The sequence below is a fragment of the Arachis stenosperma genome, chromosome 4, assembly GCF_014773155.1.
Source record: "Arachis stenosperma cultivar V10309 chromosome 4, arast.V10309.gnm1.PFL2, whole genome shotgun sequence".
Lineage (NCBI taxonomy): Eukaryota > Viridiplantae > Streptophyta > Magnoliopsida > Fabales > Fabaceae > Arachis > Arachis stenosperma.
This window is the reverse complement of record NC_080380.1, coordinates 95,163,829-95,235,917: the sequence shown is the minus strand read 5'-3', so window position 1 is coordinate 95,235,917 and position 72,089 is coordinate 95,163,829. Positions and strand designations below refer to the sequence as shown.

The 72,089-nt window shown below is 37.2% G+C and overlaps 2 protein-coding genes and 1 non-coding gene across 3 annotated transcripts; 1 reads left to right on the top strand and 2 right to left on the bottom strand.

Annotated features, from left to right (window-relative positions):
- Positions 1-160: 160 nt before the first annotated feature.
- LOC130976862 (phosphatidylinositol:ceramide inositolphosphotransferase 1-like) lies at positions 161-4,358 on the bottom strand. The gene is made up of 12 exons (XM_057901801.1): positions 3,817-4,358; positions 3,591-3,680; positions 2,978-3,064; positions 2,785-2,853; positions 2,390-2,470; positions 1,839-1,910; positions 1,670-1,730; positions 1,473-1,575; positions 1,291-1,386; positions 1,160-1,206; positions 560-681; positions 161-459 (listed from the first exon to the last, which is right to left on the bottom strand). The coding sequence occupies exons 1-12, from the start codon at positions 3,853-3,855 to the stop codon at positions 379-381; spliced, it is 948 nt and encodes a 315-aa protein (XP_057757784.1). The 5' UTR covers positions 3,856-4,358; the 3' UTR covers positions 161-378.
- Positions 4,359-31,922: 27,564 nt separating this feature from the next.
- Positions 31,923-33,107, top strand: LOC130975212 (uncharacterized). The gene is made up of 2 exons (XM_057900032.1): positions 31,923-32,468; positions 32,628-33,107. Exons 1-2 carry the CDS (start codon positions 31,923-31,925, stop codon positions 33,105-33,107), a joined length of 1,026 nt encoding a protein of 341 aa, XP_057756015.1.
- Positions 33,108-44,626: 11,519 nt separating this feature from the next.
- Positions 44,627-44,730, bottom strand: LOC130977823 (small nucleolar RNA R71). The gene has a single exon (XR_009085498.1). It is a non-coding gene; the product is annotated as a small nucleolar RNA R71 (small nucleolar RNA).
- Between the last annotated feature and the right edge of the window lie 27,359 nt (positions 44,731-72,089).

The window sequence follows — 72,089 nt, the reverse complement described above, 5'->3', positions numbered from 1 at the left end:
CAAATTCTCTCAATTGTCCTAGTCTTGAATTCAATTATTGCCGTTGCATGTGATTCTCGTTATTATTTCATCCCACAATCACCATCTAACACAATTATGGTTTAAGTAAAAAAGATTAGTGGGAACACATTATGCACATAATAAAATGGAGGCAAAAATATGGACAAGAAAAAATTTCTGTGGCCCCTGTTGAAGCTTTACAAATTTCATAAAAGAAATGAATGAATCGGGGGCTTCAACATGGCAACAAATTAAACGCATTCTAATTACAATGAAAAAGCTTACACAAAACCAAGGCTCTACTTAACAACTCCACAAATTTTAACCAAAAATCTAACCGAACGTTGTGGCTTTTCCAACAACGATCAACCTCTTTGGTCATTGAGAATCAGCAATGAGGAGTGCATTGCCGTCTTCCATGGTGGTCTTGCCGTTTGCCGGAGATCTAAGCCTCTGATTCTGAAGAAAGCCAAGAGAGAAAGAGAAACAAGCGCATTATGTCGCGATCATAAACAAGAAAGCAGATTGGTTAGTATTATTCTTTCATCTTAATTCTTACCCTATCTGATGAAGGGTCTACTAGAGCACTCATGCTCAACTTGTGGCTCTCTTCTTTTGACCAGCTATCTTTGTCTTTGGTGCTCAATGGTAGCATGGTCATGGCCATTCTATCTGGCAATTCTGCAACAATAATAATAATAACTTGGTCAGGACCAACACTAAATTCATTTTGTTTTGAGAGTAAGACATCTTGTAATTAGAACACAAATACGAAGATAATGAGACGCTGACAGTACAAAAATTTTCATCTATACTGTTCTCACTTTTTGCCAGGACAAAATTTTTTGTCTATGTACTTAATTCAACTACCTTATATATTTCTATCTCGCTATTTTTATATTTGTATCAAGAGACACCATAATTTTTTTTATCTCTCTATTTATTTTAGCTACCTTATAGATTTATATCTCGCCGTATCTATATTTGTGTCCAGAGACAGCACAATTTTTTTCTCTACTTATTCCAACTACTTTACAGATTTCACAATATTTTTTTTATTTATAATGTACAAACAAATGAATGAACATAGATTACCAAAATGTAAGTGTTCAAACAAACATGTACTATTTTAACAATTATTATGTACAAATGCACTAACCTGGCAATTTCTTCTCAACAAAAAATACAACCAAATTAACCGTGTACCTGCAAGGAATCAAGAAAGCATTAACTAACAAGAAGGACATGGATCAGAATCAGTTCAGGTAGAAGTCGAAAAAGGCTCCTCACCAGGCAACAACTACATCGACCGAGTAATGTTTGCGCGATGCAATGATCAAAAGACTCTGGATTACCGCAAGAACCCACGCTAGCTGCTTAATAAACCTGTGGAGGTTCCCAAAAATCACAATTAAGTCATCATTCAAAACTTATAACATAACACAACACAATCTGATAGAAATTTGTTGTACCTGTTTGTGCCATATCTGTAATATGTGATAACCGAGACAAGAGTGAAGATCATGTGTGATGAAAATATCAAGTCTCCACAGCCATGTACCAAACCATCAGGAACTGCGCGATGACAAAATCAAATCAGAACCAAATCAAAACAATCGCGAGATGGCATTAAAGCTAAACAAATTCAATGCAATAATACTATACTAACAATTAATTGTTATGATTTCTATTGCATCTTTTGGAGGAGGTAGCCTAGCAGAAGGAGATCCCTGTATCATAATAGAAAAACTCTTAAATTTAAAAGATTGTTTAAGAAAGAATGAACTCATACGCATAAAAAAAAAACTGACAAACTTTTAATAGTGATTTGGATATACCTCGCGGCAATGGTAATTTGGACCAGGAAGCTGTGTAGAGTAAAATGTCACTACGCGAAGAGCTTGACAAACCTGCAGTAAAGAATTACAGAGGAGCAAAACAAATTTACTCTCTTGCAAGTTCTTGAATACACTTCATTTTGATTTTGATTCTTAAAATACTCAAAATATTAAGCATTAAACTTAATTTTCGACCCCATCCAGTCGGATAAGGCTTAGTTGCACTATATTAAGCATTAAACATAACTTGCACAACTTAACAGGGAAAAGAACAAATCAAATAAAGGGACCACAGAAGTCTCTTCACATTTCTATTCTAAAGCTATTAGACAAATGCATGGAAGTATAACTTGTTTGTCAAATCATGGCATTGCTTTAATAATAGACGTTACAATTATTGTTGGTTAAGGACTGCATTTTTATGTTGAACACAATAATGAAATTATCTGTCATCATTGAATCTAAGCACTCATCTTTTTATCGTTGTAAAAATAAAAGTAATAATGTTAGGCAAAATGCTTCATTAAACAAATGAGAAGGAAAACACTTACAACTAAGTAAGCTAGAACCCTGCACCATAGTAGAACTGTGTAGATCTTTTTGTTCTTGAATATGAATGGGTGAAATGTCCACTGCAGAAGCATAAACCACATTTAAAAAAAAAAAATTGGAAGAAAAGAAAGAAAAAAAACTCATTTCTGTGTTTTAATTTTGACTGAGAAATTAAAATTGGACGAAATAAAATATATGAAAATTTAACTCAAACATTAGAGACTAAAATAATATTTTACTCTTACATTTAAATACCTTTATCTTTTAATATACCTAATAAAGAATAGTGAAAATGGCATTGAATTTGAAATAAAAGGAATGTTTTCTATTTTAAAAAACAAACACTAATTAGTTTTGAATGTAAACTATTTGTGTTGATAGAGAGAAGACTTACCAAGATAAAAGATACGAAGATAAAGGTAAACAACGTTTCACTAACATAAGCTCTCTCGAGGCCAAGTTCCTGTGACATCAGCAACACCAAATTAAAGTTCAAAAAGAATTCCAACTAGAATGGAATATTCAGTATGCATATATATATATATATATAGAGAGAGAGAGAGAGAGAGAGAGAGAGTACTACAAACCGGAAGAAGGAAGAATCCAGTATCCTGTAATGTAGGACCGGGTCTATGTAAATAATGAACTCCATGTGCAGCCAAACCATGAAGGTACTGTGTAAAATAAAAATAAAAAAGCTCAATACATATTTAGTTTTAGACATCAAGTATTAAAAGAAAGTAATTGCGCATTTAAATTAGATTCTTTCTTATTTTTATTAAAAGAGAAATTCAAAACAGCTTGACAGATTCTTAAAGCAACTTTAGCGAATGAATTCCATTAAATTTTAAGAAGAAAGTAATAATAAAATTATTGGAGTACATTAGTTGTGTGCCAATGATGAGCATTTCAAATGCGAGGGAACACAATTATGAAGAGAGGTTTCTGTTATTCAAATTTAAGGCAATTACGATTTCTACAATAACCGTAAATGACTTGGTTATTAAAGTAAGCACACCAATTGAAAAAGAAAAAAAAAAGTTCACTCACACAAACAAAAAAAAAAACACGTTTTTTAGCGTTCAAGGAACGTTGCCAGACTCTCCACAACCACATGCGATAACTACTCTCACAAATTAAATTTTATTTTTCTTTTTTCCTTAAAAAAGATGTATTTCATATTTTCATAATTCATGATACCTGACAGAAAATACCAGCGAGAAGGTACTTCCAATTATCGGCAAGGAGGATTCCCTCTGTAACTGCCTCCGCAGAAGCTCTCTTCCATAGCTACACATTATTCATACATTCAAAAACAACACTCATTACTTTCATTTTTTTATCCATAATCAATAATAAAACATGATAACATAACAATAAGAACATGCTACAATAAGCATTGAGAACACCAAACCAACCAACCTACCTTGGAAGCCTCGCGACCAATGTAAAGCGACATTTTCATCCTTGTACTTGCTATGTAGCTTTTTTGTTTCCTCTGGCGTTGTTAATGATGATTACGATGTTGTGAGCACCACTTCAATATTCTATTCTTTCTTTCTTTCTTTCCTTCTTTTGTTTATATTCCCACCACGAATAAATGAGTATTATTCAAAAGAACACAGAGAGAAGAGGATTTGATTAAGACAAAAAAGTGAAGCCCAGAAAGATAAAAATGATAGAGAGAAGCCAGAAGACGATTCACAAAAGAAACCAAGTTCCCCCTTTCTCCGAAACCGATCAAAGGGGTAGCTTGGGCTTTTTGCTTTCTCTGTATTCTCACTTTTCTCTTTATCTATCTCTCTGGGTATTTTTCTTTTCCTTTTTCTTTTTCTTCTTCTTCTTCTTCTTCAATGCGTGAAATTCTAATTCTATTCTCTAGTCTATTCTCTTCGAGTTTTCTCGCCTCGCCTTGACTATAATGCAACGCGAGATGAACACGGAGAGAGATAGTTTTGAGAAGACGAAGAGAAACGAAACTATATATAAAAGCAACTTCCTTTTTTTGTTTTTTTCTATTTTATTGTTTATTAGGGGAAAAAAACAAAATACTAAAATAGAGGACTTTTTAGTTTTGGAGTTTGAATTGAAAAACGAAAAAACAGGGAAGGTGAGATTGTGGAGTGAGAAAGTGGGTGGTTTCTAGATTAGACATATATACTTTTCCTCCTTTGACCCTCCAAGTCGCAACCCTTTCTCTCTCCTTCTTCTTCTTCTTACTAAGAAACTCTCATTTATGGATAAAGACAACAATAGCCTTAATTGTATCTTTGTTTTCTATATATACTATTTTATTAAATACATAGTGTATTTTTCTTATAAATGTATATAAATAATTAAATACAAAGAAACAGTGATTTTAGCATGTTAATATATATTTTATATATATAACTGATTTTTTAATTTTTATGTGTGTATAATATAATAAAAAAATAATTTTTTGAAAATTTATTAATTTTAAGGAAATGGCTTCAGTTTTAAAGAAAAATTTATGCATTAGCATTTGAACAATAATCACCGAAAGGTTTTGATTTTAAATTTTGAAAATAACAATTTTTGTTGAATTACATATACATATAATGTAGAATATTTAACTAACTTAATTTATACAATACTATTAAAGATTAGAGATTGCATTAATTTAACCAAACTATCTAAAAAATGAGTCATTAATTGGATAGTTTTGTCAAAATAACCGTATGAAAAATTTGACGCGATTGATTTAGTTCATATTTTTTAATTAAAATCTTATTTTTATCTTTTAAAGTCGTGAATAATAATAGTTTACTGAATAATTAACTCTTATCTTAACCTACTTTTCCATTTAATACTATCTATAATTGTACTAAAATCACATGCAACATCCCAAAAAAAAAAATATAAAGTAACGGACAAAAGAAATAAAACTAAATACACAAAATATTGAATTAGCTTAATAGAATGTCCAATGTGAATTTGCGATTGTTTCTATAGGGGTATTCCTCAAATATAATGCAAAGAGATGAGATGCAAAAACTTTGTTTTGGTGCTCTTCTTTAAATATTGGAAATACAAAAGCAAAATAAAGCATAAACTACGAAGAGTTATTGATTGTTCTCATATCAAAGGGAAAAAAAAAAGGAAGCATAAAAATTACTCGTGTTGCCACACACACACATATATATATGTATATATATATGGCGTGATCATTGTTGATTAAAAAATGTTCAATTAAAAATAGGTTCTGTTTGGTTAGATAATGTTCCTCGCTCAAAGGTTAAAACAGGGGAGAGACAGAAACACATACACAAAAATATAATAAAGAATCAAGGTGAAAATTTAAGTGGATTTAATTTTATGTAAAATTAATTGTTAATAATTTTTAATTATTAATTTTATATAAAATTAACTGTAGTTGAATTTTTTATCAAAAAGTAATTACATGCTTGATAATTACAATAAATAAAACAATATTTTAAAAAGTCTATTTTATCCTCAATATTAAAAAAAATAGTATTATTTTATCATCTTCATCATTTATCCTTTATCTTTTTTTTTCTATCTTATTACTTTTTTTAGAAAAAAAAACAAATTGCAGAACAAAAAACTAATTTATAATTCTATTTTTATAATCTAATAATAGATTCAAACAAAAAAAATCAATGCAAATATATAATTTTAGGGGAAAAATAAAAATAAAAAACTGATGATGAGTGGAGAAAAAAATAGATTTACAGGTCAAATGAAAAAAAAAAATTGAAAAAAGAATTTAAATCTGCAAATCAAATAAGAGAAGAATGAAAACATCATATTTGTAAAATAAAAAAAAAGAAAGTCATTATAACAATCCCACTAATAAAATATTACACTCATCAAGTCATGGTGCTATCGACAATAAACACATTACGTTGACTTATTTTGTATATCTCAAATATACAAAAGTCTTTATTATCTTAGTGACTTTTTGTAATATTCTAATTAATGGAATTTTTCATCCATTAATACTTTTAAGATTAATTGTGATGCTAGTTATTTTGGTTCGGATAATAGTATTAGTTTTGCTTGTATTATTAGAGATTGTAATGGGAGCTGGCAAAGAAGGTGTTTGAAAATGATTGAAAGTAATAGTATTCTTCAAGAAGAATTGTTTGCTATTTGGAGAGGATATCTCTTAGCTTGGAATGTGGGTCAACGAGATGTTATTTGTGAGACGGATTGTGTGGAAGCATTTAATCTTGTTACTCAAGATGGTTTTGAGTTTATTGATCCATTGGTGCTCAAAATAAGAGATATCATGCATTAGAATTGGCGTGTTGACTTTCGTTTGATTATGAGAGATGCAAACACGGTGGCAGATACTATGACAAAGATGGCGATGAAGTTACAACTTTCGCATGTGGACTTTCACCTTGGGAGAAGTTTAAGAGTAGTCTTAAACAGGACTGCCCCTCTATTTAAGCAGTTCCTTGTTTTATTTGTTTTATTTTTTTTGTTTAATTTATTTCAATCACCAAAAAAAAAACAAGTTATTAATGAGAGTATTACTATATATTCCTTAACTTGCAGCCCTACAATATAACTAATAATAATAATAATAACAACAATATGCGTCTATATAAAATTTCTCTTATCATCAACATATACATGTCATCGATTCAAAAGACGAATGACATTAATGAAAGAAAAACCAAAATCGACATGTTCACAAATAACATTTACACTTTGTTTTGATGCAAAATGGAAAATAGATAAAAAGAAAATGGGTGAAAAAAATGAGAGAAAAAAAATAGAAGAAAAAATTAATTTCTTTTTGTATTTGTTTGGATGAAGAGAAAATAAAAGAAAAAAAATAAAAAAATTTCTTTTGTTTGGATGGAAGAAAAAATAAGAAGAGAGAAAATCATATTTAAATAAAATTACATTAATATTCTTATTTATATTAAATAAAAATTATAATATATTAATATAACAAAGGATAAATTTATAATATTATACTTATAAATTTTCTTCAGTTTTTTTGGCATAGATGAAGTGAAAAATTAAACATAGATCCCACGTCAATTTTTTTCCTTTCCGTCCAATTTTCTTTCACATCCAATCAAAGAAAAACTAAGTTTTTCATTCATTTATTTTTATTCTCTCCATTTTCTTTCTTTTAATTTTCTTTTGTTCCAAACATAGTGTTAAGCAGCAAGAAAGAAAATCTTAAGTCTCGATATAAACAAATATTCTTCACATACAAGTCATTTACATAAATAAATTTATACAAATTTTTTTAATTTAATTCACCTCGCACGTCATTATCTAACTAACGTTTCTATTAAAGCGTGAGTATATATAACTGCCTTTTTTAAAAGGATTTTATTTTCATTTTCGAATTTTTCTTAGCGTTTTCGATATACGTTTTCTCTACGTTCTCTGCGTTTCTTTTTATTCGTTCTCTATGTTCTTTTTCTTTGTTTTTTATGATTTTCTTCGTTCTCTACATTTTTGAAATCAAACTCTGAAATCAGTTTTAAACAGTTATCTCATTGTTGAAGATAATAAATGATTTAAGTTCAGATGACCAATTGAACCAAAGCGAAGTGGATTATTGTTTTGAATCCAATCAAGTGGCTGAGTTGTGGTTCGATTCTAGTTAAGATTTTCGTTAGTAGTTTATAATTCTGTAGGTGAATAATATTGTTTTTATTTGTGAAAATTATTGTTTATCGTGAATTGAATGTAATGTAAGAGTTTTGCATTAAAGAAAATATTTTTGTGTATTTGTAGCAAATTTCGGTGTAAAATTAAGATATTTATGTGTATTGTTAAAAATTTTCGGTCTATTTGTACTGATAAGTTATACATAATTCAAAATTATTTTTCTTCCTCCTCCTTAACTTCTGCTACTTCTTCTTCCTTTTCATTATCATCATCGTCTTCTTTCTTTTTTCTTATTCATCTTTTTCTTTTTGTTTTACCTTCTAAATTTCTTTTTGTTTTACTCTCTTAACAAGAACAAAAACAAAAAAATCAAACAAAAAATAAGAAGAAACACATAATGCTATAAAATTACTTGGAGAGGATGAACCTCCATTCATTCAACTAAAAGAAAAAAAAAAGAAATAAGAAAAAAAAGAAGAAAAATGCAGCATTAAAGAAAATATTTTTGTATATTTGCAACAAATTTCGGTAAAAAACTAAGACATTTATGTGTATTGTTAAGAATTTTCGATGTATTTGTACTGATAAATTTTGTATAATTCAAAACTCTTCCTCTTCCTCATCTTCTGCTACTTCTTTTTCTTTATCATCATCACTATCTTCTTCTTCTTTTTCTTATTCATTTTTTCTTTCTTGTTTTACTCTCTCAAGTTTCTTTTTATTTTACTCTCTTAACAAGAATAAAAACAAAAAAATCAAACAAAGAAGAAGAAGAAGAAAGACATAATGCTGCAAAATTACTTAGAAGAAGATGAACTTATATTCATTCAACTAAAAGAAAGAAAGGAATAATAAAAAAACAGCATTATGTTAACAAGTTTTCTGTGTATTTGTACTGATAAATTCTGCATAATTTAAAACTCTTCATCTTTCTCCTTCTCATCTTCTGCTGCTGCTTCTTCTTCTTCATCTTCTTATTTCATTTTTTCATAATTCTTTTTTAGTTCAGCTTCGAAACTTCCTTCACTTTTCGCGAGGATTTTGAGAGATTTTTATTCTTGTTTGAATTTTGAGTGTTGCGGTTTTGATTGAGGGAGAAGAACCGTTTGTCATAATGATTTTTGCGCTATTCAAGAGTTGGGAAGTGCGTGTTTACACGCAATCTAAATTGAGAGTTGGTTTTGTTAGGTTTGGACCAACTTGTATGAATTTATATGCCAAAAAAACTTGTATGTATAACATATCTGGGACAGAACAATACACGGGTGAACATTCTTGAGGAATAATATAAATAAAATAAAATCATATTTCTCAAGTCAAATCCTCTAAGTGAATCACCTTTTACAGAGAAAGAAAACTAGCCTAATCTAAATAACTAGTGAAGAACATGAATTTTGCAAGCAGTGACTTCGTTTTTCAATGGAATTCGTTGTGATCTGAAAAATATATTAATAATCATGGGTGAGAATCTAACACTTTCTAGCAAGATAGAAAACACATTATATAAAACTACTTGAATTTGTAGAATTCTTAATTCCTGTCTAGGTTTCATTTTCTAGGGTCATCTAATATAGTTGATTGGAAAATATAGCATCTTAATTAAAGTGATTTGGACGTCACATGAGTAATATATGTTAACTCAACCACAAATCTAACAGCAAGCATTAAGAGTAATATACAGATTAGGTTAAGCACCCATCAAGTACAATGATAATGGAATGCAAGTTTGGTATAGAATGCACTTTCAATTTTTTTAATCACATGCATGTATATCAGTTTATAGCCTGTAGTACTGAATGAACAGCTTATCATTTAATACTAAATTTATCAGTTTATAACCCTCCCTCGTTTGTTAATTTGAATTTTGAAATTGAAATTGCGATTAGTGAGGGACATAAAAGTCCAGGGTAGCCCACAATCCATATGGCCAACTAACGCCTTCAGTTCAACTTTGCAGTGGCCATTCTTGTCCCTCCATTAAGCATGTCGTTTTTGCCAGCCCATAAGGGGAACCTACCACTTTAAGAAATTCAAAATCAAATAAACTTTCGATATTCAACACATTTCATTAAAAATGTATTTCAACAGGTTGTTTATTGATTCTTAATTAGCTGTGGAAGCTTGGATTTGAGGTTCTTTTTCATAGGTATGAGATTGCTTATATTTATTTTAAGATTTTTTCCCCCTTATACTATAGGCACTTTTAAAATCTAATGTTTTCTTGAATACCTGTAAAAAAAAATACATAAAAAAAAGTGAAATACAACATAAATATGAATAGAAATATGTCAAAGAGGATAATATCCTATCAAATTATATTATCAAGTACTCTCTTTGTCTTTACAGAATTTCAAAATCTGGCAAATTAAAAGAATGGATTCATCTAGAACAAACCTTAATCTTTATAGGATTTCAAAGTATTAAGAATGTGTTTGTTTTTTGCAGACATAAAGAAAATCACAGAATTGACCTGGACAAAGATTCAAACATTATAGGAAAATTGAATAGAAAAAATGAAATTAAAACAACACAGGCAAGAACATATTTGTAACAGGCAACTTGTAAATCGTTTGTGTCCCTAGAAGGAAATGGAAAGAATAGATTAATAAGGCCGTGTTTGTCTCTAAGACCAGGATAAGATAAGACACTGAGAATAAGACATAAAAAACAGAGACACAAAATTTTGTGTTTTTGTATCCTGTTTGGTGATAAATTAAAACAAATTATGAATGTCCAATTTATTCTTTTTTTTATTCAAAAAATTTAAAACGAAAAATATAATAATAAAAAATATAATTTTAAAAAATTAACAAGAATAACGATAGAAAAAATGAAAAATAAGTTATGTCCCTTGTTAGTATCTCTGTGTTCTTTCTGTCAGGATAGACACAAAATATACTAATTTAATGTCCCTGGACACATTGTCTCTATCCATATCTCCTCTAACAAACATAATTTTATATTTCTGTGTTTTTATCTCAGTGTCCTGTATCTAAAAATAAATGCAGCCTAAATGTATTTTATATATATGAGTAAAGTTTTAACCATTATATTTTACAATTGACACACTATCTATTTATAGGAAAACTTCATTTGTAACACTGTTGTTGGCATCTTTGTTATTGTTTTCCTATCAAAACATCTCTTTACAAGTTTTGTCAAGATCTACTTCAACCACCACATCTTCTGCTGACCCTACGTCGAAAAGCGCTTCTTTTCTAGCTTCCAGTCCAATTTCCCAACCTCTTTTGGTAACGTTAAAGTTATAATTTTTTGAATAGTTTGGAGCATTGTTCTACACCTGTTTATCGTTCAACACATTGGCTGGTGGAACTCTAGTTCGACATAACACCCCATAAAGTTTCTGATCGACCGTGACACTGTACGCATCTGCTGCCTTACAGGGATATTTGCAAGGTCTTGACCCTTACTTTTTTGTTTCAGTGGAGCTTGCCTTAGTTCCTCTTGAGAAACGCATTCTTGACTCTTTTAGTATGAGTCAATAGCCTTAGCAGTTGAGGTGTCGAATAAAGCACTGCATCAAGGACAAATAGCAATATTTCCTTTCTCTTCTCTTTGCCTTAGCAAAAAAAATCCAATACGTCATTTCTTGCCTTTGGATAAATGGGCCTTTCTGTTTTAAACATATCGAGCTGATCATTTTTTCTTGTAGGCTTGACAGAGGCTATGTTGATTGAGAAAGTCAATTCTTCTGTTTCTACAAAGTTCGACGTGACCTGAAAAGAATCAAAGTCCATTTTCATCTCAAGTTTCTCTACGAACTTTAGTCGACCATCTTCAATAGCCTTCTGTATTATGTCCCTGAAATGGATACAATTATTAGTATAATGACCAAATGCTTAAAGAAATTCACAAGACTTTTTATTCCTAATTTCAGAAACAGATAGCATTCTTTTTCTTTTAGAGAGTACAAGTTGTTTGTCTTTTAATAACATATCGAAGATTTGTTCAGCTTTTTGTCAAATTAAAAGAATAACTTCTTCCTCCTGACAAAGTAGTTTTGTCTTTTGCTGGATTAAGAGATCGACAAACATATAGGATCCATCTTTTATTTCTGCAGCATAGACAGACTTATTGTTCAACTCTTCTTCACTCAAACAGCCGACATAATTTAACTTTTTATTAAAGAAAGATTTCCTTTTTCTCGACTCAAGTTTTTCTTTTTCTATATTCAACTTTTCAATTTTTTTAACTTTATCAGCTAACTGAGTCAAGTCGAGGAATTGTTGGTTTACTAATTTCTTTCTAATATTAAAGTCAAGACCATTAATAGCCATTTTGCCTATTTCAGGTTCAGGAATAAGAGTAAAACATTTGTTTCTCATATTCTTGAATCATATCAAATAGTTATTGATCGACTCAAATTTTTTCCTTTTCACTGTGAATAAATCAGACAAAGTTACTTTCATTTCATCTTTAAAGAATTGATTATGAAAAAAATTTTCTAATTGAACCCAATTCTGGATTGAGTTAGGTTGTAGGTCTGAAAATCATGTGAATGCATTCTTTGTCAGAAAAGAGGAAAAATATCTTATTTTCAAATATTTATTGCCAGTTGATTCACGATTTTGACTATATATCGAGCTATATACTCGATTGTCGATTCTCCACTCTCTCCTGCAAACTTGGTAAGGAATTTAGGAGTTTTGACTCGCTTGGAAAGCTCAACTTACAAAACATAATCTAGAAAAGAGAATATAAAATAAGGTTGATTTGTCACCCATATATTTAACCCTGCTCGAATCAAAATCTGTTCGATAGCTTAGGTTATATTCTGACCATAAGTTTGAACAACATTGTTTGGTCTTGCCTCATTTAAAATTCTATTTGGATCATCTCCTTTGTTTAACATTAAGAGAGGATTATTAACCTGCACTCCACCTATCGGTGGTATAAACGATCGATTAACTACTTCTGCATTATCATCGATACGTTAAGCTATCTACTCTATCTTGGCATTATTGTTTTTTATTATAGGATTTAAAACTGTATCCATCTACTGTATAAGCATATTGACCAAATCATGATAGCTGTCCTCAATTTGTTGTCTAAACACAGCCAAAAATTTAACTGTATCAGGAGACGTTATTTTGATAGAAACTTGTCTTGACATCTCTGAAGACACAGCCTCCACTAACTGGCAACCTTACTAGGTTTTCCCTTGTGACTTATGTCGAAACAACATTTGGCACCATTACATTAGATTGTAAGGACATGGGTACTAACCCTAGATATGGGAGATTATTCATCAAGTACTGAAAAGTATTGTAATTTTTCATATTAGGGTTATAATCGGCTGGCATACCCATTGAAGGATATCCTAGAGGAGGTGTAGGATTATACAAAGGGTTGTTCTTTGTAGTGGTTGTACCTCCTATATATTTCATATTGGGATTCTTCAATGGTAGAGAGTAATTTGGAGACAGCCCATATAGGGGTAAGTAGCGGGCACAGTCGAGGAATTTTCTCTGTGATAATAGGGTTCGTCGTTCAACCTGATGGACCAGCTTCTATCTCTGGGCCTCTTGTATTTTCATTAATGTAATTATTCGACGTATCCGTCGAAGTAGAGGCTTTATGAGACATCATTAATTTGCCACTGCATAATCGCATGCAAATTTGACACGTTACTTAATGCAGTGTCCCATCGGGCGTGCCAATTTGTTTTACTTGATTTTTGGTAAATTTTGACAGGGTGTGGAATCAAGCTTGTATTAAGATCTCAGTTCGAGGAGAACATACAACTCCTCTAAAAAAGAGTGGGGTCGACCCAAAAATTACTTAGCATTTATATCGAAACAAAATGCATTGGAATACTGGTGATAAATTGTAGCAAATAAAAAGAAGTACACAAAATAAATAAAAGCTTTAAATAAATAAAAGAATAAAATTGAAATTGAAAGAAAGCAAAATAACAATGAAGTAGTTAAAGCAAAGAAATGAAATGAAATAAAAAAAAAGAAAAAGAAAATAAAATGAAGGTGGACTTCATACACTCACATACACATGCATTCCATGATCTTCCGTTGCATCATTTGGACAGAGAATTTTTTTAGAGTTTTGTGTGATGTAGTATTTTTTATTGAAGTTCCAGAACTCTTCTGAGTTTTTCCTATTTATAGACTATGAAGATAGACTTACATAGATCATGTTGTCCATGATCTTACTCCCTCCTTTTTCTCAGGCCATAATCTTGCCTTGACCATAAAGAACATTAATTCTCAAGTTTTTACACCCAATCTTCTTTGGTCTTCAAGTCCCATGTTTTCTTTAGTTTGATTCTCAAATTTTGGACTAATGTTATCCACTCAACTTGAAGGTCGAATAACAAGTCTTGATGTTCAAGGAAAGACAATAACTACTTTTCGAATTCAACGTCTTTTACCCTTTCTTTCTTCGATTGACTTTGGCTTACCCATCTCTACTTCTGTAGTCAAAACAATTTGGCAGTCGAAATATCCTTTAATCGAAAAATTTTATTTTTAGTACTAACACTTTCAAAAGTCAAAATCTAAATCAACTTTAAAAACAAAATTACATCAGTACTTTTAAATTTTACTAAACAAGAAATATATGCTGATAATATTTTGAAAGCAGGAATATCCCTTTTATTTTTAGCAATACCATATCCGATTCCTTTCAGTCATGCATTGACCGATGATTTTCTTTGATTCAGGAGCAACTCTCCCCCCTCTATTCCAAATAGTGTGCATCTTTTTCAATGCATCCCAAATATTTGGCCAAATTGGAGTTACAATTCGAGTGAACTATCAATCCAGTCCCTGTCCATTTTTCAAAATGACAACGCGACCCCTCACCATAAAAACGACCCACTTCGGTCCCTGTCCTTTACTTTCGTGACCCAACGCGGTCCTTGTGGGTGTTTTTTCGTCAATTCTGAACGGAAAATGCTGACGTATCAGGTTCAAAAATAGACAGGAGCCTAATTGTCTTTAAATTTAATTTGGTTATGAGTTTATTTATCCCTATTCTTTAAATAATATTTTTTAAATTTTTTATTCATTATATTAATATTCTTTTTTTAATAAATTATTGAATATATGATATAATAAGTACAAATTAATTAATAAATTATTCAAATTTAAAAATATCATTTATTATGAATAATTCTCAAATATAATGTTTAAATATATATAAATAATAAATATTAAAATTCGGTTTAATAATCCTATGATATACTATTAGTATGATGATCTAAATAATTTTCACAATAAAATAAAAACTAATGAACACATTATTTGATATATAGTAAAATTTTTAAGTAATAACAAATTTAATTTTTTTATCTCTTTAAACTAAATTAATAATTCTATTTGATATATTGGCACTAAAATACACTATGGTAGGCTACTAATAGTCTAATACTAAATGAAATAAAACATATATATATATATATATATATATATATATATATATATATATATATATATTATGGAGACCATTTATAAACTCAGCAAACTCAAAACATCAATAATATTATTAATCTATGAATAATATTTTGAGTAAAATAAATGTAACATTTAATTAAATTTTAATATGCATAAAATTTTAGTTAATCCACATTATTCTTATATTTATAAATCTTCATAGATCTGTACCTTATGAGAATATGTATTATTAATAGATTAATAATATTATATATTGATGCTTTGAATTTGTTGAGTTTATAAATGGTTTTCATAATATAAATGGTCTTCAATATATATATATATATATATATATATATATATATATATATATTATTTTATTTAGTATTAGTAGCCTACTCATGGTGTATTTTAGTGTAAAGATATCAAATAGAATTTGTTACGACAGGTAACCAGAGATTAGTGGGTTGGACTTGTAAGGTTGGCCCGATCGTTTGAAGAGGGAGGCCCTTTGTCCTGGTTCCCGTCTAGGGGCCTCTGTCCGACTTGTGTGTGTGAAGGAACGGGGGGTGGTACCTGCAAAGACACTCCGATACCTAAGTAAGCAAGGGTCTGAGCAAGTTTTGAGAGTATGGAAACTTAGAGATACCTGAGGAGTGTCAGTGTATTTATAGTGGTGAACCCATAACCACTGTTGGAGTGGTTCCACCTTTCAAGGTGGATAACCGTCCCTTTATCTTAGGGGAGTTGAAATTTGACTCATAGAAGTGGGTTAAGAGATTTTAGGGGAAGTTACCTTTCAAATAGGTATTATCTGCCAGCCAATCTATGTTCCCAACTTCCTTGTGGTGGAGCTTTTGTCGAGTCTGACCTCTTGAATGCAGGTTGGATGCGAGGGGAGGCCAGTCTATGGATTAGGCTTCTTTATCTTATTTGGTCCTGGGCCTTAGTGTTGGGCCAGGGTATGAACAGTGTCCCTACTCGAGTCCAAACTTTTTCGTGAGTTGGGCTCGAGTATTCAGCTCGGGGTTGTAGCCGACGTGGTAAGGAATCGACGTGATTTTTCAGGAACCGACGTGATTTGAAGTCCTCAACTGTCGTGTCTAATCAAACGTCGCGTCTTTTCAGGGATTTTAGCATTTACACGCGGGGAGCAGTTACATTGGTAACGGTGCATCTCTTAAATGACTGTCATTTTACCATCGTGCCCCTAACGTGCTTATAAATACTATTCCTCTCTTTCTTTGTTTCGTTTTTGAAAAATTTCTTACTTGCACCCTTTACTGAAAGAAGAAAACTCCTTTTATTTTGAGTGCTGTTGCATCTGCCTTCTGCATGACAAAAAGGCCAGTTTATTTTCCTTGCTCTTCCTTTACAGAGTGCTTTTTACTTGCATGTCTTTGTTTGAAGGAGTGTTGGCTATAGTTCTAGCGATTTCTGCTGGTTTGAAAAACTTGCCTCAGACCCTTAGAGACCCTATTTTGACTCTTTTTCTTTTGCTTTGTAGGATTCGTCACTCCCTTTTTTAAAAAGATGTCTACCCTAAAGTCTCTTTCACCATGGGTTGATAGCATTGTTCTAGGGGAGAGCCCTCTGGTAGATACCGATTATCTTACTGATTTTCGTACTCATCACAGAATCTGTGTTCTTGATGAGGATGAGCCAAACTACGAACTGGTTATCCCGGGTCCAAAAGACCGGGTTTATTTTGGGAGAGCATCTGACGCAGATCCTCATTTTTTTCTTTATGTATGAAATCCTGTTCACCCGTTTGGGTGCTTTTCTTTCTTTTTTCGACTTCGAGATAGCCGTTTTATCTCATTGTCGTGTCGTCCCTACCCAGCTTCACCCCAACTCTTAGAGTTTTCTGAAAATTTATCAATTTATCAGTCATGCACTAGATTTTTTGACTTCCTTGAAGATTTTATTTTTCCTCTTTCATATGACTAAGCCCTTCAGTGGGAAAAATAACAAGCAGCAGTAGGTGTCTTTCCGGGCTATACAAGGCCGGAGAGTTTTTACTCTCTTTGATGAATCCTTTCATGATTTCAAAAAATTCTTTTTTAAAGTTCGAGCTGTAGAGGGTCACCACCCCTTTTTCCTGGATCAAACTTTATCTCCTCGCTTTCCCCTGTACTGGTTGGAGGCCTCTCCGGTGGAAAAATATAGTTTGGATACCCTGGATGAGGTGGAGGCGGCCATTGTGAGGGTTTTCCGAGAAGTGTGGGGGAGAGCCCCATATCTTGATACGAAAAAGTTCCTCCAGGGGTCTCCGACCTTTGTGCAGGCCCAAATAGGTAGCTTTATATTTTTTGTTCGTTTTATTACTGTTTTCTGACCTGATTAACGTCCGAGTTGTTTGTTCCGACTTGTATGCTGATTCTTTTATTGCATGCTGGTTTTTTGTAGAAATGGCAAATAAGAATTCCAGCTCTTCCTATCAGAAGGTTCAGGACGCTAAGTCGAGGTCTTGTGCCAGGGTTGGTGCCGCCAGGGCTTCTGGCCCTCTTCCTCCTCCTCCCTCTCCCCCTCTTCTTCCTCCTTTCGACTTGGGGACCTCTTTCTGACCTATTACCGTATCCTCCTCAGCTTCTCCTCCGCCCCGTCCTTCCCCTGAGCTAGAGAAGAAGAAGCGTAAGACTTCTGAGTCTGGCTCTTCGTTTGAGGGTGAGGCCAAGTTCAACGGGCCTCAGTTCATTCGGAATCATATCTACCCCTATACTCGTATAAGTATGGATGATGCTTCCGTTCGAAACCACCTCAATGTTCTGGTCCAGGGGAGTGTCCGGGCGGCTGGAGTGTGCACCAAACTTCTAGATATTTTTGAAAAGACTCCCCTCAGCTCTTTGGGTTCATTCCTAAATGTTGAGAAGTTATAGGGGAGAATTTTCTTATATCAGGAAGAGGAAAAGCGGTTGAAGGTGGAGGTCGCTGAGTTAAAGGAGGAGTGGAATCGTCTCCGGGAGAGGGAGAAGAAGTTGCTGGGCCAGCGTGTCACGACGGAGGGCCTGAAGGAGAAGGCGGAGCAGAGTTATATAAGTCTATTTGGGGATAACGTGGACGTGAAGAAGGAGTTAGCGGGATGTCGGGAGGCCTATTTGGATCTGGAGGACTCCATTGCTGAAGGAGCCGAGGAGGCATGGAGGATCTTCAAGGAACAGGTCGGGGTTATTGCTCCAGACCTGGATCTTTCTCCTCTGGATCCTGACAATATCGTGGTGGATCGGGCCATTGTTTCTCCTCCCCAACCTGTTTCCGAATCCGAGCTAAAGACTCGTGGACAGAGGATAGTGGAATCCCCCCGATCAGAAGATGCCCCGAGTTCTTCAAAGGGTCCTGAGAAGGGTCCCGATCAACTTGTTCTGTCTTCCCTTGGTGCTGCTCTGACTTCTCTCCCTAGTCCCGATGGTGCTCCGACTACTCTTCCTAGCTTTGGTGGTGATGGTCCTTCTCTTGGTGGTGGTGACCTTCCTTCTTCCAGCTAAATTATGATGGCTATATGAGGGCCCGGCCTGTGGGTCCCCTATTTTTTAAACAATTTTTCTTTTATGTTCTTGTGGTGGTATTTGCTGACAATTTTTTGGCCTTTTATGGCCATAAACAAAATATTAGAAATATCCTTTTTTTGGATAAGGGTTTAGGATATCTTTCTTGTGTGTTGTGCGCATGCTTTTTCTGTTTAGTTTCCGAAAAAACCTTTTTGATCTTTTTGCTTTTTTGAAAACCTTTTTCCTTGGCTAGCTGTCCTTTGTCTAAGTTACTTTTAAATTTTTCTCCAAGACTTGGGACAGCCTCTGCCTTTGCATTTTTGATAGGTTTTCTTATCTCTTTTTTGGTATTTTTGGTACTCAATTTTTTTCTATTGAGTTTCTATAACTTAGGTTATTTTTGCGATGCATTTCGTTCCTCCTCGGGATCTCCGACTTGTCAGTCAATTAATCTCCAAGTTATTTTATGACCTACTTTTATAACCTCTTTACACTGACTTGTACCTCGTCGTTTTATCCTGACGACCCTCTAGGTCGGTTCATGGGATTTTTACGTTTTGTCGAGTTTAAGTCAGCGCGTTTCATAGAAAGATAATGTTAGAAGGAATTTTATAAAGAGATATTTGAAAGGAAAAGATCTTTATTTATTTGTAAAAGTACTTTTTTTTGCTACTAAGGGTTTTTGACAGTTTGTTGCCCCTTAGTCCCCACTTTGATGCCTTGTTAAAAACCCCTCTTCAGGAAAACCCTTTCTTTGGAAAAAAATCACAAAGTTAGGGAAAAAAGTACACTAGGGAGTGGAGTTCGCTTTTAACTATAGTACCTTTTCATATTACAAGCATGCCACGACCTAGGTAGCTCGGTGCCGTTTAAGTCGGTCACCTTATAGTAGCCTTTTTCTAAGACCTCTCTGATTTTGTATGGTCCTTTCCAATTTGCTGCGAGCTTGCCATCCCCAGATTTTTTGACTCCTATGTCGTTTCTAATAAAAACCAAGTCATCTGAGGTGAAGCTTCTTCGAATGACCCTTTTATTATACTTAATTGCCATTCTTTATTTCAACGCCGCTTCTCTTATCTAGGCTTGCTCTCGGACTTCGGGAAGGAGCTCAAGTTCTTCTTTGTGCCCCCATACATTTCCGACCTCGTCATAGAAGTTCACTCTTGGGCTGTGCTTGCTTATTTCCACTGGTATCATGGCTTCTATGCCATAAGTAAGTCGAAAGAGTGTTTCTCCTGTGGCAGACTGAGGTGTAGTTCGATAAGCCCAAAGTACTTGTGGCAGCTCTTCAACCCAGGCTCTTTTTACGTCTTGTAACCTTTTCTTCAACCTTGCTAGTATGACTTAATTAGTTTCCTCAGCTTGTCCATTTGCTTGTGGATGTTCTATTGATGTAAACTGATGCTTGATTTTCATACTGGCTACTAGGTTTCTGAAGGTTGAGTCGGTGAACTGGGTGCCATTGTCAGTGGTGATGGTGTGAAGTACCCCATATCTTGTGATAATATTTTTGTAGAGAAATTTCTAACTTTTCTGAGCGGTGATGGTGGCTAATGGCTCTGCTTCTATCCACTTTGTGAAGTAGTCTACCCCCACTATTAGGTATTTTACTTATCCAGGTGCTTGGGAAAATGGTCCTAAGAAGTCCAATTCCCATTTTGCGAAAGGCCATGGAAAAGTTATACTAATAAGCTCTTCGGGGGGAGCGACGTGGAAGTTTGCATGCATTTGACATGGTTGGCACTTCTTCACAAATTCTGTAGCATCTTTCTGCAAGGTCGGCCAGTAGAATCCAGCTTGGATAACTTTCCTGGCTAGCGACCTAGCTCCGAGATGGTTTTCGTAGATGCCATTGTGGACCTCTTCTAAGACTTCAGTTGTCCTTGAGGTCAGGACGCACTTTAATAATAGTGCTGATATTCCTCTTTTGTAAAGAATATTTTTTACCAGGGTGTAGTTTTGTGCGTCCCTCCGGATCTTTTTAGCTTCTTTTTCCTCTTTGGGTAGGATGTCGAATTTCAGGTATTCGACTAAGGGATTCATCCATCCGAAGTCTAATCCAAAAATTTCGAGGACGTCCTAATGGGACTCTGTTTTAACCATAGAGGGTTCTGGGAGAGTTTCTTGGATCAAGCTTCTATTGTTTCCTCCTGGTTTGGTACTGGCAAGCTTGGAGAGGGCGTCTGCTCTGCTGTCGAGTTCCCGAGTTATATGCTTAATCTCGGTTTCTGCAAAGCGCCTAAGATACTCCAAGGTCTTTTCCAAATACCTCCTCATATTAGGGTCTTTGTCCTGATACTCTCCATTTATTTGGGAGGTCACCACTTGAGAGTTGCTGAATATTGTTACTTTTGTTGCACCGACTTCTTCTGCCAGCTTTAATCCTGCGATCAAGGCTTCATATTCTGCCTGATTATTGGAAGCTAGGAATTCAAATTTGAAGGAAACTTCTACTTGCATTACCCCTTTACTGGCCAGTATTATGCCTGTACCGCTTCTCATCTTGTTTGAGGATCCATCTACGTATAGTTCCCATGTAGTGGATTCTTCCTCTTACTCTCCTGCATATTCTGCTATGAAGTTGGTGAGGCATTGGGCTTTAATTGTCGTCTGAGTTTCGTACTTTAAGTCGAACTCGGAGAGCTCTATTGCCCATTGAACCATTCTGCTCGCGATATCCGTCTTTTGAAGGATTTGCTTCATGGGTTGGTTCATTCGAACTTTTATTGTGTGAGCTTGGAAATAAGGTCGTAGCCTTTGTGAGGCTACTACTAAGGAGTACGCAAACTTCTCTAGTTTTTGATACCTTAGTTCAGGGCCTTGTAGAACTTTGCTGGTGAAGTATACAGGATGCTGCCCGATTGCATCTTCCCGTATTAGAGTTGATGCTACAGCTTTGTCTGCTATAGAAAAATACAGGACGAGCTCTTCCCCAACTATAGGTCGGGTCAGAATTAGAGGGTAACTCAAAAACCTTTTGAACTCTTGGAATGCTTCTTCGCACTCTGAAGTCCATTGGAACTGGCATCCTTTTCTTAGTAAAGAGAATAGTGAAAGGGATCTTAATGCTGATCCTGCCAAGAACCTGGAGAGGGCAGCAAGTCTGCCGTTCAATTGTTGGACCTTTCTTAGGCAAGTTGGGCTTTTCATTTCTAGGATGACTTTGCACTTGTCGGGATTTGCTTTGATCCCCCTTTGTGTCAGCATAAATCCCAGAAATTTTCTAGCCTCCACCGTGAAGGTGCATTTTGCAGGATTTAGCCTCATCCCATATAATCTTATGGTGTTGAAGACTTGCGAGAGGTCTGTCAAGAGGTCGGTCTCCTCCTTGATTTTTACCAGCATGTCGTCCACGTAGACTTCTATTAAGTTCCCAAGGTGGGGAGCGAACACCTTATTCATTAGCCTTTAGTATGTAGCCCCAGGATTTTTTAATCCAAAAGGCATGACCACATAGCAGCAGTTCGCTCTAGGCGTGATGAATGATGTTTTTTCTTCATTCGGCTTGTACATCGGGATTTCGTTGTATCCCGAGTAGGCATCCATAAACGACAAGTATTGGTACCCCGAGCTAGAATCTACTAGAGTATCAATACTGGGAAGTGGATATGGGTCTTTGGGGCACACCTTGTTCAGGTCAGTGTACTCGACGCACATCCTCCACTTGCCATTTTGCTTTTTGACCAGCATTACATTTGCCAGCCATGCCGGATACTTGACCTCCCTAATGAAGCCGGCCTTTAAGAGGGCTTGTATTTGCTCTTCCACCACTTGAGCCCGTTCTGGCCCGAGCTTGCGCCTACGCTGCTGTACGGGTCGCGATCCGGGGTATACTGAAAGCCTGTGGGATATGAGTTCAGGGTCTATCCCTAGCATGTCGGAAGCTTTCCAGGCAAAGAGGTCGAAATTATCTTGTAGGAGCTTTACCAGCCTCTATTTTAGGTTTCCACCTAGGCTGGCTCCTATATTGGTATTTTTCCCTTCCTCTTCTCCAACTTGTACTTCTTCAGTTTTTCCCCCCAGTTGCGGCCGCAGCTCTTCTTTGGCTCTTACCTCGTCGAGCTCTAAGGTGTGAACTTCCTTGCCCTTTCCTCTCAGGTTCAGGCATTCATTGTAGCATTTCCTTTCCAATTTCTGGTCTCCCCATACCGTTGCTATTTCCCCAGGTGTTGGAAATTTCATGCAAAGGCGAGGGGTGGACACCACCGCTCCGAGCCGATTTAGGGTAGTCCTGCCGATCAAGGCATTATATGCTGACCTAACGTCAACGACTATAAAGTCTATGCTAAGAGTTTTGGATTTTTCCCCCTTTCCAAAAGTCGTGTGGAGGGGTATGAACCCTATTGGTTTTATTGGCGTGTCGCCTAACCCATACAGGGTGTCAGGGTAAGTTTTTAACTCCTTTTCATCCAACCCTAGCTTATCGAATGCTAGCTTGAAAAGGATGTCAGCTGAACTCTCCTGATCTACCAAAGTTCTGTGGAGAAGGGCATTTTCCAGGATCATGGTTATCACCACTGGATCATCGTGTCCAAGAATTACCCCTTGCCCATCTTCTTTGGTGAATGAGATAGTTGGAAGGTCGGGTGCCTTGCTCCCGACCTGGTAGACTCGCTTTAGGTGTCTCTTGCGAGATGACTTGGTGAGTCCCCCTCCCGCAAATCCCCTTAAGATCATATGTATATGTCTCTCTGGGGTTTGTGGTGGTGGATCTCTTTGGTCTCCGTCATCTCGCTTTCTTTTCCCATGATTGTCCGACCTTTCCATGAGATATCTGTCAAGTCGACCCTCCCTGACTAACTTTTCTATCACATTTTAAGGTCGTAACAGTCGTTTGTCGAGTGACCATACATCTTATGGTATTCATAGTAGGAGCCGCGGCTCCCCCTTTTTTGTTTTTGATGGGCCTAGGGGTGGTAGTCTTTCAGTATGGCAGATTTTCTTGTATACGTCAACTAGGGAAGCTTTTAGAGGAGTATAAGAGTGATATCTCCTCGACCTTTCCAGGCCGACCTCCTCTTTTATCTTGGGCTCTCTTTCTTTCTCTTTCAAAGAGTGAGAGTGTCCTGGTCGCCAGTTTGGCTCTCGCAATCTAGCATTTTTCTCCATGTTGATGTACTTCTCAACTCTTTCCTGTACATCGCTCAAGGAGGTCGGGTGCTTTTTAGATATGGACTGAGAGAAAGAGCCTTCCCTGAGTCCATTTACTAGGCCCATTATTATTGTTTCTGTGGGCAGGTCCTGAATCTCTAGGAATGCTTTGTTGAACCTTTCCATGTAGTCTCTTAAAGGTTCTCCTGCCTCCTGCTTTATGCCCAGGAGGCTCGGTGCATGTTTTACTTTGTCCTTCTGGATGGAGAACCGCATCAGGAATTTGCGCGAGAGGTCGTCGAAGCTAGTCACCGACCTTGGAGGAAGACCGTCGAACCACTTCATCGCTACTTTCGTCAAAATAGTTGGGAAAGCTTTGCAGCAAGTAGCATCAAAAGCGTCGGCCAAATACATCCGACTTTTAAAGTTGCTCAGATGATGTTTTGGATCCATGGTCCCATCGTAGAGGTCCATGTCAGGACTTTTGAAATTCCTTGGAACCTTTGGTCTCATTATGTCCTCACTGAACTGATCATCTCCTCCCAAGGGCGAATCTTCTCGGTCATTGTGATAGCTCCGACTTTTGAGGGAAGATTCTAACTTCATGAGTTTTTCTTCTAACTCTTTTCTCGCTCTATCTCATTCCTTAAGTTCCTCTCCGCCTCTCGCTATCGTTCTAACTCTTGTTCCAGCTGCTCTAAACGCCCTTGGTGGCCGTGGACCAATCCCATTAGCTCGGCTGCATGGATTGGTCCTTCTTTTCCTGATTTGCGCCCCTCAGAAGAGTTTACCTTTGATTTTTTTAACCCAGAGGTACCTTCTCTGTGCTGGTCATTTGCTTCCTTGTGAAGGGTCATGTCCGCGTCGTTATTTCTGGTGTTCAGATTTTCTTGTTCTGAATCGGTCGTTTTGTGGCCATCTTCAGGCGAATTATCTGCCATCGAAGGTCGATCTCTTGGGTCCCCGGCAACAGCGCCAATGTTACAACAGGTAACCAGAGATTAGTGGGTTGGACTTATAAGGTTGGCCCGATCGTTTGAAGACGGAGGCCCTTTGTCCTGGTTCCCGTCTAGGGGCCTCCGTCCAACTTGTGTGTGTGAAGGAATGGGGGTGGTACCTGCAAAGACACTCCGATGCCTAAGTAAGCAAGGGTCTGAGCAAGTTTTGAGAGTATGGAAACTTAGAGATACCTGAGGGGTGTCAGTGTACTTATAGTGGTGAACCCATAACCACTGTTGAAATGGTTTCACCTTTCAAGGTGGATAACCGTCCTTTTATCTTAGGGGAGTTGAGATTTGACTCCTAGAAGTGGGTTGAGAGATTTTAGGGGCAGTTACCTTTCAAATAGGTATTATCTGCTAGCCAATCTCTGTTCCCGACTTTCTTGTGGTGGAGCTTTCGTCGAGTCCGACCTCTTGAATGGAGGTCGATTGCGAGGGAAGGCCAGTCTATGGATTGGTCTCTTTATCTTATTTGGTCCTGGGCCTTAGTGTTGGGGCATGGTATGAATAGAATTATTAAATTAGTTTAAAGAGAGAAAAACTCAAAAAAAATTATATATCAAATAATGTGTTTATTATTTTTTATTTTATTGTGAAAATTATCTAGATTATAATACTAATATTATATCATAGGATTATTATTATTAATATATTAACCGTATTTTAATATTTATTATTTATATATTTAAAAATTATATTTAAAAATTATTTATTTAGTTTCATAATAAATAATATTTTTAAATTTAAATAATTTATTAATTAGTTTGTACTTATTATACCATATATTCAATGATTTATTAAAAAAATATTAATATAATAAATAAATTTTTTATAAAAATATCATTTAAAGAATAGGGACAAATATAACCCTAACTAATTTAAATTTAGAGACAATTAGGACCCTGTCCATTTTTGAACTTAACACGTTAGTATTTTTCGTTCAAAGTTGACGGAAAAACACCAACAGAAACCGAAAAAATGGACAGGAGTCGAATTGGTAGTTCACTCTTACAATTCTTTTAGCCAACTGGTCACTCGATTTCTTTATGAAATTTTGTAAATGATTTAGTATGTTAAGATTATCTATTAATTTTTTTATAAAAAGTATAAAAAAATAAATTTTTAATATATTTATTAAAATAAAAAGTTTAAAATTGTTTACTAATAAAAAATACACAAAAAAACAGTTATCTTCAAAAACAGTTATCTTATCTCTCGAGGAGATAGTTGTTTGAATTTTCTTTCCATTATCTCATCAACGTCTCCTAACAATGACAAATGGTTATTTTTATTTTTTAAATTTAAATCAATCTAATTGGATCATAATTTAATCTAAAATCTTTTTTGTACTCTTTTTTAGCACTAATTGATCAAATATATTTATTTTAATCCTTTTTATCAATCTTTTTATGCACCATTTGCATGCTTAAAAGTTTGGATTATTGATATTATTAATATTTTTTATTATTTTTAATTTTAAAAAAAAAGATACATGTATCTCGTTTACAGTGTAAACAAGATACATGCAAAATTATCTCGACGAGATAAGAGAGTGGTATTTATTTCGGTAATTATTTTTTAAATTATTTATTTCGATAATTATTATATTTATTTAATTTATAAAAATAAGAAATTCATAAATCCAAGTAGGTTAATTCAATTTAATCTTGTGTTGTCTATTTAGTACTTATTTGGATGTTACTAAATTAATAAAAAAATATTTTATTTTTTATTATTTAAAGTATTTGATAAATTTTTAGTAGTAAAAATAAAAATATTAAAAAATAAAAGATTATATATTTACAATTTTTTTTAAAAAAATTCTTTTTAAAAATTATTTTTCACATAAAAATTATTTTTATATGAAATTAAATATTTAAATATAAAATTATTTTTATTTTTTTAAAAAGTCGTTTAAAAAAATAACTAATTTTTTTTTAAAAGTTCCTAAATAAGCCCTTAAGCTTCGACTTTTCAGCACGCGATTTATTTTATATCAATTTAACCGGCAACAACGAGTATATTCGTATATAGTTATATATTGGTTTAGCGGTTTGGATTTTCTAAAGTTTGAATTTCACTTTAGATAATAAAGTGTGATTTCTCAACATTTATTTTATAAGTGAAACTAAAAATAAATATAAAAAAAATCATTTAAAAATAAAAAATTATACTTTACCTTTTAAAATAAAAATTTAAAATTTAAAAAATCCAAATTTCTAGTTTAAATATGAACATATTAATATATACTAATTTGGATCGATTAAACAATAAAATTTTAAAATTTTATTTCTTAAAATTAAATAAACCGATCTAATTTAAACTACGCTAATTTATAGTTAGAATAGATTGAAAATAAAACCAAAATAACCCAATTTAAACAACAATAAATTATATATCTTGAATTGAAGCGATTTTCTCTTCAAAATAAACGCACGCGTGTCCCAAAGCTCCCGAGTCAGACAAGTGACACAACGAAGACACGCTTCTCTTCCTCCTCCACTCTCCGCTTCTATATCTTCCCCTTCCCTCTTCTTTGGCGGCGACCGCTTCGTCTTCTCCGTCTTCTCTTGCTTTTGGGTCTCACCAAAGTCGCCATAAAATAGGTATGAATTCGACTCCATACCTCATGTGCAAAGTGGCATCTGATGACTCTGTGTTCGAAGAAGGCATGAATAGATGCAAATAACCAAGATGTGACATTGTAATCATCGACACGCCGCTGGTTATATTTCTTTGTCTCTTTTTGGATGTTTTCATTATCTTCAGGGGTTGCAAATCGTTGGGGAATCTCCTGTTTATCTAACTGGTCTTGTAATTCTTGTCCGCTGATCGAAAGTGTAGCAAAATGGCTTTCATGAAGATTTTCTGCCAATGGGATATTCAACAGTTTGGTGTTGGAGGTGTTTGCAACATGCATAACGAGCGTTGCATTATTGGTCTCTACCATGTCATTGGTTTCAACACTTTTAGCATTATCTGCCATGGATCTTGATTCCATATAATTAAGAGTATCTAGTACCGAGAGAAGGAGATTTCTAATATATATGCTAAACTGACAGGTGTCCACTCTATCTTATCTTTACAGTAATAAATACTGGATAATGGAATCGGATATTTGTTTTTATTTAAAAATGAACAATAAATAAAAAAATAATTATATAGATAAATACCAATATATTATATAATATGGTTGCCGCCTTCGAAGAATTAAAAAATGTAAAACATATATATATATATATATATATATATATATACACGGGTAGATAATTAAAATATTAAATAATAAAGATAATAGATATGTTAAATGTTTAATTTATTAGGTGTAAGAATAATTATTTTAATATTAATATTTAAGTAAATAATTTAATAATATAATATATTTTTATTTTATTAGACTAATTTTAAAATTTATTATTTATATCGTTCACAAAAATTATTTACCTAACAAAGTCCATATAAAAATATCATTTGTTTTGTAAACAAAGTATTACACATTTTAAAAAATTTAATCAATTAGGAAGTTAAAATTTTCGTTAATATCAATAAAAAATTTTGAAATAACATTTTTTATTTTAAATTTTAAATTTTAAATTCTTTTATTCATCAAACTTTAAAGTAAAAAAAGCAGCTATAAACGGAGTCTACGTGGACCGCGGTAGAAAGATTTTGCGACTTTTAAACTGCAACTCAACCCAAGTCGAGTCTTCTTGACTCAGATGCGTCTGTACGCAATACGTGGCGCCAAACCCTAGCAATCTTCGCGGGTTTTTTTTTTTTTTTAAGAAACATTATTATATTTATTTTTTTAGACATAAAAAAAAAACGCATCCAGGCAGGATTCCATATGGACCATTTATCTTATTAATTATTTAGTGGACAAAGATATTCTTTATTAATTAATATAAAATAACAAAGATCGATGTTAATAAGAAAATATATATCATTAAAGACTTGTAGTGTCACTATGTGGTGCCTTTGTGGTCAGAGCCACCACCTTTAGGAAAAATTGACGAGGTCAAATTAAAGGGCCGTTGGTCGAGCCCCCACACTTGGCTTTTATATTTTGATTCTTGTGGGTCATGGATTCCATGTGTTACAATATATCTTTTTCATAAGAGAAGCCACCAAGTCAACAGGGACAATTGGATGTTCACAAACAACCATATCCAATGTACTGGAGATTATTGTAGTTGTTTGGCCGGTAACGTCTTGCCATGCACAAGGTCGTTCTAGAAAACATGCACAAACTATTGTTAATTATAATTTAATGTTTTAAATTATTTTAATTTTGAATTTAACCTCTTTGCACTCAATATTAAATTCATTGGTTTCCAGAAAACTGATTGGATTGATTTAAAACAGTTGACCAAATAGCTTTTATTATAAATCAATCAATTTGGTTTATCAATTGCTTTCTAGACCTCAATAATTCTGTATGACTACATCAAAAAGCGATACGTAAGTATATATTTATGTTTCGGAAGTTCCTCTTGAATCCAATAAAATCGACGGCTAGAATCTGAGTCTTTCTCTATTTTTTATGGATAATTTATCGGAAGATATATCAAAAAAAGAGTTATTTCAGTTGTTCAACTGGATTGGACGCATCAATGATATTTACCTGTCTTGAAAATGAACAAACGGAGATATTTACATGTTTGCTTTCATCCGATACATGACGAAAGGAGGGGCGTTGAAAGCTATAGCGGAAATGAATTGCTTGAGACTGAGAAGTAAGACCATCTATGTAAGCGAGGCAAAGTACAGAAGAAAGTCGGAACCAACGAATGGTGACAAGGGACGACGGGAAGATCGTACGCCAGACCCATCGCCACAGCAACCACATCGGATCATATGTGACGAAGACTCCTTGCTGAATGAGGAAGAGGGACGGACCAAGGAAATCGCAAAATCCCGCCATGGGACTGGCGAGCCTAAGATGCTGGAAGCTGCCGTGGTGCCAGAAAATATTGGATGGTTACAGAGAAGCCTTATAGGGATTACAACGAAGCCGATCAGTTTTAACTCCTTGAGGGATATGATAGCTAAGGATATGCCTTCTATAGTCCAAATCCAGAAAATGGGAGCTTTTAAAGTCCTCTTGACCTTTGATAGTGTTCTGAGTGCAGACGAAGTTTACACCTTTAAGTTGAATTATCTCCTGCAAATCTTTCACAAGGTGAGAAGGTGGAACGAGTCGGAGCGTAGTGAGACTGGCTCGAGCGTTACGGAGTCCCGTTGCATGCATGGTCAGTCGAGACGTTTAATTTGGTAGAGGGTCAATGGGGAGCAGTAGTAGGCTGTGCAAAAGAGACAGAATTGTGCACTTCCTTCTCTGTAGGCTATGTATTGGTTGATACGAGTGTTATGGAAGTGATTCAGGAGAGGATCTATGTCTTTGTTGGATCCAGGGGATTTGACGTTTTGGTGAAAGAATATGGACATGGAATGGGGGGCATGCAGGACAGTAAGTGTTTTTTGGAGAGTGGGTTCAACCTCGGTGGGATCTTGAATCGTAGCATAGCAAGTACGAGTACTGAGGGAGAAAAGGGGCAGAAAAGGCGGTTGATTTCATCAAAGGGAGTCGAGCAAGAAGAAGCTTCATTAATGGCGGTGAACCGTGGAGGGGAAGACGAGGAGGGCTGATTAGTAATTTCTGCTAATATTTTAAATGAGTGGATTAAGGGTAGTGAAAATCAGAATTGCGGAAAATTAGTAACGTCTCCAAATAACGGCGGCATTCAAGGGCTTACTAATTTTGAGTGTGAAAACCGTATCATCTATAAAGCAGATTCAGATAGAACCGTGACTGGTGACTTGTGTACGTTGCATTATGGGCTGAAACAGATTTCATCTAATCACAAGAAAAAAATAAAAAAGGGGGTCTCACTAGGCATTGGGCCAGGCATAGCTCTATGGGAAAGGAGAAAACAAAAAAGGGGGCTGCACTAAGCATTGGGCCACGGACAGCTATGCGGGTATGGAAGGAGGCACTACCGGTTTAGGCCTCAACCCTTCACCCATTGGGCTCGAACCGGGTCAGGGGAAGCGCGGTAGGCAACCCTCCAAGGAGCTCCTGAACGCGCAGCAGGGTTCCCTCGGGGACTCCTTGCTCTGCCTTGAGGGGGAGCGTGACACCAGATTCGAGCTTGCGAACGGAGAGCGACGGCTGGCCTCGAATCCAGGGAGAAGGCTGGGCAGCAATGACAATGACTGGGCATGTTTTTGATGTAGACTCGGACGGTGCATTTGGGAGGCTTTTGATGATTTGGGATGGCACGTTTTTTAATATGAATAAGTGCTATAAGGGAGAACGATGGTTATGTGTTGAAGGTTTTTTTGCTAAAGAATAGCTTCAACTATGCTTTTGTCTTGATTTATGGTGCACATAGTAGAAATGAGAAGAGACAGGTGTGGGTGGAGTTGAGTTACATTGGTGGGTTATGTCAGGTTCCTTGTTGCTTTATGGGGGATTTTAATGAGATAGTGAATGTCGAGGAACAGAGAGGGACTGTTAGCTTACCTGTGTCAGCAGAGGACTTCAAGAAGTGGATTCAAGATATGCACCTAGTGGACTTGCCGCTTACAGATTGCAAGTTCACGTGGTTTCGAGGTCGTTCTTGCAGTCGACTAGATAGAGCTTTGGTGAGTGTGGAATGGTTAGAAGAGTTCCCTGAGACTCGGTTAAGAGGGGGTCCTACAGGTTTATCGGATCACTACCCTATTATTGTGGAAGAGCAGCAAATGCAGGGAGGTCCTCGGCCTTTTCGAAGCCTTGACGCATGGTTCACCCATGACGGCTTTCTCCGGATGGTCCAGGAGGAACGGAGGGGTCTAGGGGAGATGCAATTCACAGATAAATTAAAGGCGTTAGCGGGTCCTTTGAGAAGTTAGCACAAGAACAACTTTAGTGAGATGGACAAGAAGATCTTGAAGTTTGAGGAAGAGATAAAAAAGATTGATGACTTGGTAAGTACTGGAGTGTATGATGCAACTATAGAGGCTAGAAGGAAGGCGTTAGTCACCTGTTGTGAGAGATGGTATGTGAGGAAAGAAATTTACTGGAAGCAAATGTCTCAATCTCGGCAAGCAAAGGAAATTGATAGAAACACAAGATACTTCCACAATATAGCATTGGCAAGAAGGCGGAATAATCAGATTGATGCTTTGGTAGTCAACGGAAGACTGGTTAGGAACCAAGCTAGAATTAAAATAGCTATAAGAGAGTTTTATAAAGATCTATATTATCAGGAGAGTTCTCCTTTGCTGGGGTTCAGAGATGGTCTGGTGGCTAAGATAGCTGAGGAAGAGTCTATGTTTCTGGAGGCGATGCCATCAGCTGAGGAAATCAAGCAGGCAGTGTGGGATTGTGAGTCTTTGAAGGCGCCAGGGTGTGATGGGTTCAACATGAATTTCATTAAGCGGTGCTGGGAGGAGATTGGGGAAGAATTTATGGGAGCAGTTATGGGGTTCTTTTAGACATCCAGGCTACCTGCGGATTCCAATATTAACGTGGGTGGCGCTGGCCCCCAAGTTCACTGGTGCGAAAGAAATCAAAGACCTCAGACCTATCAGTATGGTTGGGTGTGTGTATAAGGTCATTTCGAAAGTGCTTGTTAGGATGATGAGAGCAGTGATAGAAAAATTCATGACGGGGCTCTCATAGCGTGTGAAACAGTACACTGGCTTAAAAGGAGAAAAGAAGAGGCAGCCATAATCAAGTTGGACTTCCAAAAGGCATATGACAGAGTGAAGTGGAGTTTTGTGGATATTGTGCTGGAGAAGATGGGGTTTGGGCGAAGGTGGATGGCTTGGGTTATGGAGTTTATGACCACATCTTCGATGTCGGTTTTGATTAATGGATCGCCGTCTGAACCGTTTAAAATGGAACGGGGCTTGAGACAAGGTGACCCACTTTCTTCTTTCTTGTTTGTGCTGGTTGTCGATATACTGCATAGGATGATTGGTGAGGCGGTCAGGAACGGGCGTATTTCTCCTTTGCTAGTTGGTCGAGACAGTGTGGAGCTTTCACACCTTCAGTTTGCTGATGATACCATTCTGTTCTGCCCACCAGAAGATGAGACTATGCGGAATTATTAGTGGCTATTGCGATGGTTTGAGTTGATGTCAGGGCTCAGTATCAACTTTGATAAGTCCAGCTTGATTCCAATCAACTGTGAAGAGCAGTGGTTGTATAGTATGTGTACTCTGTGGGATTGCAAGGAAGGTACTCTCCCTGTTAAATACCTCGAAGTCCCCTTAGGAGCTAATCCAAGGTTGGTTAAGACTTGGAAGCCGATAATCGACAAGGTGGAAGAGAAACTAAGCCTGTGGAAAGCTAAGGTGCTAAATAAAGCGGGTAAGTTGGTGCTTATTAAATCAGTCCTGAATAGCTTGCCAGTGTATTATCTGAGCTTATACAAGATGCCAAAGGCAGTTGCTAAGAAGCTTATTTCTCTACAGAGGAGGTTTCTGTGGAGTAAGGAGGATGGGAGGCAGGGAATGGCGTTGGTGAAGTGGGAGCTGGTACAGGCCCCGAAGAAATTCGGTGGGCTGGGAGTAGGGGATGCTATGATTCGGAACTCAGCACTGTTGTTTAAGTGGTGGTGGTGTTTTGCTAAGAAAGAGTACCCACTGTAGAAGAAGGTGGTCTGCTCCTGTAATAACTTGAGGCCGAATGAGTTACTATCTTCTCAAGTACTGCCTACTAGAGGGGGCCCATGGAGGGATATTTGCCATATAGATTTTCAGGAGCAACATCTGCAGGATAAGATGATTACAGGTCTACAATGGAGATTGCGGACGGGCGAAGGACCCGGTTTTGGGAGGATATTTGGTTGCAGTGTGGTTCCTTAAAAGATCGATTCCCTAGGCTCTTCTCTGTTTCAAACCAATGTGGGGGCGGTGATTGGGGAGTATGGGTTTTGGGATGGGCTAGAGTGGGTCTGGAATTTCTAATGGAGGAGGGAGCTCTTTCAATGGGAGTTAGACCTTCTGAGTGAGTTACATGAGGCTTTGAGACCTGTGAGGCTAGCGAATAATAGGGAGGATAGAGTCGTGTGGAAATATGATAAACTTGGTATTTTTTCGACTAACTCTTTTGTGCAGGTGCTACAAGAAGGAATGCTATCGGAGGAAGTAACCAGCTATAGCTTCACAAAGACCATCTGGAAAGGTTTGGTTCCACTAAGGGTGGAGCTGTTTGCTTGGTTCGTCCTGGTAGGCAGGGTGAACACCAAAGAACGGCTAAACCGGATCGGAATTATTATCTAGGATGACAAGAGCTGCGTTTTATGTAATAAGGATGTTGAGCAGGTCCATCACTTGTTTCTGGGCTGTGATTTTGCTTGGCAGGTGTGGAGTCCATGGTTATCTATGGCTGGCCGACTATGGGCTGTCCCAGAATGAAGGACCATTTCCTAAGTTGGACAGATGAGTCGCGAAGGAAAGCAGATCGAAAGCAGCGGTTAAGATGTTTCTGTGCAATTATTTGGCATATTTGGTTGGAACAAAACAGGAGGATATTTCAGAATCAAAGGAAAGGCGTAGAAGATATCATCACATTGACCATCCTTAGCTGTAAAGAGTGGAGAGGTGTGCATCCCTAGGGTTGTTGTTCTCTATTCAAGGAGTTTGTGGGAGCTGCCTGTCTTGTTGTTTGTTTCATACTGCTTGCTCCACTCTAATGTGTTGAGCTCTTTTACTTTCAAAAACAAAAATATCTTTATAATTGAATCATATCTTATCTTATCTAAACTTTTTTCAAAATATCACTAAAAAAATATTAAGTACTGTTGAATTTACCGTCAGATTCTTTAAATATATCTAACGGTAATCAATTTAATGTCGAATTTACCATAAAAAACAATCAGACGGTATAAAGCTCACCGGTAAATATTTATCATCAGATTTATTTCATCCGACGTAATTATCGTTGAATTTTACGACGGATTACCAGCTCAAGAAATTAATTGGTTACCGGCGGATTTTTCCAATGGTAATATTAGCACCAAAACATGTTGTTTGCACTATGTTATCGTCGGATTATTCCTACGGTAATTCCGACGGTAATGTCAATTTTTTTTTGGAATTTGAAATAAATGATCAATTTTAATTTTATATTTAAATTCTTTTTACACAATTAGTGGTCAATTTATAAATAATGAAGAATTTTTTTTAAAATAAATAAATACAATGTACAAATTAAATAAAAGTCAAGTACACCAAATAAATGTATGAAACAATAAAACAAAAATCTAATATCTACAGATCTAGGTAGTCGTCATCGTCGTCAGTCACGTGGCCCTGAGTTGGCAGTGCAGGAGGCGGTGACGATGTTTGTGTGTCACCAGTAGGGTCGATGCCAGCAGTGCGTATCTGGGCTTGGTACACCTCTATCTGAGCGTCCATACGCTACATCCGCTCCAGCGACTCGCTAAACTCTAGCCTGAGTTCATCTGTAGAAGTCTCACGAGTGAGGATCACTTGATACATCTCCCAATAATCGTTAAGCTCTTGAGCCTACTGGTGAAGGCTACGCTGGAGCTCTTGCACCTGGAGCCTCAAATCCACGCCATCCTCAGGATGGACGGCTCGACTGGTGGTGGAGCCAGTTGACGGCCTCAACGTTGAGGTGCAGAGGCTACTAGCAAAAAACGACCCCATCCCATATACTTGGTTCTTTTACAGGGCTAAGGCGGTCTCGCACCAAACTGCATTGGGGTTGACGACTGAGGACGCAGATCCATCGAAGACGTCCTCTCTACTTTGCTGAGACTGCTGAGTCGCGATCTCTAGTTTCTGTATGTAGGACTCTTGTGCAATTAACACAAGTTACTGTGATTAGTAAGATATACATACATACATACATACATATATATATATAGTTAATCTCAAATAATTTTGTAGCAGAAGATAATCAGATGTATGTTTACTCACATAATGGTCTTGAGACTGCTGATCAACAAATCTCGCTTTGTTCTCCTTCAGCATGTGGTTGTATTTGAATGTCTCTGCCAATGTGCTCTCGCGTTCTAATGACTTTGACTACACCAGTTGTGTTGAAATACAAAATTATTAGAATGGCTAGTAATGATATGTAAAATAGATAACATAACGAAGTTATTAACAATATTAAAAGAACTACATACCTATCTGGCCTTCATCTTCTGAAGGTTGTCGAGCCGCCGGTGTACTTGGATGACCTGGTCGATGCCCTATTAGCTCGGTTTGTGAGGCGTCGATGCTTGAACCCCGCATCAGTCTCTCAATGAGCCAATAGGTCCTTCTTTACGTCCGGTTGGAGCCAGCGCATCCGCTGGTCCCACCCATGACGAACATCATCTAGCATATGCTAGAGCCACCAACCCATCCTATAGTCGAATATCTTCCAAATGGCCAGGTCGTGCTCAGCATCCCAAATGAAGTGCAGCTGCAACAAAGAAACTTTTTAGGTAAACAAGATAGAGGATATAAACTAGTTAAAAAAGTTTAAAACATAAATAATGAAAGTAATTACCGTCTACTTCTCAAACCAGCGCTGCTTGGTGTCAGCAGGGATCTTCGTGTAGCTGGGCCAGGACTGGTCATACATTAGCTTGATGACATTCGTCATCTCCTGAGTACACACATTCAGGTTCGGTAAAAACCTAACAACAACCCACAAGCAAGAATCAACCCTAATCATTAAATATAGAAAATAGGAATCAGGAATCATAATCATGAAAACTAGAAAACAATAACCAGCAATCCAAATCAACCTAAATCCACTAAATAGGATTCAGTTTTCAAGAAATTTCAACAATAACATGAATTATAATCAGGAAAACTAGAAAACAATAACCAACAATCCAAATCAACCTAAATCCACTAAACAAGAATCAGGTTTCAGGAACTTTTAGCAATAATAGAAATCATAATCATGAAAACTAGAAAACAATAACAAGCAATTAACACTTAAATTACCTAAACTAGAAACAACTCATACACTTTCAGTGATAACCATAAACAGAAAATACATGATTGCTTCCGTGACTGGACTCCAGGGCCAAATGTGCAATCGTGTGGTGGGAGGTGGTGGAGGGGCATCAGTTGCTGCCTTACTTTTATGACTGGACTCCAGGGCTGCGGCATCCGTCGCTCAAGTCGGCGTCACCGTGGATGCGGGATGCTGAACGGTTGGAGGCGGCGTCACCACTGTGGATGGTGGCACGTAGTTGAGGTTAGGGACTATGATGAACTGCTGGTCTGTTAAACCCGCAACCTATGGCGTCACCGGTGTGGTCGAAGTAGAGTGAGAGGATCCAGAAGTCCTGGGGTACCAGAAGAAATTCTCCCTCTACCCCGACCATGGCCACAACCACGACCAGGAGCCTGATCTGTAACACCTTAACTATCAAAATGTTACGCTTCCGGCTGCGCCACTCTGATAGCTTGGGTATTACGACGACTCTTATAATATTTAATACTAAAATATGAGCTTGTTTAAAACTTAGACCGAATTTTTCGAAAACATACATTTATACTTACCGTATAAATTATAATACTCACAAGAAATACATATATATATATATATATATATATATATATATTAATTTACAAGCATCTCATATCAAAATCCTATTCCTCTTATATTACTTGAAAAGTTAAAGGCGAGGGAAACATAAATACTAAAACAATACAGAAATATCGTCTATCAGAAAAGAAATAAGCTCTTCCGAACTTCGTCATCCGTAACCTGAAAAAGAAAAGACATGTAGGGGAGTGAGAACATCATCCTCGAAAGGGTTCTCACTATAGGGTTACAGAATTACTATAATAGGATACACGAGATAAGATCGTTACAGTGATTAATAACTGCCTTATGCATCTTTTCAAAAGCAAAGGTTTACTATAAAAGAAAAATATGAAATCTTTTCTAAAAGACGAAACTGTTCATTTCTTAAAAATTCAAAAGCCTTTCAGAAGGTTTATCTATGCCGAATCAGATTAGTTTCACATACTTTTCTAAACCAGAAACATCAACCAGACATGGCCTTCGGCCCACCTCATGACCAACCACAGCCCTAAGCCCAAACAATCCAAACAACAACCAGTCACCACAGTCCAGCACAATCCCGGTCGCAAACACAAGCAGGAAAGTTCAAGCACAAACAAACAATTATTTCAAGTAGAACAATTAGCAGTTAACCACAATTAATCACAAAGGCAAACCAAGTACAATACGCACACCCAAACAATGTCACATAGATGCATATGATGAATTTATGTCCTAGTGGCTGATGATATCAGCTGTTGATTATAGAGCTAATCCGACAAGTCCTAGTAGCTAACCATTGGACTGTCCCTCTGTCGTGCGTCCCCAACTCGAATTATTCATAATCATAATCATAATTCACATCCAACACCCTCACTGGTGTATATTCACGGGGGCAAGCTCATCCGAAACTTTCACAGTGTCCGGCCACACTTACAACATAGGATCAGCAGAGTATCGAGTCTCCACCTAGAGCACGTGGTGGCTAGCCACTGCTTTCACCCAGGAAAACTCGTATCTCAGATAGGTGGCGTGCAACAATCACAATATCAATAACTCAGCATATATGCATTTATCCTCATCCATAAATCAACATTCATCTCAGCCATTCGGCTTAAATTCATGATTTATAGTCAGCCATGATTCGTTATTATATACAGCCATTCTGGCTCATAACATATTCCACAATCAGCCATAATTCATTAATATATACAGCCATTCCGGCTCATAACATAATGGCACTTCCACCATCCGACATCATCAAACTCATAAAATCATTATTCAAGCCACAAATCACTTTTCTCAATTCACTTTACTTTGAAATCAAAATTTAATTCTTTCCAACCTTGGCTTTAAAATTCCCATTCCTCAAATCATTTCAAGGTCATAAGCCACTTTTCCTCAAACGTAAATTTCCCTTTTTAAAACATGGTTACTGAGCACGTGGTGGGTAACCACTTCTCCTCAAACATAGATTTCTCTTTTTTTTTAAAAAAAAAATAAAGCCACTCTCCACAATATCTTTCCAAACATTTCAGAAACCACACCAAATCAAAAGTTATTTCCGCGAGATTTGCAAAATCATTCATTCTAAAACAAGATTTGGTAACAAAAATTCCTCAATAGAGTCTCAAGACTTTAGGGGAGAATAACACAACTCACTTCCTCAAATTCGTTTGAAGTCTTTAAAATCGTAGCTTCTCGATTTTAGTAATAAAATTAGAATCTAAGCCAAACCAAATCGTGTAATCAACTACTCCGAACGCATTTCCAAAACCATCTCCTTTACTTAAACCAAAACCAAGTCCAACACCATGTTAAAATCTGGAATGTTTCCGGCGGCTCGGAGATCATTTTAGTTTTGCTAAACCAGAATTCAAAGAATACTCTAAACCTTCCCTAAAACGTCGAAATTGAAATTTGTAAATCGAAATCCAAGTTCTTTCAAAGTCACTAAAACTTCTATAACTAAAACCTTTAAGTCAAATTCAAACAACATAAACCGTGTTTAAGTCAAATCCAGGGAAACATAAACTCCTTCCACCCTTTAAACAGCTTTAAAACATAATTCCCTTCCAAATGACTTGCACCCAAAAATATAATGCTTTTCTTAGGAAACAAACCTAAGGCATAACCTTCTTTTCAAAGATTCTTTTCAAAGCATAATTTTATCACTTTCATAAATGATTCAAGTGAAGATAATAAAAGTCTTGAATTCACAATTCCCCAAGTAAAGTGATAAAGACCTTAAATTCATAATTTTCCAAATAACATTTCCAAATAAAGACTCAGATTTTCTAGGAATTTCGGCAGCACCTCCCCTTTAAAACTTGGACTTTGCCACCCTTTCCGGATCCCAACCAAACCATTCCGCAACCCTCTTAAAGGGGTTCAAAACCAATTCAATTCAAAATCAAGCTATTTCCAAGGTACATCATTTTCAGATTTCAAGAACACCAATTCAAACTCAAATCAATTTCTAACAGGATAAACTCGATTTCAAAGCTTTTACAAATTAACTTTAAAGAAGCATTTCAAGAACTGTCCGTTTCATAAAACCGAACAATAACCCAGCCAAACAAGCATTCATATTCATCCAAGACAACCAATAATTACATAAGACTTATACAATCACTCAAAGATACATTTTCTCACATCAATATCCATATATAATAATTCCAAATCATAAAATGTGGTTTTATGAAAAGGCCCCTACCTCGAATAATCGAAACTCAAAAGCTACACAACGCGTCAAAACCCCTTCTTCTCGACCTGTAACCTCGGCAGCTGCGCCTTCAATTTTAACCCACTTCTACAACAACTAACGTCGCAAAACCTCAGCGTATGATAACATAGTAGTGATTACAGGCTTTTCGAAACAAAGACGCTTACCGTAACTAAGAAGAAGTGACTGAGTCGAGTAACGGCATCCCCGGCAGTGGTTCCAGTGGCCACAGGACTGCCCCTGGCAGCCAGAATAGTGGCAAGATTTCTTCCTCCTTCGACAACAACAACAACGGCGTCTTTCGGCAACCACATATCTCCGGCAACAGTAACAGAAGCTCCAGCTAAGCACCGCAAAGCAGCAGTTTGGCAGTGAAGGAGGCAGACAACGGTGGCATCTTCTCAGATTCCAGAAACTAGAAGCAGAGGCGGAACTGGCGAGCCCTCCTCTTCCAGCGGCGGCTTGGTGAGACGCGGCAGCAAAAAAGACCACATCTCCTCTCCAGTCTCAGATGTGAGCTCTTTCTCCTCCACCCTTCATGCTCGACGGCAACTACTACGGCTCCCTTCAAAGCTACGACGGCGGCGACTGATGAGCAGATAATTTATACGCTTTTTGGTATTATTTTTATATAGTTTTTAGTATGATTTAGTTAGTTTTTAGTATATTTTTATTAGTTTTTAAGCAAAATTCACATTTCTGGACTTTACTATGAGTTTGTGTATTTTTCTGTGATTTCAGGTATTTTCTGGCTGAAATTGAGGAACCAGAGCAAAAATCTGATTCAGAGGCTGACAAAGGACTGCAGATGCTGTTGGATTCTGACCTCCCTGCACTCAAAGTGAATTTTCTGGAGCTGCAGAACTCCAAATGGCGCGCTCTCAATTGCGTTGGAAAGTAGACATCCAGGGCTTTTCAGAAATATATAATGGTCTATACTTTGCGCGATTTTTGATGACGTAAAATGGCGTCAAAATGACAGCTCTCTGCCCTTTTCTGACGTCAAAACGCCAGAACTGGCATAAAAGTTGGAGTTAAATGCCCAAACTGGCATAAAAGCTGGCATTTAACTCCAAGAGAAGTCTCTACATGTGTAAAGCTCAATGCTCAGCCCAAGCACACACCAAGTGGGCTCGGAAGTGGATTTCTGCATCATTTACCTATTTTTGTAAACCCTAGTAGCTAGTTTCATTATAAATAGGACCTTTTACTATTGTATTTTCATCTTTGGATTATCTTTTGATCCTTTGATCATGTTTTGGAGGCTGGCCTCTCGGCCATGCCTGGACCTTCATCAGTTATGTATTTTCAACGGTGGAGTTTGTACACACTATAGATTAAGGTGTGGAGCTCTGCTGTTCCTCGAGTATTAATGCAATTACTATTGTTCTTCTATTCAATTCAAGCTTATTCTTGTTCTAAGCTATTCACTCACACTTTAATCTGATGAATGTGATGATCCGTGACACTCAACATCATTCTCACCTATGAACGCGTGACTGACAACCACTTCCGTTATACTTAAGATTAAGCGTGTATCTCTTAGCCTCCATTCCGAAAGATCGGAGTCTTCGTGGTATAAACTAGAATTATTGGCGGCCATTCCTGAGGTTCGAAAATTCTAAACCTTGTCTGTGGTATTTCGAGTAGGATCTGAGAAGGGATGACTGTGACGAGCTTCAAACTCGCGAGTGTTGGGCGTAGTGACAGACGCAAAAGGATCAATGGATCCTATTCCAACATGAGTGAGAACCGACAGATGATTAGCCGTGCGATGACAGCGTATTTTGGACCATTTTCACTGAGAGGACGGGAGGTAGTCAATCACAACGGTGATACCCAACATACAGCTTGCCATAGAAAGGAGTATGAAGGATTGGATGGGGCAGTAGGAAAGTAGAGATTCAAGAGGGATAGATCATCTCCATACGCTTGTCTGAAATTCCCACCAATGAATTACATAAGTATCTCTGTCTTTATTTTATGTTTATTTATCTTTAATTATGAAAACTCTATCACACATTTGAATCCGCCTGACTGAGATTTACAAGGTGGCCATAGCTTGCTTCAAGCCGACAATCTCCGTGGGATCGACCCTTACTCACGTAAGGTTTATTACTTGGACGACTCAGTGCACTTGCTGGTTAGTTGTGCAAAGTTGTGACAAAGTGTGATTCACGTTTGAGAGCTCCAAGTTTTGGCGCCATTGTTGATGATCACAATTTCGTGCACCAAGTTGTTGGCGCCGTTGCCAGGGATTGTTCGAGTTTGGACAACTGACGGTTCATCTTGTTGCTCAGATTAGGTAATTTTTATTTTCTTTTCAAAAATCTTTCAAAAGTTTTTTTATTTGTTTTTGTTTTTCCAAAACAATTTTCGAAAAATAAAAAAAAAATTCATAAAATCATAAAAACTCAAAAAAAAATATTTCATTGTTCTTGTTTGAATCTAGGGCCAAATTTTAAGTTTGGTGTCAATCGCATGATTTTAATTATCTTGCAATTTTCGAAACACATGCATTGTGTTCTTGATGATCTTCAAGTCGTTCTTGATGAATTGCCTTGTTTGATCTTCATGATTTATTGATTTGCACTGCATGATGTTCTACATGTGCATTCTTGCATTCATATGGCCCAAAAATGAGAAAGTTCTAAGTTTGGTGTCCTCCATGTTTTCTTTCATTAAGAAAACTGAGTCCTTGATGTTCATCTTGATCTTCAAGATTGTTCTTGGTGTTCATCTTGACGTTCATAATGTTCTTGCATATATCTTGTGTTTTGATCCAAGAATTATATGTTTTGACTCTTTTTGTTGTTTTTCAAAATTGAAAACATATCTTCTTGAATAAAGGATTTAGCAAAATGAAGATCCAAGAACATAAAGCAGAGGAAGTACAGAAAAAAAGCTGGGCGTTCAAAACGCCCAGTGAAGAAGGAAAACTGGCGTTTAAACGCCCAGCCAGGTACCCTGGCTGGGCATTTAAACGCCCGAACCATGCAGCAATTGGGCGTTAAACGCCCAAAACATGCAGCTCCTGGGCGTTTAACGCCAGGATGACACAAGGAGAGGAATTTTGTTCTCAAATCAAATCTTTTTCAAATTTTCATATTTTTTTCAAACTCAAATCCTTTTCAAATCAAATATCTTCAATCATATCTTTTTCAAAATCATATCTTTTCAAACATATCTTTTTCAAAAATAAAATCTTTTCCTCATATTTTCAAAAATCTTGATTAAAAAATTTCAAGTTTGTTACTTTCTTGTTAAGAAAGGTTCAATCTTTAAATTCTAGAATCATATCTTTTAGTTTCTTGTTAGTCAAGTCATCAACTTCAATTTTCAAAATCAAATCTTTTTAAAATTTCTTCTTCAAATCTTTTTCAAAATAAATTTCAATCATATCTTTTTAATCATATCTTTTTCAAATCATATCTTTTTCAAAAATTTGATTTAAAAAATCTTTTCTAAACTCCTATCTTTTCAAAATGGATTTTTAAATCTTTTTCAACTAACTAATTGATTTTTTTGTTTGTTTTACTATTTCTTATCTTTTTCAAAACCACAACCAATTTTTCAAAAATTCATTTTAAATTTTATTCTTTTAATTTTCGAAAATTTCTCCCTCTTTCTTATCTTTTTCTATTTAACCACTAACGTTCCTCCTCCATTGTCAATTCGAACTCCATCTCTCTTGGTGTGTTCGAATTCTTTCTTACCTACCTCATCCTTCCATTATTGTTTTTCTCTGACACCTCAAGGAATCTCTATACTGTGACATAGATGATTTCATATTTTCTTTGTTTTCTTCTCTTTCATATGAGCAGGAACAAAGATAAAGGCATACTTGTTGAAGTTGATCCTGAACCTGAAAGGACTCTGAAGAGGAAGCTAAGAGCAGCTAAAGCACAAAACTCTGAAGAGGACCTCACTGAAATTTTCGAAAAGGAAACAGCAAAAGAAACAATTATGGCTGAACCAAACAACAATGCAAGGAAGATGCTTGGTGATTTCACTACACCAACTTCTAACCTCTATGGAAGAAGCATCTCAATCCCTGCCATAGGAGCAAGCAATTTTGAGCTAAAGCCTCAATTAGTTTCTCTACTGCAACAGAACTGCAAGTTTGATGGACTTCCATCAGAAGACCCTTATCAGTTTTTAACTGAGTTCTTGCAGATCTGTGATATTGTTAAGACCAATGGAGTTGATCCTGAAGTCTACAAGCTTATGCTTTTCCCTTTTGCTGTAAGAGACAGAGCTAGAACATGGTTGGACTCACAACCTAGAGATAGCCTGGACTCTTGGGATAAGCTGGTCACAGCTTTCTTAGCCAAGTTCTTTCCTCCTCAAAAGCTGAGCAAACTTAGAGTGGATGTTCAGACCTTCAGACAAAAAGGTGGTGAGTCCCTCTATGAAGCTTGGGAAAGATACAAGGAACTGACCAAAAAGTGTCATTCTGACATACTTTCAGAGTGGACCATATTAGATATATTCTATGATGGTCTGTCTGAATTTTCCAAGATGTCACTGGACCACTCTGCAGGTGGATCCATTCACCTAAAGAAAACGCCTGCAGAAGCTCAGGAACTTATTGAAATGGTTGCAAATAACCAGTTCATGTATACCTCTGAGAGGAATCCTGTGAGTAATGGGACGCCTCAAAAGAGATGAGTTCTTGAAATTGATGCTTTGAATGCCATATTGGCTCAGAACAAAATATTGACCCAACAAGTCAATATGATCTCTCAGAGTCTGAATGGATTGCAAAATACATCCAATAGTACTAAAGAAGCATCTTCTGAAGAAGAAACTTATGATCCTGAGAGCCCTGCAATGGCAGAAGTGAATTACATGGGTGAAGTCTTTGGCAACACCTATAATCTTTCATGGAAAAATCATCCAAATTTTTCATGGAAGGATCAACAGAAGTAAGGCTTCAATAATAACAATGGTGGAAGAAACAGGTTTAGCAATAGCAAACCTTTCCCATCATCATCTCAGCAACAGACAGAGCATTCTGAGTAGAATCATTCTAGCTTAGCAAACATAGTCTGTGATCTATCTAAGGCCACTCTTAGTTTCATGACTGAAACAAGATCCTCCATTAGAAATTTGGAGGCACAAGTGGGCCAGCTGAGTAAAAGGGTTACTGAAACCCCTCCTAGCACTCTCCCAAGCAATACAAAAGAGAATTCCAAAGGAGAGTGCAAGGCCATTGATATAATCAACATGGCCGAAACCTTAGAGGAGGAGGAGGACATGAATCCCAATGAGGAAGACCTCAGGGGACTTTCAATGGTCAGTAAGGAATCCCCTAATGAGGAACCAAAGGAATATGAGGCTCATACAGAAACCATAGAGATTCCCTTGGACCTCCTTTTACCATTCATGAGCTCTGATGACTATTCATTTTCTGAAGAGGATGAAGACATTGTTGAAGGACAAGTTGCCCAATATTTAGGAGCAATCATGAAGCTGAATGCCAAGCTGTTTGGTAATGAGACTTATTGGTTCAACAAAATTTACCTCAAAAGAAATAGGATCCTGGTAAATTCTTAATACCCTGTACCATAGGCACCATGACCTTTGAAAAAGCTCTGTGTGACCTGGGATCAGGGATAAACATGATGCCACTCTCTGTGTGGAGAGACTGGGAATCTATGAGGTACATGCTGCCAAATTCTCATTGGAGATGGCAGATAAATCTATGAAAAAGGCTTATGGACTAGTAGAGAACGTGCTAGTGAAGGTGGAAGGCCTTTACTTCCCTACTGATTTCATAATCCTAGACACTAGGAGGGATGAGGATGAATCCATCATCCTTAGAAGACCCTTCCTAGCCACATCAAGAGCTGTGATTGACGTTGACAGAGGAGAGTTGATCCTTCATGTGAATGAAGAATGCCTTGTAGTATAGACTCAAGGTTCTCCATCTGTAACCATGGAGAGTAAGCATGAAGAGCTTCTTCCAATACAGAGTCAAACAGGGCCCCCACATTCAAACTTTAAGTTTGGTGTTAGGAGGCCACAACCAAACTCTAAGTTTGGTGTTGAGAGATCTCAACTATACTCTGATCATCTGTGAGGCTCCATGAGAGCTCATTGTCAAGCTATTGACATTAAAGAAGCGCTTATTGGGAGGCAACCCAATTTTATTTTAATTTTATCTATATTATTTTGTTTTTTTTAGGTTGATGATCATGTGAAGTCACAAAAACAATTACAAAAATAAAGAAGAAAATAAAAAACAGCATTAAAAACAGCACACCCTGGAGGAAGGACTTACTGGCGTTTAAACACCAGTAAGGGTAGCAAAATGGGCGTTTAAACGCCCAATCTGGCACCTTTCTGGGTGTTTAAACGCCAGAATAGGGCACCAGACTGGCGTTTAAATGCCAGAACAGGGCAGCAAACTGGCGTTTAAATGCCAGAATTGCACTCTAAGGCATTTTGAACACTCAATTGGAGTAGGGAAGAGAATTCCTTGACCTCTCAGGATCTATGGACCCCACAGGATCCCTACCAACCTCAACTCACTCTCTCTTCTCTTTACACCTTTTTACAACACTCTTCCCCAAATACCCTTCACCAATCACTTCCTTAACTCTTCCCCAAAACCCCACCCACCTTCAAAATTCAAAACCATTTCCCTCCCAAATACACCCAAACCATTCGGCCACTCTCCCTATAAATACCCCCTTCACCCCTTCATTTTCACACATCACAAACACCTTCTTCCCCTCTTGGCCGAACCCTATACACCCTCTATCTCCTCCATTTTCTTCTTCTTCTACATCTTTCCTTTTTCTTTTGCTCGAAGACGAGCAAATATTTTAAGTTTGGTGTGGTAAAAGCATTGCTTTTTGTTTTTCCATATCCATTTATGGCACCTAAGGCCAGAGAAACCTCTAGAAAGAGGAAAGGGAAGGCAACTACCTCCACTTCTGAGTCATGGGAGATGGAGAGATTCATCTCAAAGGTCCATCAAGACCACTTCTATGAAGTTGTGGCCAAGAAGAAGGTGATCTCTGAGGTCCCTTTTAGGCTCAAAAAGGGCGAATATCCGAAAATCCGACAAGAGATCCGAAGAAGAGGTTGGGAAGTTCTTGCCAACCCCATTCAACAAGTCAGAATCTTAATGGTTCAAGAGTTCTATGCAAACGCATGGATCACTAGGAACCATGATCAAAGTATGAACCCAAACCCAAAGAATTGGCTTACAATGGTTCGGGGAAAATACTTAGATTTCAGTCTGAAAATTGTGAGGCTAGCGTTCAACTTGCCAATAATGGAAGAAAACGCATGCCCCTATACTAGAAGGGTCAACTTTGATCAAAGGTTGGACCAAGTCCTCATGGACATATGTGTTGAAGGAGCTCAATGGAAAAGAGACTCAAGAGGCAACCCGGTTCAATTGAGAAGACCGGATCTTAAGCCTGTGGCTAGAGGATGGTTGGAGTTCATCCAACGCTCTATCATTCCCACTAGCAACCGATCTGAGGTAACTGTGGATCGGGCCATCATGATCCATAGTATCATGATTGGAGAGAAAGTAGAAGTTCATGAAATCATACCTCTAGAACTCTACAATGTGGCTGGCAAGTCCTCACCTTTGGCAAGATTAGCCTTTCCTCTTCTCATATGTCACCTTTGATATTCAACTGGGATTGTCATAGAAGGAGACATCCTCATTGAAGAGGACAAGCGCATCACTAAGAAGAGGATGGAGCAAACTAGAGAGCCCATTCATGGCACTCAATAAGAGCATGAGGAAGTCCCTCATCAAGAAATCCTTGAGATGCCTAAAGGGATGCAATTTCCTCCACATAATTATTGGGAGCAATTCAACACTTCTTTGGAAAGCTTGAGTTACAACATGCACCAATTAAGGGTGGAACACCAAGAGCACTCCATCATTCTCCATGAGATTAGAGAAGATCAAAGAGCTATGAGGGAGGAGCAACAAAGGCAAAGAAGAGACATAGAGGAGCTCAAGAGCACCCTTGGTTCTTCAAGAGGAGGAAGACGCCACCCTCACTAAGGTGGACTCATTCCTTAATCTCCTTGTCTATTTATTTTTCTGTTTTTCAGCTTTATGCTGTAGGTTCTATCTATGTTTGTGTCTTCACTACATGATCATTAGTGTCTAGTGTCTATGTCTTGAAACTATGAATAACTCCATGAATCCTTCACCTCTCTTAAATAAAAAATGTGCTTATTTACAAAAGAACAAGAAGTACTTGGATTTCAAATTTTATCTTGAAACTAGTTTAATTATTTTGATGTGGTGGCAATACTTTTTGTTCTCTGAATGAATGCTTGAACAGTGCATATTTTTGATCTTGTTGTTTATGAATGTTAAAGTTGTTGGCTCTTGAAAGAATGATGAATAAAGAGAAATGTTATTGATAATCTAAAAAATCATGAAATTGATTCTTGAAGCAAGAAAAAGCAGTGAAAACAAAAAAAAAAAAAACAAAAAAGTGGTGAAAAAAAGAGGAAAGAAAAAGAAAAAGCAAGCAGAAAAAGCCCATAGCCCTTTAAACCAAAAGGCAAGGGTAAAAAGGATCCAAGACTTTGAGCATTAATGGATAGGAGGGCCCAAGGAAATAAAATCCAGGCCTAAGCAGCTAAATCAAGCTGTCCCTAACCATGTGCTTGTGGCATGCAGGTCCAAGTGAAAAGCTTGAGACTGAGTGGTTAAAGTCGTGATCCAAAGCAAAAGAGTGTGCTTAAGAACTCTGGACACCTCTAACTGGAGACTTTAGCAAAGCTGAGTCACAATCTGAAAAGGTTCACCCAGTTATGTGTCTGTGGCATTTATGTATCTGGTGGTAATACTGGAAGACAAAGTGCTTAGGGTCACGACCAAGACTCATAAAGTAGCTGTGTTCAAGAATCAACATACTGAACAAGGAGAATCAATAACACTATCTAAAATTCTAAGTTCCTATAGATGCTAATCATTCTGAATTTCAAAGGAAAAAGTGAGATGGCAAAACTGTTCAGAAGCAAAAAGCTACAAGCCCCGCTCATCTAATTAGGACTAAGTTTCATTGATACTGTGGGATTTATTGTATATTCTCTTCTTTTTATCCTATTTTGTTTTCAGTTGCTTGGGGACAAGCAACAATTTAAGTTTGGTGTTGTGATGAGCGGATAATTTATATGCTTTTTGGCATTGTTTTTATATAGTTTTTAGTATGATTTAGTTAGTTTTTAGTATTTTTTTATTATTTTTTAAGCAAAATTCACATTTCTGGACTTTACTATGAGTTTGTGTGTTTTTCTATGATTTCAGGTATTTTCTGGCTGAAATTGAGGGACCTGAGCAAAAATCTGATTCAGAGGCTGACAAAGGACTGCAGATGCTGTTGGATTCTAACCTCCTTGCACTCGAAGTGAAGTTTCTGGAGCTACAGAACTTCAAATGGCACGCTCTCAATTGCGTTAGAAAGTAGACATCCAGGGCTTTCCAGAAATATATAATAGTTTATACTTTGTGTGAGTTTTGACGATGTAAAATGGCGTCAAAACGCCAGTTCTCTGCCCTTTTCTGACGTCAAAATGCCAGAACTGGCATAAAAGTTGGAGTTAAACGCCCAAACTGGCATAAAAGCTGGCGTTTAACTCCAAGAGAAGTTTCTACACGTGTAATGCTCAATGCTTAGCCCAAACACACACCAAGTGGGCCCAGAAGTGGATTTCTGCATCATTTACTTATTTCTGTAAACCCTAGTAGCTAGTTTCATTATAAATAGGACCTTTTAATATTGTATTTTCATCTTTGGATTATCTTTTGATCCTTTGATCACATTTTGGAGGCTGGCCTCTCAGCCATGCCTGGACCTTCATCACTTATGTATTTTCAACGGTGGAGTTTCTACACACCATAAATTAAGGTGTGGAGCTCTACTGTTCCTCGAGTATTAATGCAATTACTATTGTTCTTCTATTCAATTCAAGCTTATTCTTGTTCTAAGATATTCACTCGCACTTCAACCTGATGAATGTGATGATCTGTGTCACTCATCATCATTCTCACCTATCGTGGGATAAGCTAGAATTATTGGTGGCCTTTCTTGAGATCCGAAAAGTCTAAACCTTATCTGTGGTATTCCGAGTAGGATCTGGGAAGGGATGACTGTGACGAGCTTCAAACTCGCGAGTGTTGGGCTTAGTGACAGACGCAAAAGGATCAATGGATCCTATTCCAACATGAGTGAGAACTGATAGATGATTAGCCGTGCGGTGACAGCACATTTTGGACCATTTTCACTGAGAGGACGGGAGGTAGCCATTGACAATAGTGATGCCCAACATACAGCTTGCCATAGAAAGGAGTATGAAGGATTTGATGAAGGCAGTAGGAAAGCAGAGATTCAAGAGGGATGGAGCATCTCCATACGCTTGTCTAAAATTCCCACCAATGAATTACATAAGTATCTCTATCTTTATTTTATGTTTATTTATCTTTTAATTATGAAAACTCTATCACCCATTTGAATCTGCCTGACTGAGATTTACAAGGTGACCATAGCTTGCTTCAAGCTGACAATCTCCGTGGGATCGACCCTTACTCACGTAAGGTTTATTACTTGGATGACCCAGTGCACTTGCTGGTTAGTTGTGCGAAGTTGTGAGAAAGTGTGATTCACGTTTGAGACATCCAAGTCTTTGGCACCATTGTTGATGATCACAATTTCATGCACCAGCGACCTCGTGGCAGCAGAGCACGAGGGATCTGGCAGCACAGGTGGCGGCTTCGATGGCGAGCTCGACAGGGACCAGGAGTGACGGTGGCGACAAGGAGCGCGGTGGCATAAGAACCACGACGCACACCCTCTGCTATTCTCGCATGACTCACTTTTCCATCTTCACTGACTCGACGGTGTCCATGGCAGAACGACGACGAAGGTGCGTAATGGCTTCAGCAGTATCTCCTTGCGAGCACTCTCCCTCTCTCTGCCCGATCTCTTCTCCACCAAGTGTGTGCGTTTGTTCAGTGTGTGGATGGAAACTAAGGGTAATGGTATGAGGGGGATGTGGGTGACGGTGGTGACTGACGGCGAGGCGTGGCAGGTTCGGCGGCGAGGTGGGGACAACAGCGGCAGAACGTGTGGTCCCATCCCTTCTCTTCTTCCTTCTTCCCCTCTGCTTGTGGCTGTGCATGTGTTTCAAATTTGGGGGGTGGGAGTGTTTGCTAATGGAGGGGAAAGGATAACTGGGTTAGAGTTTTCCCAATTTGGGAATTAGGGTTTAGGTAAAATTAGGTTTAAGGGTAGTTTTGTAATTTCAAATAAAAATAGGGATAATATAGTAATTGAAAATAAATTTTAATCTAACATTAATAATGTATAAAAATACTATTTGTTCATCAATTTCACAAATTATTTTCAATAAAATGTTCAAATCCAATAATTAGAGATAATATAATTAATTTCTTTATTTTCTAAACAGCAGTATTAATATTTTAAAATATTAATTATTTGGTCCAAATCATATAAAATTTTTATTATTTCATAACTACTAACGTTATAATTTAAATATAGAAAATAACTCAATAATTATGAAATTAAGTAAAATCTTCATTTTAATTATCAAAACTTGATTTAATTATTCTCAATGAAATAATTTCTGAAAATAAAATCTCTAATAATAAATAAAATTTGAAATCAGCTCATAATAAGATTCTTCAAAAGTTCTGGGTCTTACATGATCCGCAGCACCTCTGCTCGTCAACATGTCTGCAAATAACAGTCATCAACACAGCAATTAACACAGTTAGACAAATCCAAATACTTCAAAAATTCAAGACCTAATGTATTGAATCTAACTTAACTTAATCAACCTAAATCTATTAAGATTAGAAAACTAACCCTGAACTAACTTTGAAATTGATTCAAAATTGAAAGTGAAATTCTAATAAAATCTAAAGTAAATTAAACAAAAATTAAAGAATTAGCAAACAATCTCAGAAATAATTTCTCAGCAAAATAGTCATCAACACAGCAATTTACACAATTAGACAATTCTAAACATTTCAATAATTCAAGACATAATGTATCAAATCTAGCCTAACTTAATCAATTTAAATCCACTAAAATTAGAAAACTAACGCTGAACTAACTTTGAAACTGATTCAAAATTAAAATTAAAATTCGAAGTAAACCTAAACTAAATTAAACTAAAATTAAACAATTAGCAAACAATCTCAGCAATAATTTCTCAACAAAACAGTCATCAACGTAAGAAATAACAAAATTAGTGAATTCCAAACACTTCAACAATTCAAAATCTAATGTATTGAATCAAACATAAATTAATCAAACTAAATTGCAAACTCTAAAAAAAAATTCAAATTACAAACCCAAGAATCACAATAGCATGCTTAATTACCTATTAACTAAGAGAAATCCTAATAAAAAAAATTCTAATTTTACTCTAAATCAATCTAACAGCAAAAAGTAGTTTAACAAAATCAAATTACTAATGAAAAATTAAAATCTAATTAAACTATAATAAATTTAAAATACAGAAGATTAAATTGAAAATTGAAAAAAAATCCCAAAACCTACCTCATAGTAAGAAGAGTGGAGCAACGGTGGAGGTGGAGATTGCAGCAGTGGAGGTGGCTTACCAGAATGCGCCTCGGTGGAAAGAGTGGCGGATGCCATGGTGGTGGAGGCTGGGCTCGTGGTAGAGGTTCTACTTCCACAAATCCATGTGAAGCATTAAGCGCGACCGGCGGCGAAGGTTTTGACTTGATAAGAACGGTGGAGCGACAGCGACAGCGATGGGAGGGGCAGAGAACCTGCAACGAAGGTGGAGGCAGTGATGAGAGAGAAAGAGGGTGGTGATGAAGAGAGAGAAGGGGAAATTTGAAATGGGGGAGACGAAGGTTTGCGCTATTTTTAAACCACTATTTTAGGTTTATTTTGTATTCAATTGAGTGGATTTTATCAATTATTCATATACTTATTCATATAATTCGTATGTTTTACATTTTCCTTCCTGATTTGGTGCTATGATTAAAAACATGCTTCTTTGGCCTTAAATTTGCTAATTTTAATCCTCTCTTATTACCATTCGATGCCGTGATATGTGTGTTAAGTGATTTCAGGTTTTCCAGGGCAGAAATTGCTTAGAGGATGGAAAAGAAGCATACAAAAGTGGAAGGAACACAAGAAATTGAGGTTTTGAGAATCTAGTATCGACGCGCACGCGTGGACGACGCATATGCGTGACCAGTAGAAGAGGCAAGCGACGCGTACGCGTGGATGACGCGTACGTGTGACCAGAAATTTTTTCAGTGATGTGTACGCGTGGCCGACGCGTACGCGTGACAGAGCGTCACGTGCTGCAATTTACAGAAAATGTTGGGGGTGAATTTTGGGCTGCTTTTGACCCAGTTTCAAGCCCGAAAATTCTGATTAGATGCTGCAGAGTGGAGCTGGATAGAAGGAATCATTCATTCACAATTTCACTCAAACAATTTTAGGTTTAAATGTAGTTTTCTAGGTTTTAGGGTTTTTAGTCTTGTTCTTTCTCAAATTCAGATTTCTACCTTGCTTTAATTTAGTTATCTTCTACTTTTATTTGTTCTAGTACTTTGATTTATCTACTTCTCTTATTGATTTCCTTATGTTGCCAATTTGGTTTATGAATTCTTCTTGTTTCCTTTAATCCATATTAATGCAATTTATGTTTTCATGTTTATGATTGCTTTCTTTAATTTGTTGTTATTGTTTTCTCTTGCAATTGTTAGTCTTAGATTTTGCTATGTCTTGTTACTTTTCTATGCTTTTATTTTGTGCCTTCCAAGTGTTTGATAAAATGCTTGGGTGGATTTTAAGTTAGATTTTTGTACTCTTAGCTTGGATTGAGTGATTTGGAGACTCTTCAATTGTCAAAGTCTCTTGTTGGTTGGTGATTGAGGGTTGCTAGTTGGCTTGAGTTTCACTAAATCTAGTCTTTGATTAGGACTTGTGAACTCAAGTTGATTTGCTCACTTGACTTTCCTTTAATTGTTAGAGATTAACTAAGTGAGAACAATTTGCAATTACCATCACAATTGACAATGATAATGAGGATAGAAATTCCGATTCTCAACCCTTGCTAGGTTTTTTCTTAGTTGTTAGTTTATTTTCTTGCCATTTTACTTTCTTGTTCCTTATTTCAAAACCCAAAAATATACTTTCCCATAACCAATAATAACTACACTTCCCTACAATTCTTTGAGAGACGACCCGAGGTTTAATACTTCGGTTAATTTTATTGGGTTTCCTTAAGTGACAAACAATTTAAATATTGATTGTGGTTTTAAGAGTAAAAGGGGGATGGTTAGTGGTTGGCAATACAATCCTAGGTTCATTATGGTTGGATGTTCAAGGTCTAAGTGCAATGGTTGGTATAGTTCTCAATTGATTGGGTCTAGGAAGTTGTTTAGATACCTCAGTGAGAATTCAGATTTCTTGGCACCCGGTTGGAACAATGATGATCAACTTAAAGATGGATGTAGAAACAAAATTTGGGATCCCAGCATACAAGAGGACCAATTTGGGGAGCTCAGAGCTTGTGAAGAACTTCATCAAGGCTTGGTGGATTTATTTGGAAATGTTGGAGCTTATTGAAAGTCCAAGTCCAATAAGCGTTGGTGGAAGTTTTAAGATGAGTTCAAGCACAAGCCACCATGACAAGGAGCTCACCAAATGTCTAACTTAAGGACTTTAACTAAAAGTGTTAGGTGGGAGACACCCCACTATGGTAAATTCTTCCATTTTTCCTATTTTATTTATATTGGTAATAAATTGAAATTTTATTTTTAGTTAGGATTATTTCGTTTAAGTTGTGGTTTTACTTATTTAATAAAGTATGGCTTTACTTTGGGAGCTTGTTAATTTATTTTTTTAAAAAAAGGGGGAAACTCATTCGTTCGCGTAGCCGACGCACAGGCGTCACATTGGATGTTGCTCTCTGGTATATTTTTCCCGAGAGTTGTGCTGGAACTGTGCGGGTGGTGTGCCTGGCACACAACCCACCCCACGCGTACGCGTGACCCATGTGTACGCGTCACCTAGCCATTTTGTCTTTTCACGCGTACTCGTGAGTGATGCTTACGCGTCATATTCTCACCCTGCTATCCACGCGTACACATCGATTCCTGTTTTTCATTCTTCCTCTTTTTTCTCTCCTTTCTTATTCTTTCCTCTTTCCTTTCTTCTTCCTTTCTCACTTTCTTCTTCTTCATTTTTTTAACTTATCTTCCTTATTCTCTTTTACTCTCTTCTGTTTATTGCACTTGCATACTTTTATTAATTGTATTTTAACTTTGTGCATATTTTATTTTCTTCTCTAAGTTTTCTATTTTTTCATTGGTGTTAAATTTTACACTCAATTTTTGAAAATTTCTTGACTCATTTTGGTACTTCTTGACTTGTTTGGTATCTATTCCACATGCCTTTTACGTATATTATTCTCTCACTTTCATGTTGTAGCTACCATGTAGTTGAGAACCTCATTATTATTTGGTATTAGCCTACCCATACTTTATTTGTTTGCATATCTTTGTTTGTGGGTTACTCTTCTTTCTTTTTCTCTTCTTTCAGGATGGCCATCAAGAAGGGAAATGGAAAACTTCTAAATGGGGTGAAAAACAAGTCCCGTCGCACAATCTTTGGAGAAAGCGCATCACTTGTAGCAACCTGTCCACTTGTACATCTTTGTATGCACCGAGGACGGTGCAATCTTTAAGTGTGGGGAGGTCGATACCGACTTCCATGGGTTAGTTACTTTTTTTTTTCAACATCAATGTTTAATTTTCTTTGTTACTGAGTTGTTGCATTGTATGATAGATTGCATGTGTAATTAGTTGCTTGCATTTATGTCTTACTTGGTTGAAGTGATGAATTCTTTTTCAAGAAACTAATTTATAGCATTTCACTAATTTGAATTAAAATTTTTGTTAAACTTGCCTGAAGATATTTAATTTGGAACATGATTTTAGAGCTAGAACACAAAACCTTGTGAGATTTTGAGCCTAATTGATTGGTTGCATCTTATCAACCAATATATTTTGTTTCGGTATGTGTTATTCTCTTTAAAATTGTGATCTTTGTCTTGCTTAATTCTATATTTCCATTGTTTGATGTATGCATACACTTATATGATTGAAGCCCTTGTTTCACTATAGCTCACATACCCATATGGCCTTACCCTTTCATTATCCTTTGCAAACTAGTGTTGAGCCTATTTCATCCCATTTGTTCTTTATTTTAGCACATCACTAACACTAAGCGGAAAATAATAATGTCGTTAATTTGAATCCTTTGTCATCTTAGACTAGTGAGAGTGCTCATGATTTAAGTGTGGGGAAATTGGGTATGGTAACATTTGGTTCAGGAATTGGATATGTTATACTTTTTGTAAAAATGTGAAAAAAATGTTGAGGACATGTTTATGCATTCAATACCTTAATCATATATATTGAGAAAAACAAAAGAAAAGAAAAATAAAAAGAAAAAAGAAAAAAAAGGAGAAAAAGAAAAGAAAAAGAGCAAATAATAAAAGGGGACAAAAAGCCCCAAAGTAAATGGTGATAGCAATGCATATATACTGTACTCAAAATCGGATGCATGAATATGTCGTAAACATAGTTAATGGGTAGTTAGATTTTGTATTGTGATTACATGGATTGTCCTAAGTTAGGTGGGAAGTTTAGGTTTGTAAAGGATTCAAATTTTAGTAAACTTGACCAAATGCAATCCTACCTTGACACTAACCCCATTACAATCCTTAAAAGACCTCTTGATATGTGTATTCTTGCATTAAATTTTTGTTGATTAGTAGAAGAAGAGCAAGCATTAGAAAGCGAGATTAGTAGAGAATTGAGAGAATTGAACCTCAAACACTTGAGTGATTAGAGTATATACACTTCCGGTGAGGGTTCGATGCTCGATTCTTTGTTCCCGGTTTTCACGAGCTTTCTTCTTGCAAGTCTATTTGTACTTTGTTTTATGATTTGAATTAGTGGAATCTAGTTCATATTCGTTCTTAAAAGATTTATTTACTTTCAACCAAGTAGGTAAAAGCATTTTGCATTTAGTTGCAATCATATAGATAGGTTGCATTTAATAAATCTTACCATTTCTCTTCACTCTTTTGGTTCTCTTGAGCTTAGCATGAGGACATGCTAATGTTTAAGTGTGGAGAGTGATGACAAGTCATCTTAGCCTAGTTTCACTAGTCTTTTTCTTTTGTTTTCACTTGAATTATGCACTTTCTTGAGGCTTAAGCAAGCCAATTTAGGTAGATTTTCATGCTTCCTTTGAATGAATCAACCATAGATAAATTAATGCAATTTCATGAGGTTTGATGCCATAATTGGTGCATATTAGGATAGAATGATCATCTCATGATTTCAAGCATAGCTTTGATGTGTTTGGTTGATTTATGATAGGTGAAGAAAGCTTGGAAAAGGATTGAAGTGAGAAGGAATGGCTAGAAGCTAAGAGAAGACAAGGAATCAAGTGAAATTGAATCAGGAAGAATGAAGTTGGAGTTGAAGTTAGCCTCAACGTTAGCCCCCTAACTTGGAGGCTAACGTTGGAAGTTCAAAATTCCTCCCAGGGTTAGCCACGTTTGCGCCAACGTTAGCCCCCTAACTTGGAGGCTAACGTTGGCATAAGAAATCTTCCCCAGGGTGTGCCAACGTTAGCGCCAACGTTAGCCCCCTAACTTGGAGGCTAACGTTGGCATGAAATTTTGCTCCCAAGAAGGCCAACGTTTGCGCCAACGTTAGCCCCCTAACTTGGAGGCTAACGTTGGCGCCACTCCAACCCAAAGCAAGGCCAACGTTAGGGCCAAAGTTAGCCCCCTAACGTTGGCCCCAACGTGAAGTGCAGCAAATTTGTTTTGCTGCTAGAAAAAGTTAGCTTTGAAGTTAGCCCCCTAACTTTGAGGCTAACTTTGAATCCAAATTTGCAAAACTCAATTCCGGTTCAATTGGTTCACTTGGGTTCTTCTCCAAACTTCAAGAGCAATCAACCAAGGCCTCTTTCAACCCAATTCCACCAAGAGCAAAGGCCCAACTCAAGGCTTGAAGATCAATTGGAAAAAGTGTATAAATAGGCTAGAATTCAATTTATTCGGGGAGTTCCCTTTTTAGAATTTTTCATAGAACTTTCCTTTTATTTTTGAGTTACAGAGAGTGATCTTTAGTTTCTTAGTTTGGGGAAGAAGAATTCCATTTTCTTCCTCTTAGTTTTTATTGCTTTCACTTTCAATTACTCTTGTCTTGGATCTTGGGTTGGAGAATTGAAGGAATTCTGTTTCAATCTCACCTTAGATCTCTCTTTTAATTTTCACTGCAATTTAATTTCCAATTCGGTTCATTGCTTCTTCATCTAATTTCTTTTCAAATTACAATTTCCTTGCAATTGTTCTTGTTGGATCTAGGAAGGCATTGGGATCTAGACTCAGTTTTCTAGTCTCTGGGACCTGAGATCCGAATTTACCATTTCAATTTTCTATTTCTTGCACTTATTGTTCATTTACTTTTCTGTTTGAATCTGATTCAACCCCAATTCCCATTTACTTTCTGTTTGATGAAATTTAACTTTTCTTGGTTTAATTCCTGCAAATCTAAGTCCCAATCCCCTTTACATTACAAGCCATTTACATTTTTTGTCATTTAAGATTCTTGCAATTTACATTTCTTGCAATCTAAGTTTTTGCCATTTAATTTCTTGTTCCTTAAGATTCAACACTTTAATCTCTTGTTCTCTTTACTTTCAATGCAATTTAAATTCTGCAACTCAATCAACCAAATCTTGATTCGCTTGACTAATTCAACCACTAAACTAAAATTGCTCAATCCTTCAATCCCTGTGGGATCGACCTCACTCCCGTGAGTTTTTATTACTTGATGCGACCCGGTGCACTTGCCGGTAAGATTGGTGTTGTTTTGGGAGAGATTCATTTCTCAAACCAAAATAATTCCCCATCAAGTTTTTGGCGCCGTTGCCGGGGATTGAAATAGATTGACAATGATTAAGTGAAGTGGAGATCTAGATCAAGCACTTTTACTTTTCTGTTTCTTTAATTTTTGACTAACACACTAACTGTTTGAATTTTTGCTTAAGCTAACTAAAACTTCATTCTAGCAATAGATTGAAGTGTCACTGGTTGTGTTTCCTTTGTGTTGTTTATGTCAGGAGGAAGAAGCGATGAATCCACACCTTTTGATCCTGAAACACTTTGGAGGTTGAGAAGAGAACCAAGAAATGGAAGAAAATCCAACAAATCCACAAGTGGGAGTGGCCAACGACAATGGTCAGCCCCAAAGGAGAGTATTGGCTTCATATACATTTGCTAATCCAAGGCATTGTGGGAGTAGCATCCTTACCCCAAATGTCGATGCAAATAACTTTGAATTGAAGCCACAACTTATCACATTGGTCCAAAACAACTGCTCTTTTGGAGGAGGACCATTGGAGGATCCAAACCAACATCTATCCACTTTCTTGAGGATTTGTGACACAGTTAAAAGCAATGGAGTGCACCCTGACATATACAAGCTGTTGTTATTCCCATTTTCTCTCAAAGACAAAGCCACTCAATGGTTGGAATCCTTCCCAAGAGACAGCATCAACAATTGGGATGATTTAGTAACTAAGTTCCTTGCCAAGTTTTACCCACCTCAAAGAGTTATTAGATTGAAGACCGAGGTGCAGACATTCACCCAATTAGATGCCGAATCCTTGTATGAAGCATGGGAGAGGTACAAAGCTCTAATCAGAAAGTGTCCCCCAGAAATGTTCAATGAATGGGATGTGCTACAAAATTTCTATGAAGGCTTGACGTTGAAATCTCAAGAGGCATTAGATCACTCTGCTGGAGGTTCATTACAACTGATGAAAACTGCTGAAGAAGCCCAGAATCTTGTGGACATGGTGACCAACAATCAATACTTCTTTGCTCATCAAAGAACCCGCCAACCATCACAGAGAAAGGGGGTATTAGAATTGGAAGGAGTGGACTCCATTTTGGCTCAAAACAAGATGATGCAACAACAGATTCAACAACAGTTTGAACAAATGGCCAAAAGGATTGACAGCCTCCAAGTTGCAGCAGTCAACACAAGCCAACCATCAACCAAATGGGGGCAAAATGAAGAAAACCAAGAAGATCAGCAGCAGGAACAACCTCAATATGTGCATAACCAAAGCTCCGGCCAAAATGAAGTCTATGGTGACATCTACAATCCATCCTGGAAGAACCATCCAAACATAAGATGGGGAGATAACCACACTCAAAACCAGCAACCATGGCAACGAAATTCAAACCAAAATAACTCAAGAAACAACCAAAATCACAACCAGCAAAACACTAACCCCAATCCATATAGAAAACCCCAAAACAACCACTCAAATTCTAGCTACTATCCACCCAATAACCAAACCACTAACCAAAACACCCACCATCAACCTTCAACACCCCACAACCAGCTACAAACATCACAAGACACTCAAAGGATCTCCAACTTGGAGACATTGATAGAAAAGATGATGAAGCACCAAGAGACAATGATGGAGAAACTCATGAAAAATCAAGAGATGGCAAGACAAGATCAAGAAGCAGCACGGAAGGATCAAGCCATAACAATCAAAAACCAAGAAGCTGCAATCAGAAATCTTGAGAGGCATATGGAACAAATGGCTAAACAAAACACAGAGATGGGTGAGAAGCAATCAAATGCATCCCCTAGTACCACTTCAGACCACCCAAGGGACAAAGGAAAAGCTACAAAGTGGGAGGAGTGCAAAGCAATTATGGTGGGAAGTGAGAAGGAAGCCATCAATCAGGAAGAACACAACAGAAAAGTTCCACGAGAAGAGACAGAAGAAAGAAGTGAAGAGGAGAGAAAGACCAAGAATGCAAAAAGCTCAAAGAAAGATGAGGACATCCTTGAAACACAGCTACAGGAGAAGAAGGAAGGGGTGAAGCCAGATGTCCCCAAACTTCCATACCCTCAGAGGTTCAAAAAAGAGAATGAGGATAAGCAATACTCAAAATTCCTGGACATATTCAAGACACTCAGCATCAATATTCCTTTCTTGGAAGCACTTGAACAGATGCCACTATATGCCAAATTTATGAAGGAAGTGCTGACAAAGAAAGATCCCTGCAGGAAGGACAGATTGTTAAGATGACAAAGGAATGTAGTGCTATCCTCCAAAGAGAGTTACCAGAGAAGAAAGATGATCCTGGGCGTTTTTACATACCTTGCACCATAGGAAACATAACAATTGAGAAGTCATTTTGTGACCTGGGTGCAAGCATAAACCTGATGCCTTTGTCTCTAATGAGGAAACTTCAAATTTCTGAGCTGAAATCCACACGAATAGTTCTCCAAATGGCTGACAAATCCACTAAGCAAGCACTGGGAGTTGTGGAGAATGTATTGGTAAAAGTGGGAAAATTCTTTCTCCCTGCTGACTTTGTTATCTCAGATATAGAAGAAGACCCTAACACTCCCATCATCCTGGGGAGGCCTTTCCTAGCTACGGGCAGAGCATTGATAGATGTTGAAAAAGGGGAATTGTTGCTGAGAGTGCATGATGAGCATCTAGCATTCCATGTTTTTAAAACTTTGCATGAACCCATTCAAGAAGACGATTCCATGAAGGATAAGGCCAGAGATCAAAGTTTGAAGGAGGCAATCAATGAGTTAACTCCAAGACTTCTAAATCCATGCTTGAAAGCAGTAAAAATGGTGCAACAAACCAAAGAAGTTAAGGAGGAACTAGATCCAAAACCCCCAGATGAGAAATTCAGCATCCCAGATAAAGAACCACCAAGGCAGGGAGTATCTCTTGAGAAAGAAAAGAAGAAGAGGCCAAGAGGGTGGAGAAATAAGAAAGTCCCTACTGAAGGCTTTTCACCAGGGGATAAAGTGGTGTTAAACACCCAACCAATGAAGGTGTCTCCACAATTATCTGAATACTACACTGTGAACCGAGTCCTTTCACTTGAACACCTAGAGATCATCAAAGAGGTGACTGGAAGGAAGTTCACAATAAGAGGAGAAAAGCTGAGGCACTATGATTTTCAACCTCCATGATCAAAGAATGAAGGATGTCAAGCTAGTGACATTAAAGGAGCGCTTGTTGGGAGGCAACCCAACATGAGGTAGTTTTCTTTTCATAACTTTTTCAATAAAAAGGTTGAATAATTGGTATGTATCGCAAAGAGCTAAGTTTGGTGTTCCACACCAAAACAAATTAAGAGAGAATGAAGCATTCTAAGTTTGGTGTTCCACCAAAATCTCACTTAAAAGCACATTCTCACTTCCTGCACAAAGCTAGCTCTAAGCAATCAGACAAATCATTCAACCATTTAATTGCTTTCTAGTTTTAGTTTTATAACCTTTAGCAAGGACACAAGATTTTACATATAGTTAATCTGTTGCATCAAAGGAAGTGGCAAGGAATTAAGTTTGGTGTTCCCACACCAAATTAATTCCAAAAGCCACATTCAATTCATGCATACTAACCAGTCACCTAAGGGCTTGAGAAGCAAGCAACTTTTGAGAATTGTGCAGGGAACTAACAACCATTTGAAGATATTATGCATCATAACTCAAAAGGAGCACAACAGAAGGAAGGACAAGAGGACTGCAAACCAATAGGTTGTATCTATACTTAACTCTTGCTGTTGAGAAATGTTTTGACTTATGTTCTGCTAAAGTGTTCATTTAGTTCAAATAGAGTCAATTTCCCTTTAAAATAAGTAAGCTAGTTTAAGTTTGTGCTTGTGTGTTTACTTTCACTTGACTAAAAGCATGTTCTGTCCCCTGCACCTTTAATTCAATAAAAGAAATGTTTGAATGTGAAGTGAGATAGTTCTCTGTTGGATAGAAGTTTGATAAAAGTAAGTGGTGGTATGTGTGTGATTGTATAAAAACTCACTATTAAGTGAATAAGTGAACTAGAATGTCTTTTTCTAAGTATAGAGTGACTTACTGTCTATGAATCTCAATAAGAAAATCCTTGGTTCAAAAGAAAAACAAAAAGAAAGAAAGAAAAGAAATAGCCAAAAGATGGCAGAATCAAAGAAAACAAAAAAAGGAAACAAAGCTGGACACCAATAGCTTGAACCTTAAAAATATATGCCTGTGGTGTCTATGTATTAGGATCTGCTTGGACTACTAAGCTCTTTGGAGTGCTTCAACACTCGGTGACTTGGATTAACTAATCCGGGATCATCAGCTGAAAATCCACTATCAAGAGCAACCTAACTACAAGGCATTTAGTAACCAAAAAGGTGCTGGGCATCAATGTTTAAAGGGAAAGGTGAGCCAAGTGTCCATGGTGAATAATGTGTCAAGTATTAAGAAAAGAAAATGAACTTGCTACACATGACACTCAAATAAAGCTTTGAACAAAGTAATAGCCAAGGATAAAGGAATAATGAGAGGTCACAGCAGTATGACACTTGAAGCTTGAAAGAGACTTTCTAAAGCCTAAGAATCAATAAGAAGTGAGTATGTGCATATCAACATAAAATCCCATGAACTATCAATAACATTCTGCTAGCATGAACATCTTTTTCCAATTCATTCTTTCTTCCTAATAATTCATTTCTTGCTTGGGGACAAGCAAGCTTTAAGTTTGGTGTTGTGATGACAAGTCATCTTAGCCTAGTTTCACTAGTCTTTTTCTTTTGTTTTCACTTGAATTATGCACTTTCTTGAGGCTTAATCAAGCCAATTTAGGTAGATTTTCATGCTTCCTTTGAATGAATCAACCATAGATAAATTAATGCAATTTCATGAGGTTTGATGCCATAATTGGTGCATATTAGGATAGAATGATCATCTCATGATTTCAAGCATAGCTTTGATGTGTTTGGTTGATTTATGATAGGTGAAGAAAGCTTGGAAAAGGATTGAAGTGAGAAGGAATGGCTAGAAGCTAAGAGAAGACAAGGAATCAAGTGAAATTGAATCAGGAAGAATGAAGTTGGAGTTGAAGTTAGCCTCAACGTTAGCCCCCTAACTTGGAGGCTAACGTTGGAAGTTCAAAATTCCTCCCAGGGTTAGCCACGTTTGCGCCAACGTTAGCCCCCTAACTTGGAGGCTAACGTTGGCATAAGAAATCTTCCCCAGGGTGTGCCAACGTTAGCGCCAACGTTAGCCCCCTAACTTGGAGGCTAACGTTGGCATGAAATTTTGCTCCCAGGAAGGCCAACGTTTGCGCCAACGTTAGCCCCCTAACTTGGAGGCTAACGTTGGCGCCACTCCAACCCAAAGCAAGGCCAACGTTAGGGCCAAAGTTAGCCCCCTAACGTTGGCCCCAACGTGAAGTGCAGCAAATTTGTTTTGCTGCTAGAAAAAGTTAGCTTTGAAGTTAGCCCCCTAACTTTGAGGCTAACTTTGAATCCAAATTTGCAAAACTCAATTCCGGTTCAATTGGTTCACTTGGGTTCTTCTCCAAACTTCAAGAGCAATCAACCAAGGCCTCTTTCAACCCAATTCCACCAAGAGCAAAGGTCCAACTCAAGGCTTGAAGATCAATTGGAAAAAGTGTATAAATAGGCTAGAATTCAATTTATTCGGGGAGTTCCCTTTTTTTAGAATTTTTCATAGAGCTTTCCTTTTATTTTTCATTTACAGAGAGTGATCTTTAGTTTCTTAGTTCGGGGAAGGAGAATTCCATTCACTTCCTCTTAGTTTTAATTGCTTTCAATTTGAATTACACTTGTCTTGGATCTTGGGTTGGAGAATTGAAGGAATTTTGTTTCAATCTCACCTTGGATCTTGTTTACTTTCACTGCAAATTGAATTTCCTTTTCTGCTACTTGCTTTCTCATTTAATTTCTTTGCAATTTACAATTTCCTTGCTATTGTTCTTGTTGGATCTAGGAAGGCATTGAGATCTAGACTCAGTTTTCTAGTCTCTGGGACCTGAGATCCGAATTTACCATTTCAATTTTCTATTTCTTGCACTTATTGTTCATTTACTTTTCTGTTTGAATCTGATTCAACCCCAATTCCCATTTACTTTCTGTTTGATGCAATTTAACTTTTCTTGGTTTAATTCCTGCAAATCTAAGTCCCAATCCCCTTTACATTTCAAGCCATTTACATTTCTTGTCATTTAAGATTCTTGCAATTTACATTTCTTGCAATCTAAGTTTCTGCCATTTAATTTCTTGTTCCTTAAGATTTAGCACTTTAATCTCTTGTTCTCTTTACTTTCAATGCAATTTAAATTCTGCAACTCAATCAACCAAATCTTGATTCGCTTGACTAATTCAACCACTAAACTAAAATTGCTCAATCCTTCAATCCCTGTGGGATCGACCTCACTCCCGTGAGTTTTTATTACTTGATGCGACCCGGTGCACTTGCCGGTTAGATTGGTGTTGTCTTTGGGAGAGATTCATTTCTCAAACCAAAATAATTCCCCATCAGAAAGCAGAGAGACGGAAGGGACACAGCATCTTCATGCGCTTATCTGAAATTCCCACCAATGAATTACATAAGTATCTCTATCTTTATCTTTATGTTTTATTCATATATCATTCATAACCATTTGAGTCTGCCTGACTAAGATTTACAAGGTGACCATAGCTTGCTTCATACCAACAATCTCTGTGGGATCGACCCTTACTCGCGTAAGGTTTATTACTTGGACGACCCAGTGCACTTGCTGGTTAGTTGTGCGGAGTTGTGATGAAGAGTTGAGATTGCAATGAGCGTACCATGTTGATGGCGCCATTGATGATCACAATTTCGTGCACCAAGTTTTTGGCGCCGTTGCCGGGGATTGTTCGAGTATGGACAACTGACGGTTCATCTTGTTGCTTAGATTAGGTATTTTTCAGAGTTCTTAAGAATGAATTCTAGTGTTTCAAGGTGATGATCTTATCATCACCAAAGCTGATTGATTCTCATCAATTGAGCTCTTGGATGCAATGTCTTGCTGAAGCTTGGCTATTCATGTCTAATTCCTTTAGACTAAAGCTTTAGACTAACATTGCATGATTCCTGAAATTCTCATTAAGAATTTTGATAACTTTATTTTCTATTTCCATATAATTTTCGAAAAATCCAAAAAAAAAATTTCAAAATCATAAAAACCAAAAATATTTTATGATTCTTGTTTGAGTCTAGTGTCTAATTTTAAGTTTGGTGTCTTGCATGCATTGTTTATTTGATCTTGGTTCTCTTTTCAAGTTAATAGTACAGGGAACTGAAGATTCAGAACATGCAGCAGAGGAATTACACAGAAAAAGCTGGGCATTCAAAAACGCCCAGTGAAGAAGGACAGACTGGCGTTTAAACGCCAGCCAGGGTGCCTGGTTGGGCGTTTAACTCCCAAAAAGGTAGTGCATTGGGCGTTAAACGCCAGAATGTGCACCATTCTGGGCGTTTAACGCCAGGATGGCATAAGAGGGAGGATTTTGTTTTCAAATCAATTTTTTTGAAGTTTTCAAAGTTTTTCAAAATCAAATCTTTTTCAAATCATATCTTTTCAATCAAATGTTTTCAAAATCAATTTCTTTCCTTTTTCAAAGATACTTGCTAACAATTAATGATTTGATTGAACATTTCAAGTATGTTGCCTATTCTGTTGAGAAAGGTTTAATGTTTGAATCATATCTTTTCTTGTTAGGCAAGTCATTAATTTTTAAAATCAAATCTTTTTTTTAAAATTGTTTTCAAATCATATCTTCTCAATCACATATTTTTTTTAAAAACCAATCATATCTTCTTAACCTCATCTTTTTCAAAATAGTTTTCAATCAAATCTTTTTGATTTCTAATTTCAAAATCTTTTTCAAAAATTACTTGATCCCTTTCTCACTCTTGATTTTCGAAAATCAAATTAAAGTTTTTCAAAATGATTTTAAAATCTTTTTAATTAATTTTCGAAAAAAGCTCTTCCCCTATTCTCACATCCTTCTATTTATGGAGTATCACTCCTCTTCAATGCACAATTCGAACTCTATCTCACTAAGTTCGAATTCTCCTACCTCTTTCTTCCATTTTTCTTTTCCTCTGACACCTCAAAGAATCTCTATACTGTGACATAGAGGATTCCATATTTTCTTGTTCTCTTCTCTTTCATATGAGCAGGAACAAAGACAAAGGCATTCTTGTTGAAGCTGATCCTGAACCTGAAAGGACCCTGAAGTGAAAGCTAAGAGAAGCTAAGGCACAACTCTCTGCAGAGGACCTAACAGAAATCTTCAAAGAAGAAGAACACATGGCAGCCGAAAACAACAACAATGCCAATAATGCAAGGAAGGTGCTGAGTGACTTTACTGCACCTACTCGCGACTTCTATGGGAGAAGCATCTCTATCCCTGCCATTGGAGCAAACAACTTTGAGCTTAAGCCTCAATTAGTTTCTCTAATGCAACAGAATTGCAAGTTTCATGGACTTCCATTGGAAGATCCTCATCAGTTTTTGGCTGAGTTCTTGCAAATCTGTGACACTGTCAAGACTAATGGGGTTAACCCTGATGTCTACAGACTTATGCTATTCCCTTTTGCTGTAAGAGACAGAGCTAGGACATGGTTGGACTCACAACCTAAAGAAAGCCTGGACTCATGGGAAAAGCTAGTCAATGCCTTCTTGGCAAAGTTCTTTCCACCTCAAAAATTGAGTAAGCTTAGAGTGAAAGTCCAAACCTTCAGACAGAAGGATGGAGAATCCCTCTATGAAGCTTGGGAAAGAGACAAACAATTGATCAGAAAATGTCCTTCTGACATGCTTTCTGAATGGAGCATCATAGGTATTTTCTATGATGGTCTCTTTGAACTATCCAAGATGTCTTTGGATAGCTCTGCTGGAGGATCTCTTCATCTGAAGAAGACGCCTATAGAAGCTCAAGAGCTAATTGAAATGGTTGCAAATAACCAATTCATGTACACTTCTGAAAGGAATCCTGTGAACAATGGGACTAATCAGAAGAAAGGAGTTCTTGAGATTGATACTCTGAATGCCATATTAGCTAAGAATAAAATATTGACTCAACAAGTCAATTTGATTTCTCAAAGTCTGTCTGGAATGCAAAATGCACCAAGCAGTACTAAGGATGCTTCATCTGAAGAAGAAGCTTATGATCCTGAGAACCCTTCAATGGAAGAGGTAAATTACCTAGGAGAACCCTATGGAAACACCTATAATTCTTCATGGAGAAATCACCCAACAATAATGGTGGAAGAAACAGGTTTGGCAATGGCAAGCCTTTTCCATCATCTTCTCAGCAACAGACAGAGAGTTCTAAGCAGAGCCACTCTGACTTAGCAACCATGGTCTCTGATCTAATCAAAACCACTCAAAGTTTCATGACTGAAACAAGGTCCTCCATTAGGAATTTGGAGGCACAAGTGGGACAGCTAAGCAAGAGAATTACTGAACTCCCTCCTAGTACTCTTCCAAGCAATACAGAAGAAAATCCAAAAGGAGAGTGCAAGGCCATCAACATGGCCGAATTTGGAGAGGAAGGAGAGGCAGTGAACGCCACTGAGGAAGACCTCAATGGGCGTGCACTGACCTCCACTGAGTTCCCCAATGAGGAACCATGGGAATCTGAGGCTCAAAATGAGACCATAGAGATTCCATTGGACTTACTTCTGCCTTTCATGAGCTCTGATGAGTATTCCTCCTCTGAAGAGGATGAGTATGTCACTGAAGAGCAAGTTGCTAAATACCTTGGAGCAATCATGAAGCTAAATGACAAGTTATTTGGAAATGAGACTTGGGAGAACGAACCTCCTTTGCTCACCAAAGAACTGGATGACTTGTCTAGGCAGAAATTACCTCAAAAGAGACAAGACCCTGGGAAGTTTTCACTACCTTGTACCATAGGCACCATGACCTTCAAGAAGGCTCTGTGTGACTTAGGGTCAAGTGTGAACCTCATGCCTCTCTCTGTAATGGAGAAGCTAGGGATCTTTGAGGTACAAGCTGCAAGAATCTCACTAGAGATGGCAGACAATTCAAGAAAACAAGCTTATGGACTTGTAGAGGATGTTTTGGTAAAAATTGAAGACCATTACATACCTGCTGATTTCATAGTCCTAGAGACTGGGAAGTGCATGGATGAATCTATCATCCTTGGCAGACCCTTCCTAGCCACAGCAAAGGCTGTGATTGATGTTGATGGAGGTGAACTGATCATTCAAGTGAATGAAGAATCCTTTGTGTTTAAGGCTCAAGGATACCCCTCTATCACCATGGAGAGGAAGCATGAAGAGCTTCTCTCAAATCAGAGTCAAACAGAGCCCCCACAGTCAAACTCTAAGTTTGGTGTTGGGAGGCCACAACCAAACTCTAAGTTGGGTGTTGAACCCCCACATTCAAACTCTAAGTTTGGTGTTGGGAGGTTCCAACATTGCTCTGAGAAAATGTGAGGCTCCATGAGAGCCCTCTGTCAAGCTACTGACATTAAAGAAGCGCTTGTTGGGAGGCAACCCAATGTTATATTTTATATATTTTTCTTTGTTATTTTATGTTTTCTGTAGGTTGATGATCATGAAAAATCACAAAATCAATTGAAAAAGTAAAAACAGAATGAAAAACAGGAAGAAAAATAGCACACCCTGGAGGAAGAACCTACTGGCGTTTAAACGCCAGTAAGGCTAGCAGGTGGGCGTTTAACGCCCAGTCTGGCACCATTCTGGGCGTTTAACGCCAGAAAGGGGCACCAGACTGGCGTTAAACGCCAGGAAAGGGCAAGAACCTGGCGTTAAATGCCAGAAATGGGCACCAGCCCGGCGTTTAACGCCAGAATTGGCTCAAAACGTGATTTTGCATGCCATTTGGTGCAGGGATGACTTTTCCTTGACACCTCAGGATCTGTGGACCCCACAGGATCCCCACCTACCCCACCACCCTCTTTCTTCTTCACCCATTCACCAATCACTTCCATACCTCTTACCAAAAAAACCCTTCACCTATCCAATCCCATCTTTCTCTTCACCACTCACATCCATCCTTCATAAAACCCCACCTACCTTACCATTCAAATTCAAACCACTTTCCCTCCCAAACCCACCCATACATGACCGAACCATAAGCCCCTCCTCTCCTATATAAACCCTTCTTTACTCCTTCATTTTCACACAACCTAAACACCACTTCTCCCCCTCTTTGGCCGAACACAAAAGCCATTCCATTCTTCCTCATTTCTTCTTCTTCTACTCTTTTCTTTCTTCTTTTGCTCGAGGACGAGCAAACCTTTTAAGTTTGGTGTGGTAAAAGCATTGCTTTTTGTTTTTCCATAACCATTTATGGCATCCAAGGCCGGAGAAACCTCTAGAAAGAGGAAAGGGAAGGCAAAAGCTTCTACCTCCGAGTCATGGGAGATGGAGAGATTCATCTCAAGGGTGCATCAAGACCACTTCTATGAAGTTGTGGCCTTGAAGAAGGTGATCTCCGAGGTCCCTTTTTCACTCAAAAAGAGTGAATATCCGGAGATCCGACATGAGATCCGAAGAAGAGGTTGGGAAGTTCTTACCAACCCCATTCAACAAGTCAGAATCTTAATGGTTCAAGAGTTCTATGCCAATACATGGATCACCAAGAACCATGATCAAAGTGTGAACCCAGATCCAAAGAATTGGCTTACAATGGTTCGGGGGAAATACTTGGATTTTAGTCCAGAAAATGTAAGGTTGGCATTTAACTTGCCCATGATGCAAGGAGATGAACATCCTTACACAAGAAGGGTCAACTTTGATCAAAGGTTGGACCAAGTCCTCAATGACATTTGTGAAGAGGGCGCCCAATGGAAGAGAGATTCAAGAGGGAAGCCGGTTCAACTAAGAAGGCATGACCTCAAGCCCGTGGCTAGAGGATGGTTGGAGTTTATCCAACGCTCAATCATTCCCACTAGCAACCGGTCCGAAGTTACTCTAGACCGGGCCATCATGATTCATAGCATCATGATTGGAGAAGAAGTGGAAGTTCATGAGGTTATAGCCCAAGAACTCTATAAGGTGGCGGACAAGTCCTCCACCTTGGCAAGGTTAGCCTTTCCTCACCTCATTTGTCACCTCTGTTATTCAGTTGGAGTTGACATAGAAGGAGACACCCCCATTGATGAGGATAAGCCCATCACTAAGAAAAGGATGGAGCAAACAAGAGACCCCTCTCATCATGAGACCCCTGAGATGCCTCAAGGGATACACTTTCCTCCACAAGACTATTGGGAGCAACTAAACACCTCCCTAGGAGAATTGAGTTCCAACATGGGACAACTAAGGGTGGAGCACCAAGAACATTCCATCCTCCTCCATGAAATTAGAGAAGATCAAAGAATCATGAGAGAGGAGCAACAAAGACAAGGAAGAGACATTGAGGAGCTCAAGCACTCCATAAGACCTTCAAGAGGAAGAACAAGCCGCCATCACTAAGGTGGACCCGTTCTTTAATCTCCTTGTTCTTTATTTTCTGGTTTTTCGAATTTTTATGCTTATGGTTGTCCATGTTTGTGTCTTATGATCATTAGTGTCTTAGTGTCTATGCCTTAAAGTTATGAATGTCCTATGAATCCATCACCTTTCTTAAATGAAAAATGTTTTAATCACAAAAGAACAAGAAGTACAGGATTTCGAATTCATCTTTAAAACTAGCTTAATTAGTTTGATGTGGTGGCAATATTTTTTTGTTTTCTGAAGGTATGCTTGAACAGTGCATGTGTCTTTTGAATTTGTGGTTCATGAATGTTGGCTATTGAAAGAATGATGAAAAAGGAGACATGTTACTGAGGATCTGAAAAATCATAAAAAAAAAATGATTCT

Excerpts from the sequence above, each read along its gene's own strand:
- LOC130976862 (XM_057901801.1), bottom strand. The coding sequence starts at position 3,855 with ATGAAAATGTCGCTTTACATTGGTCGCGAGGCTTCCAAG. Across the intron at positions 3,065-3,590 it reads TCGCTGGTATTTTCTGTCAG|TACCTTCATGGTTTGGCTGC; the intron begins GTATCATGAATT and ends TATTTTACACAG. Across the intron at positions 460-559 it reads TAGACCCTTCATCAGATAGG|AATCAGAGGCTTAGATCTCC; the intron begins GTAAGAATTAAG and ends GGCTTTCTTCAG.
- LOC130975212 (XM_057900032.1), top strand. The coding sequence starts at position 31,923 with ATGGACAAGAAGATCTTGAAGTTTGAGGAAGAGATAAAAAAGATTGAT. Across the intron at positions 32,469-32,627 it reads GGGAAGAATTTATGGGAGCA|GATGATGAGAGCAGTGATAG; the intron begins GTTATGGGGTTC and ends AGTGCTTGTTAG.